The 56,520-nt window shown below is 33.9% G+C and overlaps 2 protein-coding genes, 8 long non-coding RNA genes and 2 pseudogenes across 17 annotated transcripts in view; 3 read left to right on the top strand and 9 right to left on the bottom strand.

Annotated features, from left to right (window-relative positions):
* Positions 1 to 437: 437 nt before the first annotated feature.
* LOC124444672 lies at positions 438 to 1,847 on the bottom strand. Its single transcript, XR_006947994.1, has 2 exons — positions 717 to 1,847; positions 438 to 654 (listed from the first exon to the last, which is right to left on the bottom strand). It is a non-coding gene; the product is annotated as an uncharacterized LOC124444672 (long non-coding RNA).
* Positions 1,848 to 1,872: 25 nt separating this feature from the next.
* On the bottom strand, positions 1,873 to 4,470 carry LOC124444555 (annotated as a pseudogene).
* Positions 4,471 to 10,812: 6,342 nt separating this feature from the next.
* Positions 10,813 to 11,503, top strand: LOC124444667. Its single transcript, XR_006947988.1, has 2 exons — positions 10,813 to 11,268; positions 11,329 to 11,503. It is a non-coding gene; the product is annotated as an uncharacterized LOC124444667 (long non-coding RNA).
* Positions 11,504 to 20,473: 8,970 nt separating this feature from the next.
* Positions 20,474 to 25,782, bottom strand: LOC124444663. 5 transcript variants are annotated; one of them, XM_046995296.1, is made up of 4 exons: positions 25,474 to 25,782; positions 24,371 to 24,589; positions 21,545 to 21,661; positions 20,474 to 20,805 (listed from the first exon to the last, which is right to left on the bottom strand). In XM_046995296.1, the coding sequence occupies exons 2-4, from the start codon at positions 24,530 to 24,532 to the stop codon at positions 20,770 to 20,772; spliced, it is 315 nt and encodes a 104-aa protein (XP_046851252.1). In that variant the 5' UTR covers positions 24,533 to 24,589; positions 25,474 to 25,782; the 3' UTR covers positions 20,474 to 20,769. The 5 variants fall into 5 exon arrangements, with proteins under 5 accessions (XP_046851252.1, XP_046851248.1, XP_046851249.1 ...); XM_046995292.1 differs by lacking the exon at positions 25,474 to 25,782 and adding an exon at positions 25,199 to 25,467; XM_046995293.1 differs by lacking the exon at positions 25,474 to 25,782 and adding an exon at positions 25,199 to 25,467 and having other exon boundaries at positions 21,545 to 21,634.
* A 958-nt stretch (positions 25,783 to 26,740) lies between these two features.
* LOC124444671 lies at positions 26,741 to 28,763 on the bottom strand. The gene is made up of 3 exons (XR_006947993.1): positions 28,726 to 28,763; positions 27,586 to 27,682; positions 26,741 to 26,854 (listed from the first exon to the last, which is right to left on the bottom strand). It is a non-coding gene; the product is annotated as an uncharacterized LOC124444671 (long non-coding RNA).
* Positions 28,764 to 31,604: 2,841 nt separating this feature from the next.
* On the bottom strand, positions 31,605 to 35,493 carry LOC124444668. Of its 2 annotated transcripts, none has more exons than XR_006947990.1 (3): positions 34,894 to 35,493; positions 31,693 to 31,738; positions 31,605 to 31,630 (listed from the first exon to the last, which is right to left on the bottom strand). It is a non-coding gene; the product is annotated as an uncharacterized LOC124444668 (long non-coding RNA). The 2 variants fall into 2 exon arrangements; XR_006947989.1 differs by lacking the exon at positions 34,894 to 35,493 and adding an exon at positions 34,347 to 34,551.
* An 8-nt stretch (positions 35,494 to 35,501) lies between these two features.
* On the bottom strand, positions 35,502 to 40,155 carry LOC124444554 (annotated as a pseudogene).
* A 654-nt stretch (positions 40,156 to 40,809) lies between these two features.
* LOC124444666 lies at positions 40,810 to 44,032 on the top strand. Its single transcript, XR_006947987.1, has 3 exons — positions 40,810 to 41,014; positions 43,822 to 43,867; positions 43,928 to 44,032. It is a non-coding gene; the product is annotated as an uncharacterized LOC124444666 (long non-coding RNA).
* A 978-nt stretch (positions 44,033 to 45,010) lies between these two features.
* Positions 45,011 to 48,741, bottom strand: LOC124444662. Its single transcript, XM_046995291.1, has 4 exons — positions 48,529 to 48,741; positions 48,199 to 48,280; positions 45,998 to 46,222; positions 45,011 to 45,809 (listed from the first exon to the last, which is right to left on the bottom strand). Exons 1-4 carry the CDS (start codon positions 48,654 to 48,656, stop codon positions 45,633 to 45,635), a joined length of 612 nt encoding a protein of 203 aa, XP_046851247.1. The 5' UTR covers positions 48,657 to 48,741; the 3' UTR covers positions 45,011 to 45,632.
* A 777-nt stretch (positions 48,742 to 49,518) lies between these two features.
* On the bottom strand, positions 49,519 to 49,870 carry LOC124444423. Its single transcript, XR_006947952.1, has 2 exons — positions 49,728 to 49,870; positions 49,519 to 49,648 (listed from the first exon to the last, which is right to left on the bottom strand). It is a non-coding gene; the product is annotated as an uncharacterized LOC124444423 (long non-coding RNA).
* Positions 49,871 to 53,322: 3,452 nt separating this feature from the next.
* LOC124444284 lies at positions 53,323 to 55,291 on the top strand. Of its 3 annotated transcripts, XR_006947929.1 has the most exons (5): positions 53,325 to 53,562; positions 53,954 to 54,061; positions 54,225 to 54,323; positions 55,015 to 55,135; positions 55,242 to 55,291. It is a non-coding gene; the product is annotated as an uncharacterized LOC124444284 (long non-coding RNA). The 3 variants fall into 3 exon arrangements; XR_006947928.1 differs by lacking the exons at positions 55,015 to 55,135; positions 55,242 to 55,291 and adding an exon at positions 54,500 to 54,712 and having other exon boundaries at positions 53,323 to 53,562; positions 54,182 to 54,323; XR_006947927.1 differs by lacking the exons at positions 55,015 to 55,135; positions 55,242 to 55,291 and adding an exon at positions 54,500 to 54,712 and having other exon boundaries at positions 53,328 to 53,562.
* An 841-nt stretch (positions 55,292 to 56,132) lies between these two features.
* Positions 56,133 to 56,520, bottom strand: part of LOC124444285 — a 6,573-nt gene continuing 6,185 nt past the window's right edge. The window contains exon 4 of the long non-coding RNA XR_006947931.1: positions 56,133 to 56,478. This is a non-coding gene — a long non-coding RNA (uncharacterized LOC124444285). The remainder of the gene's footprint in view (positions 56,479 to 56,520) is intronic.

The raw sequence follows: 56,520 nt of genomic DNA, 5'->3' as shown, positions 1-56,520 counted from the left end.
ATTTTGCTCTGATGAGCATTGAGGACAATATTCTAACAGAAATAAACTTGGAAGAGCTTATCAAAGACTGCCAGAATAAAATCGCAATAACTACTTTATCTCAAGTAGCAGCATTCACTCGTCGTATGCAACCGCTTTACACGCTATATTCGAAGTTTATACTTTTATCAAATGCTTTACGAAATTTGAAAGTAAATTTTACTGTTGAAAATGAGCAGCACATTGCGTTTAGAGTAAGGAAAGGGATCTTTACTACGTATTTTTGCTGCTCAGAGCCTCCACACATCTTAATCCGGCCCTGCTCGAGACATAAAATATTATATCCTTTTGTCACAAAGACAAAGGATTGAACTCTATTTCTAACAATGGCCAGTTGTTAGAAATAGGCAAATGCAAAATCATCACACTTATGTGAATGATAACGATGAATGCAAAAATGAAAATATTTTCTGGACATGTATTGAAGAGGTCCAATAATTGATGTCAAGAATAGTGGGAAACTTTTGGCAGTTTCGTTCGTGTTCTCACTTCAATATGTAACTGAAACTTGACGGCATTTTTGTGCTCCAAGATCGAAACATAGAAATACTAAGAAACCAAAGAAATCGATCATTCCTTCGAACAAATAGGACTCATAACGATGCTTTGAATATGCTGTAACGAGAATTCACATCACAATTGGGTTATACATTTTAATTCATCGATCTCAAACTTACATCTTTATGTCATCGACGATTTTTCTGTATTTAACCTGCCGCTTTCAAACATGGCTAAAATATCTCAACCGTGTCATGTCTTCAGTTGCTCGTCCTTTCCAACAAGTAGTCGCATTTCTTGAAGGCTGTCTTCGACTTTCAACAGACTTTCACCTTTCCCAGACGAACAGCTCGGTCAAATAGGGTTATCGAAGTGAAAGACCCTACTTTTTCTTCTGATAACTTTCATATATCACATGAATTAATTATTAATTCATTCGTCAATTTTGTTCAAACCATGATAAAAAGGGATTAAATTCATTGATTGCATGAAAATATATGCAGGGCAAAGACAAAAGGAATTAAGCCTGGTTATAAGTTAACTAACGACATTGGTTAGTAAAAGAAAGCAAAGCCTTTTCCCCAGAGGTTTGGAGAAAACAAAAGAATATTTCTTTTGTTTCCTCAATGAAGAGTTTGCGAAATCAATGATTGTAAGGTTATGACGGCAGACAGAGCATGTCGTGTTGTGGTAAATTTTATCTAGTATGAACAAAAAATTATCTCACCCAAAACCGCAATTCAATGCACCATAGCTAGGAGAGTTATCATTTTTCTCCCACCTGACCACCTTTATTCAACTTGTTACGTCAACAAATAAATTAGAAGGCATATCAAAAGCTTGTAATTTATTCACGTGGGAATCACCCACATGTTATAGAAAAGCTTTTGTCGTGCTCAATACTTATTATGAACATTGGAGCCCTGCTTATTGCAATAATATGACTTGCCATTGTAAAATGTAATGTAATAATTTAACGAGAGAATTTTATTGACAGAACTAAATGGTAGCAAGTGATTCATTTTAGCAATCCTAATAGGATGGGACAAAGGGAAAGAATGAGAGGTAAGTTCGTTTTCAAATAATTATCTTTAGCGATGTAACGATAGCAGGACTTTCAAATGCGGTAAATGTTTTGTGGGAAAAGCGCGATTGTTTCTTTTCCGTGGTTGTAATCCTTAAAATTACATTATTAACAGTAAAACTGAACAAATTGAAAGTTATCTTTTTCCTCTTATATTCCTTGTTCAACGAGTTCATTTCCTTGATCAAACCATGATGAAAATTTATCCAATCACATTTACATTAAAGTTTTTAAACTTCAAGATTTTCCACATTCATTTAGCTTAAATGCCGCATGATAAACGAATGATATCTCTAATCAAAGATGATCACGCAGTCTCCGATTTTTTAGGAATGAAAATAGGTTTTACGTTAATTGGTTTATGTTTGGCGTAAGGTGAAGCCGGTGATCCAACAATTAACACGTGATTACCCTTTAACCATAATCTCCACATGCTTTTATGAAATCCTCGAGCATCTAAGTCCCAGATTCGTAAACATCTCGCTATATTATTCCATGTTGTCCAGTCGTTAGCATGTTTCATTTCAATATAAAATATATATGTTTTATCAGATGTTTCTGGAACAAAGTCTTTCTCGTTCTTGCAAGGATTTTTACTGTGATCCAACGGCTCTGCCAACCTGTAAAAAACAGTAGATAGACATCTCTAACAATCAAATGACATAAATATACGCACTATGATGATAATTAGATCACTGAATCACTAAGTAGAAATCTCCTTCATTGTCCTGTGAAAAGAAAAATATTGTTGTCAATATTTTATAAAATCCTGCAAGACATACCCTACAAGCCGTTCAATCTCCTTCTCATAATTTTCTTTTTTCAACAATCCAACATTAAACTTAACGTTAGGTTCAGTATTCAACGTATGTTTTTTGAAATAGGATTCTTGAAAAAATACATTCATATTCAGGCCTTGGCGCCAAAATGGTAGGTTCTTGAGATATCCGGAATGATACATTCACGTCCCTTTTTGTTGCTGTCCATCCTCATCCACATATCCCAATCCCAAAAGAGATCAGGGGTTGGCCATTTTGGCTCAAGTTCTTCTTTATAAAGTCGTCGTTTGAGCAACCTGTTAATGTAAAGAGAAATAATAGATAGAATGAAGTTTATACTATCTATACATTTATAGTGCTGCGTGATGTCATTGTGGCGTGATGTCATTGCAGCGTGAGGTCATTGTAGCGTGATGTCATTGCAGCGTGATGTGCTTGTAGTGTGATGTCATTGTAGCATGACGTCACTGTTGCGTGATGTCATAGCGTAAACAAAATCATTTGTAGTAATAAAATTCTCACCAGCCTAAACCAGGCATTGTTTCTACACGATATAACATTGCAGGATCATTACACGTGTGATCATAACCCTAAAAATAGAAATACTTGTTTTTGCAATTAAATCATTAATCACATAAATTAGTTTTTCAATGGATGTACCATTTCTAAGGTAAATTTCCTAAATTTCACTTTGTGATGTGCAAGGAAGGAAGCTCAATAAAGACAAACATAATGTAACCAATGAAAACTACAATAAGATAACAGATTCTTGTACGGAGATTTCCATTTTCCATTATAATGTGAAAAATATTTGAGATTTATTTAATTTACATTCTGCACTCTCGTCAGAGATAAACTGGACTCGACAAAAAAGCAAAAAGAAACAGAGACGTTCAAAACCACGTTAATAAAGTTGAAAACGAATTAAAATTTTGTTGTGTAGCAAACACAAGCCAACAATAGAGTAAAAGACTAAAAAGATGAAAAGAATGTTGTTAGCTTTTGTTTATAACAAACCTGATCATTCCACGCGATATACAGTACAGACTTTCATCTGTATCCATTAAAGGCCAAAATTGATTAAAATAACTAAATATGTCCACAGATATGTCTAAATCTTCTTCCAAAATAATCATTAATCATATACCGAGCATTGGGATAAGCATTAAACGTCTCTGTCAATGTTCGCTTGTAATGCTGGGAGGAAGAGAAAATACATTTAAAAAGTAATAAAAGGAACGAAAAAATTTTGATTACATCGTGTAAACACTCTCAAAGAAAAAGCCTTACCAACCTGTGATATTCTAGCGTTCTTACTGCTAATAGGAATATGCTGTACGACTTTTACATCATATAGCCTTGCCACAGCAGCTGGTTCTTCAAAGAATCCATCAATAAATACAGTAAATAACTCCTTCTTTGCTCCATGAGCTGACAACATTGACCGTAAGCCACGATAAAGATAATGTGGCCTGTTACTAGCAATCACAGCAACAGGAATGTCTTGAACTTTTCTAACTTCAACGGTGTTGTTTTAATTTCAATTGGAGCAGGATTATTACCTACAACATTTAAGAACATATTCTGTCAGTTCTTCATATCGTTCTAACATTAGCTGCAATAACAGTGATATCCTTATTTCTACAATTTTTTCCATGGAGTATTCTCAGAATATTTTCTCGAAGTTTTAATGCACAATGTGAATGGCAAAATTACTGAACACATCGCTGTACGTTCAATTAAATAAGAAATCTAATCCTACATGGATGTAACGAAAAGATACTTACAACTGCATACACTTCCATAGCCTTCAAACTTATCACAAAACATTCTTCTTTGCTTTGATTCTTCACTGTCATCCCAAGCACATTGAGATTGTTTAGCAGGAACAAGAGGAACTGTAGCACGAGCAGTGACAGGCTCACCCCAGTTCGATATGTCTGCTGCGTGATGATGTTTCTCTGAGTATTGATGGCCACGTTTTGTGACGATAAATGACCAGCTATCCCGCCATTTTAGTTCATCGGCATAAACACTACCAAGACTTTTGAGCAAAAGCAATATCGGCGATCATGTAAAGACACAGTTCTCCACGTAAAGGATTCTTTAAACTCTTACAAGTGTCAAGGAAACATTAACTTGTAGCATTATTTTTCCATCTGTTAAAATGTGACTTCAATACGATCGGAAATATACGTACTCGACTTAATGGTCATTGTTAGCACTCCATTTCTCTTCCATTTGACTTGGTGCAAGCAAAATGGTAGTTCAGTATAATGAGCAAATTTGCGCAAATTTAAGGGAGACTGGCAACCGGCAAATACTTCATTGCTATCTTACAATTGGTTCATTTGAATTTTTGTTTTATTGTGATTGGTTTGACGGATTTCGACCATTGAGCTCTATAAAACCTGGAGGGGCAAAGGGGCCTGGACCCCATGGTCAAAAACATGGCGGTAATGGCGGATTTTGGTGGTCAAAACTTCCACTTTAAAAATTTTTTTCAATATTCACTCCCTCCTGATTTCTAATACTGTTTGTATGAACGAAAACAAGTGAGAAAAAACAATTACGATACCGACAGCATATCATGTGAAAATAATGCTTCAGCATTGCGTGAAAAACACAGTACAGACACACATCAAAATAAAGAAGATCGACGGTAGAGAAACGCATATTTGGATGTAACATTTAAGTTATTTTATGACATTTTAGCCTTTTAAAGTGAAAATCAAACGGCATTCTTTACTAGACCTGTCAATCTCGTCAAACTTATACATTATTTCATGCTTTTGTGTGTTTGACTGTTTGTAAACAGTTTGGTGCACCTATTTTCTTGCTTCAAATGGATAAATCTGTGTAAAAATGCTCCTAAGGAAGCGAGAAAATGTTTGCTTCAGTCCTACGACATAAGTCAACTAAAATTTACCATGGTAAGTATCATAAGTGTATTGTCATTACCTGATAAATCTACTGAAAACTCATAAAGAAAGTATGTTGAACTAGAAGAGCTACAAAAGAAAAATTCAAAACACCATGACACTGTTGCTTGGTAATTTGTATTTTGTAAACAGCTTGGCAGAATCTTGGATCTTTACTGAACAGAACTACATTAATTTTCCATTGAAATTACAAACTTGGAAACTAAAGTGCATTGGTTTCTCTGAAAAACACTGTCTATTGCTGCATGAAGGCAAAATAGTTATTTGACAGTGTAGGTGAAGAAATTTATCAAGTTCTATAGATATTATTGTGCATTAAAGTTTTTGGAATTGTGTAATATATGTCATGAACAAGATATAATTTTCAAAATGCTAACCCTTCGAGCACTACTACTCTTCTGTTTTGCTTAAACAACTTACAGCTACCAATACTAATTATTTATATGTACAAACTAACATTTGGGAATTAAATGATAAACAACTTGTTAAATCTTTGTATTTTACATCAAGCCTTTGAATTAGTTCCTTTTATCTCTTGGTAAAAAAATATTAATGAAAGACTTACAAATCAAGTTTCTCGAAAATAGTATTTTGTACAAAGAAACTAAATAATTGGAAAGGTCACATGTTGAAGACAGACTTTCCTTCTTTGACTAGGTTGCTTGACCATGAGCAAATTTAAATTTGTTTACAATTTGTTTGAAGAATTCTTTTTATTGATTTCTACTAATTCTTCATAAGACACAAAGAATGTCTTTGCCATCTATTTTTGCTTCTTCTACATTCAACTTCATTGTAACAAATGCATCCGATGTGAATTTGTGGATCACCTGGAATCATACCAAGTATGGATTTAATGAGATGAGACAATAATATGTTTAATTTTTCATGCATATTAATGATATAATCATAAGCTACTGTTGAACAAAAATTTCAACGTAGAAACAAATCTTAGCACATTGTTCAACACACTACTTTTATCTTGGTTTTGAAGTAGTAACCTGTTTACTATAACAATAAATACTTCATTTACAGAAACGCTAAGTAGTACTTTAAAACTGTTTGCATAAATCCAACTTTCCAATCCATTATAATTGTCTACACTATACAGTCAGTCAAATTGAGCAGGCAAACAGTTTAATAGTTATTTTTATTATACAACATATACCATAGTTCTCATTAATTTTGCATGGCACTGCATTCAATTTCAACACAACTCTGTTGTAAACTTTCCTTTCATCTTTTCAAATAAAAACATGAACAAATTATGCCCCATTTTTGGGAGGTAAACTCAATTCAAATCAGGAGAGTTTAGCTTGATGCCTTGATCATGATACAAGATGGATGCAAAACTCGATAAAAATTGACAGCTTCGACACGTCTGGCGAGCGATTAAGTGAAGAACAAACAAGACTGGACCAAAATAACTTTAAATAAAAACTTAGTAGTAGAAACACTCTTCAAGTATCGTGTTAAAAACAAAATAGTAAAACTAATACTGTGCTACTTACCGGAGTCAAGAAATGTTTCCTTTTCTGTCGCTATTTCAGCATCCGCAAACCACAGAAGTTGGCAGTTTAATAAATAAAATTTTAAAAAAGTGTTTATGTTAGGAAAATAGTTTTGATATTTTCTATACTCGCATTTGTGGTGGTCAAATCAGGGTGGGCGACAAAAATTTTATTTCATGAGCCCGCGTCTCTCCGCTGACTTTGACCACCAAAATCCGCCATGTTTTTGACCACGCAGCCGCGCGCTGATAATTTATAGTAATTTTGTTGACGTTTCCCCTCCAGGTCTTATAGAACTCAATGATTTCGACTGATAGCCAACTGAACTAACATAGTCAAGCTCACTGTCTGAATTGAATGTTTGATCGTTTCATAGCAATTTTTATAAGCATGATAGAAACTAAACTACAATCAGATGGATTTTATTGAAATCTTTTACAAATTCATATATTGACATGAATGAAGCTGTCCAAACTGTGAATTTTTTCAAGAGGGGTGAAAAATTTATGGATAAATTGTAAATGCTTGGCGAAGACGATCTCGCGAGCGACATTTCAGTCATTGATGTTCAAAAGAAAGCCAACATTGTTTTGAGTTTTATCAGCAGAAATTTACATCCAAAATCGTAAGTAAAGGACAAGTGAAGTGTATGCATGAATGTAATATATCAAAGTCAATTTATGCGAGTATGTGATGCGATTTATGTCAATATGGCATATGGTAAGCAGATTGATGCTTCTAAAATTGTTGTTGCCGAAGGACTTTTAGCTATAATTTCTTTAGTGCTTGGGGAATCGTGGCCGTTATATGGCAGCGAAATCCTACATTCCTGCAAATATATTTCAATGGACAAAAAATCTGTAGCCATAAGGCGCCATACTATTATTTACTTTATCATAAGCAAATGTTTGGGGCTTTTCAGTTTATGATCATTGATCATTCAATCATTGGACAGTTATACTACATATTGTTTAAGATTTGAGAAAACTAACATTGATTACATGAGAAGCTGTTTACTATAACCTGTGATTTTGAGTCTTCTGATCCATGAAGCTTTTATTTTGACAATTTGACTGGAATGGTATTAAACCTGAGTATTTCACATACATGAAATGTTGTCCCATGTCACATATTGTCCCTTTTCAAACTGAACACCTCATCTAGAGATGTAAAGGTGTGTTAATCTATGGCTCATACCATAAAATCCAAAGTTTGCCATAAAATCCAAAGGGCTATTGATGTATGAAAAGCATTTTTATAGAGTAAAATGTCTTCCTATGTATGCAGATAAACCTTGAAATTTGGCAAAACAGCAAAGTATTTTCATGATCACTAGGTAATTTTTCTGATGATCATTATAATTTCTAAACTAAATTATTTCAGATCAAACGAGCTTTGATCATATCAAAAGATATTTATCATAACCAGTAAGCATGACACATGAACCAAATATAACATTCATGTAATTATGTAATTAAAGACATGTTGGTTACATTCTGTTTGTATTTGCAAATACAATGCGAGATGTTTACGAATCTGGGACTTAGATGCTCGAGGATTTCATAAAAGCATGTGGAGATTATGGTTAAAGGGTAATCACGTGTTAATTGTTGGATCACCGGCTTCACCTTACGCCAAACATAAACCAATTAACGTAAAACCTATTTTCATTCCTAAAAAAATCGGAGACTGCGTGATCATCTTTGATTAGAGATATCATTCGTTTATCATGCGGCATTTAAGCTAAATGAATGTGGGGAAATCTTGAAGTTTAAAAAAACTTTAATGTAAATGTGATTGGATAAATTTTCATCATGGTTTGATCAAGGAAATGAACTCGTTGAACAAGGAATATAAGAGGAAAAAGATAACTTTCAATTTGTTCAGTTTTACTGTTAATAATGTAATTTTAAGGATTACAACCACGGAAAAGAAACAATCGCGCTTTTCCCACAAAACATTTACCGCATTTGAAAGTCCTGCTATCGTTACATCGCTAAAGATAATTATTTGAAAACGAACTTACCTCTCATTCTTTCCCTTTGTCCCATCCTATTAGGATTGCTAAAATGAATCACTTGCTACCATTTAGTTCTGTCAATAAAATTCTCTCGTTAAATTATTACATTACATTTTACAATGGCAAGTCATATTATTGCAATAAGCAGGGCTCCAATGTTCATAATAAGTATTGAGCACGACAAAAGCTTTTCTATAACATGTGGGTGATTCCCACGTGAATAAATTACAAGCTTTTGATATGCCTTCTAATTTATTTGTTGACGTAACAAGTTGAATAAAGGTGGTCAGGTGGGAGAAAAATGATAACTCTCCAAGCTATGGTGCATTGAATTGCGGTTTTGGGTGAGATAATTTTTTTGTTCATACTAGATAAAATTTACCACAACACGACATGCTCTGTCTGCCGTCATAACCTTACAATCATTGATTTCGCAAACTCTTCATTGAGGAAACAAAAGAAATATTCTTTTGTTTTCTCCAAACCTCTGGGGAAAAGGCTTTGCTTTCTTTTACTAACCAATGTCGTTAGTTAACTTATAACCAGGCTTAATTCCTTTTGTCTTTGCCCTGCATATATTTTCATGCAATCAATGAATTTAATCCCTTTTTTATCATGGTTTGAACAAAATTGACGAATGAATTAATAATTAATTCATGTGATATATGAAAGTTATCAGAAGAAAAAGTAGGGTCTTTCACTTCGATAACCCTATTTGACCGAGCTGTTCGTCTGGGAAAGGTGAAAGTCTGTTGAAAGTCGAAGACAGCCTTCAAGAAATGCGACTACTTGTTGGAAAGGACGAGCAACTGAAGACATGACACGGTTGAGATATTTTAGCCATGTTTGAAAGCGGCAGGTTAAATACAGAAAAATCGTCGATGACATAAAGATGTAAGTTTGAGATCGATGAATTAAAATGTATAACCCAATTGTGATGTGAATTCTCGTTACAGCATATTCAAAGCATCGTTATGAGTCCTATTTGTTCGAAGGAATGATCGATTTCTTTGGTTTCTTAGTATTTCTATGTTTCGATCTTGGAGCACAAAATGCCGTCAAGTTTCAGTTACATATTGAAGTGAGAACACGAACGAAACTGCCAAAAGTTTCCCACTATTCTTGACATCAATTATTGGACCTCTTCAATACATGTCCAGAAAATATTTTCATTTTTGCATTCATCGTTATCATTCACATAAGTGTGATGATTTTGCATTTTGCCTATTTCTAACAACTGGCCATTGTTAGAAATAGCAAGTTCAATCCTTTGTCTTTGTGACAAAAGGATATAATATTTTATGTCTCCCGAGCAGGGCCGGATTAAGATGTGTGGAGGCTCTGAGCAGCAAAAATACGTAGTAAAGATCCCTTTCCCTTACTCTAAACGCAATGTGCTGCTCATTTTCAACAGTAAAATTTACTTTCAAATTTCGTAAAGCATTTGATAAAAGTATAAACTTCGAATATAGCGTGTAAAGCGGTTGCATACGACGAGTGAATGCTGCTACTTGAGATAAAGTAGTTATTGCGATTTTATTCTGGCAGTCTTTGATAAGCTCTTCCAAGTTTATTTCTGTTAGAATATTGTCCTCAATGCTCATCAGAGCAAAATGGCTGAGTTTACTGTGATTCGTTGTCATACGTGGTCTGTTCTTCATCACCTGAAATTGATCCAACAAATAAACTAAATGCTTTTCCTTCGTCTTTAAAGCAACTATGTTTATTCTTCCTTTGAATAATGTGAAGGCCCTTGTTTGTGGAGGCTTCTAGACAGCTTCCTTTGGTTAATCCGTCCCTGCTCCTGAGAGGAACTACTGTAGCATCAAGTGATGTTATAGTAGGTGAGATAAAGTGGGTAATTCACTTGAGAAACGTTCAAATGAATTACCTCAAATATATATTATAGAGTATACAAGATATTGCAACATGGGGCAAAATGTTGCTCAATCTTCAAATGCGATGATGTTTTATAAACCTTCGTACCTTACCGTAATAATTAAACAACCTTTTCAATGAAATCGAGCAGAGAATATATTGCATGAGACATTCGTTAATTATCTTGTTTTTATCTAGGTATTTTTGAATTATATCGCATGTAATAAATCGTTTGACAATGTTACAGAACACTGCATGTGTTATAACATTGAGGGGTGTTATAACACAATGCACGGTTCAAACGATAAGCTTTCCGCGAGTCTTATAATCTTCAAAGAGTTGTTCACTTAACATACATGTTCAATCATGTACAGTCATGGATATAAATGTTTTAGCATGATAAAACTATTACAATGCGAAAGCACGATCTCCATAATCACTTGCCATGATATTGTTGTTGCATTTTTATAGACATGTCGAGCGTACGGACAGTGAAAGAACGCGAACTCTGGCAGTGGTGGGTGCTTACAATTGTTTGTTTCCATCAAACAAATAACTTCTTCTTCAGTCTTTTTAGGTACAAGAGATGAAGATCAAGAAGAAGATAGAGGAGTACGTTATTATTTTTCCTGTCCTAATCTTAACTTGTTTTAGATTTTTCGTTTAGATGAGGAGGAGGCTGATGAAAAGAAGAGGATGCTGACGGAGAGACGAGGAAGATGCTGACGGAGCTACGAGGAGGATGCTGATGGTGCTACGAAGAGGATGCTGATGGTCCTGCGAGGAGGATGCTGATGATCCTGCGAGGAGGATGCTGATGGTCCTGCGAGGAGGATGCTGATGGTCCTGCGAGGAGGATGCTGATGGCGCTACGAGGAGGATGCTGATGGCGCTACGAGGAAGATGCTGATGGTGCTACGAGGAGGATGCTGATGGTGCTACGAGGAGGATGCTGATGGTGCTACGAGGAGGATGCTGATGGCGTTACGAGGTGGATGCTGATGTAGCAACGAAGAGGATGCTGATGGAGCGACGAAGAGGATGCTGATGGAGCGACGAAGAGGATGCTGACGGAGAGACGGGAAGCATGCTGATGGAGAACAAGATGAAAACAAGATGAGGTATAAAAATTTTTTATTTGTTTCACTGACTTGTAGCTTAGTGACTTCAGTCTTTTTCAGGTTTATGTGTTTGTTTTATTGTATCGCTAATTTGTTCTTTGGCTATCTTTTAGATTTTTAAGAAATCTTGGATTTTGAGAGAGCATATATACTCTGTTGAATTCGGCGTATTCTTACTAAGTCAGAGAGTTCCCTCTCTGACTTAGAAAACGAATTTTGTGGTAAAGTATTTCAAAGTAGGCTCCTGCCACCTATTTTGGAATAATGTTGTACAAATTTCTATTAAGTAATGATTTTAGAATAATAAAGTTGTTTGAAAAGCATTTATGCCGTGATGAATAAATAACATCCATCGGTAGTTTTGAAACGACTGTCAGCTTAAAATATGCATATGTATTTAAATTAAACATGGTCACCATGCCAGCAAGTGTCAGCGTTTGATAAATGTTTTTCGAAATACGCTTTTCAATGCAATATGGAAATTTGTCATCATAACGTGCACAAAATCGCTGTTTCGTAATAATATATACGCAATTTTAACAAATATTTAATGATGTTTGGGGCTGTTTTCATTCAACCGTAGCTATAGTGTGTTTTCTTTTGACGTCATACAAGCCAAAATTAAGTCCACCCCGATCCTGAATATAAGTTTTATAATATTTTCATATTTTCACTATAAAACTATAATTAATGAATTTTAACAAATATTTAATGATGTTTGGGGCTGTTTTCATTCAACCGTAGCTATAGTGTGTTTTCTTTTGACGTCATATAAGCCAAAATTAAGTCCACCCCGATCCTGAATATAAGTTTTATAATATTTTCATATTTTCACTATAAAACTATAATTAATGCATTTCAACACATTTTCCACTTAAAAACAACTTTTACAAAAATAGGGATTCCACCTCATCCTTAAAATTAATTTTATCATATTTCCATTATTTCCATTATTTCCATCATCAAAATATTATAATTCAAGCATTTGAACACATTTTCCACTTTAGAACAACTTTTACATAAGTAGGGATTCCACCTCATCCTGAAAATTAATTTTATCATAAATTTACATTATTTTATCTAAAGACCATAATTCATGCATTTGAACATATTTTCCACATCCAAAAGAAGTTTTACAAAAAATCGAGTCAACTATCCCCTGAAATTTAAATTTTATCATATTTCCATATTTTCACCAAAAGACTATAATTAATGCATTTCAACACATTTTCCTCTCAAAAAGAACTTTTACAAAAAATTAAGTCCACCCCCCTTGTGATTATAAGTTTTATATATTTTCGTATTTTCACTATAAAACTATTGTTAATGCATTTCAACACATTTTCCATTTAAAAAACAACTTTTACAAAAACAGGGATTCCAACCATTCTGAAAATGAATTTTATCATATTTCCATTATTTTATCAAAATGTTATAATTCAAGCATTTAAACACATTTTCCACTTAAAAACAACTTTTACGAAAGTAGGGATTCCACCTCATCCTGAAAATTAATTTTATCATATTTCCATATTTTCATCAAAAGACCATAATTCATGCATTTGAACACATTTTCCACTTAAAAAACAACTTTTACAAAAAATTAAGTCCACCCCCCCTCCTGAATATAAGTTTTATAATATTTTCATATTTTCACTATAAAACTATAATTAATGCATTTCAACACATTTTCCACTTTAAAACAACTTTTATGAAACTAGGGAATCCACCTCATCCTAAAAATTAATTTTATCATATTTCCATTATTTTCATTATTTCCATCATCAAAATGCTATAATTCAAGCATTTGAACACATTTTCCACTTTAAAACAACTTTTACGAAAGTAAGGATTCCACCGCTTTGAAAATGAATTTAATCTTATTTCCATTATTTCATCAAAAGACCATAATTCATGCATTTGAACACATTTTCCAGTTAAAAAACAACTTTTACAGAAAGTTAAGTCCACCCCCCTCCTGAATATAAGTTTTATAATATTTTCATATTTACACTATAAAACTATAATTAATGCATTTCAACACATTTTCCACTTAAAAAACAACTTTTAGAAAAACAAGGATTCCAACCATTCTGAAAATGAATTTTATCATATTTCCATATTTTAATCAAAAGACTATAGTTCATGCATTTGAACGCATTTTCCACGACAAAAAGAACTTTTACAAATAATAGAGTCCCCCCCTAAAAATGAATTTTATCATCTTTACATATTTTCATTAAAATATTATAATTAATGCATTCCAACAATTTTCCACTTAAAAAACAACTTTTACAAAAATAGGGATTCCACTTCCTCCTGAAAATTAATTTTATCATGTTTCTATTATTTTCATTATTTCCATCATCAAATTATTATAATTCAAGCATTTAAACACATTTTCCACTTAAAAACAACTTTTATGAAAGTAGGGATTCCAATCCCCTGAAAATGAATGTTATCATATTTCCATATTTTCACCAAAAGACTTATTCATGCATTTGAACACATTTTCCACTTAAAAAACAACTTTTACAAAAAGTTAAGTCCACCCCCCTCCTGAATATAAGTTTTATAATATTTTCATATTTTCACTATAAAACTATAATTAATGCATTTCAACACATTTTCCACTTAAAAAAAAACTTTTACAAAAACAGGGATTCCAACCATTCTGAAAATGAATTTTATCTTATTTCCATATTTTAATCAAAAGACTATAGTTCATGCATTTGAACACATTTTCCACATCAAAAAGAACTTTTACAAATAATAGAGTCCCCCCCCTAAAAATGAATTTTATCATATTTACATATTTTCATTAAAAGATTATAATTAATGCATTTCAACAATTTTCCACTTAAAAAACAACTTTTACAAAAATAGGGATTCCACCTCATCCTGAAAATTAATTTTATCATGTTTCTCTTATTTCCATTATTTCCATCATCAAAATATTATAATTAAAGCATTTGAACACATTTTCCACTTTAAAAAAACTTTTACGAAAGTAGGGATTCCACCTCATCCTAAAAATTAATTTTATCATGTTTCTATTATTTCCATTATTTCCATCATCAAAATATTATAATTCAAGAATTTGAACACATTTTCCACTTTAAAACAACTTTTACGAAAGTAAGGATTCCACCGCTTTGAAAATGAATTTAATCTTATTTCCATTATTTCATCAAAAGACCAAAATTCATGCATTTGAACACATTTTCCACATCAAAAAGAACTTTTACAAATAATAGAGTCCCCCCCCTGAAAATGAATTTTATCATATTTCCATATTTTCATTAAAAGATTATAATTAATGCATTTCAACAATTTTCAGCTTAAAAAACAACTTTTACAAAATAGGATTCCATCTCATCCTGAAAATTAATTTTATCATGTTTCTATTATTTCCATTATTTCCATCATCAAAATATTATAATTGAAGCATTTAAACACATTTTCCACTTTAAAACAACTTTTACGAAAGTAGGGATTCCACCTCATCCTAAAAATTAATTTTATCATATTTCCATTATTTTCATTATTTTCATCATCAAATTATTATAATTCATGCATTTGAACACATTTTCCACTTAGAAAACAACTTTTACAAAAAGTTAAGTCCACCCGCCTCCTGAATATAAGTTTTATAATATTTTCATATTTTCACTATAAAACTATAATTAATGCATTTCAACACATTTTCCACTTAAAGAACAACTTGTACGAAAGTAGGGATTCCAACCCCATGAAAATGAATTTTATCACATTTCCATATTTTTATCAAAAGACTATAATTAATGCATTTGAACACATTTTGCACAATAGAAAAACTTTTAAATAAATGATCCCCTCTTGAAAATGTTTTATTTCCATTATTTTTCAAAATGTTATAATTCAAGCATTTAAAACATTTTTTAAAAACTTTTAGGGATTCACTGAAAATGAATGTTATCATATTTCCATATTTTCACCAAAGACTTATTCATGCATTTGAAACATATTTTAAAACAACTTTTACAAAATTAAGTCCACCCTCCTGAATAGTTTTATAATGTTTTCATATTTGCACTATAAAATATAAATAATTCAACAAATTTTCCTCAAAAACAACAAACAAAGGGAGGAATCCCTATTTTTAAAAGTTCTTTTATTGTGGAAAATGTGTTCAAATGCATGAATTATGGTCTTTGATAAAATATGGAAATTGATAAAATTCATTTTTAGGGGGAACCCTATTTTTGTAAAAGTTGTTTTTAAATGGAAAATGTGTTCAAATGCATTAATTATAATATTTTGATGAAAATAATGGAAATAATGGTAAAATTGATTTTCAGGATGGGTGGAATCCCTATTGTAAAATTGTTTTTAATGGAAAATTGTTCAAATGCATTAATTATAATATTTTATGATAAATAATGGAAATAATAAATATGATAAAATTCATTTTCAGGAGAGGGGAACTATTTTGTAAAAGTTCTTTTATGTGGAAAATGTGTTCAAATGCATGAATTATAGTCTTTTGATTAAAATATGGAAATATGATAAAATTCATTTTCAGGGGACTCTATTTTTGTAAAAGTTGTTTTGATGTGGAAAATGTGTTCAAATGCATGAATTATGTCTTTGATGAAATAATGGAAATATGATTAAATTCATTTTCAATGGGTGGAACTTACTTTTGTAAAAGTTGTTTTAAAGTGGAAAATGTGTTCAAATGCTTGAATTATAATATTTTGATTATGGAAATAATGAAAATAATGAAAATAAGATAAAATTAATTTTCAGGATGAGGTGGAATCCCTACTTTTGTAAAAGTTGTTTTAAAGTGGAAAATGTGTTCAAATGCTTGAATTATAATATTTTGATTATGAAAATAATGGAAATATGATAAAATTAATTTTAGGATGAGGTGGAATCCCTTTTGTAAAAGTTGTTTTAAAGTGGAAAATGTGTTCAAATGCATTAATTATAATATTTTGATGATGGAAATATGGAAATATGATAAAATTCATTTTAGGGGGACTCTATTATTTGTAAAAGTTGTTTTGATGTGGAAAATGTGTTCAAATGCATGAATTATAATCTTTGATGAAATAATGGAAATATGATAAAATTCATTTTCAGGGTGGAATCCTTATTTGTAAAAGTTGTTTTAAAGTGGAAAATGTGTTCAAATGCATGAATTATAATATTTTTGATGAAATAATGAAAATAATGGAAATATGATAAAATTAATTTTGGTGGAACTCTATTTTGTAAAAGTTGTTTTTAAGTGGAAAATGTGTTCAAATGCATGAATTATCTTTTGATGAAATAATGAAATATGATAAAATTCTTTTCAGAATGGGGAACTTTTTTGTAAAAGTTCTTTTGATGTGGAAAATGTGTTCAAATGCATGAATTATAGTCTTTGATTAAAATATGGAAATATGATAAAATTCATTTTCAGAATGGTTGGAATCCTTGTTTTGTAAAAGTTGTTTTTAAGTGGAAAATGTGTTCAAATGCATGAATTATGGTCTTTGATGAAATAATGGAAATATGATTAAATTAATTTTCAGAGGTGGAATCCCTACTTTTGTAAAAGTTGTTTTAAAGTGGAAAATGTGTTCAAATGCTTGAATTATAATATTTTGATTATGGAAATAATGAAAATAATGGAAATATGATAAAATTAATTTTAGGATGAGGTGGAATCCTACTTTCGTAAAAGTTGTTTTAAAGTGGAAAATGTGTTCAAATGCTTCAATTATAATATTTTGATGATGGAAATAATGGAAATAATAGAAACATGATAAAATTAATTTCAGGATGAGGTGGAACTATTTTTGTAAAAGTTGTTTTTAAGTGGAAAATGTGTTGAAATGCATTAATTATAATCTTTTAATGTAAATATGATAAAATTCATTTATAGGGGACTCTATTATTTGTAAAAGTTCTTTTTGATGTGGAAAATGTGTTCAAATGCATGAACTATAGTCTTTTGATTAAAATATGGAAATATGATAAAATTAATTTTCAGGATGAGGTGGAATCCCTATTTTTGTTAAAGTTGTTTTAAGTGGAAAATGTGTTGAAATGCATTAATTATAGCTTTATAGTGAAAATATGAAAATATTATAAAACTTATATTCTGGGGGTGGACTTAATTTGTTGTAATAGTTGTTTTTTTAAGTGGAAAATATGTTCAAATGCATGAATTAGTCTTTTGGTGAAAATATGGAAATATGATAACATTCATTTTCAGGGATTGGAATCCCTACTTTCGTAAAAGTTGGTTTTAAGTGGAAAATGGGTTTAAATGCTTGAATTATAACATTTTGATAAAATAATGGAAATAAGACTAAATTCATTTTCAAGAGGGGAGGAATCCCTATTTTTATAAAAGTTCTTTTTATTGTGCAAAATGTGTTCAAATGCATTAATTATAGTCTTTAATAAAAATATGGAAATATGATAAAATTATTTTCAGGGTTGGAATCCCTATTTTTGTAAAAGTTGTTTTTTAAGTGGAAAATGTGTTCAAATGCATGAATTAGTCTTTTGGTGAAAATGTGGAAATATAACATTCATTTTCAGGGGATTGGAATCCCTACTTTCGTAAAAGTTGTTTTAAAGTGGAAAATGTGTTTAAATGCTTGAATTATAACATTTTGATGAAATAATGGAAATAAGACTAAATTCATTTTTAAGAGGGGAGGAATCCCTATTTTTATAAAAGTTTTTTCTATGTGCAAAATGTGTTCAAATGCATTAATTATAGTCTTTTGATAAAAATATGGAAATGTGATAAAATTCATTTTCACGGGGTTGGAATCCCTACTTTCGTAAAAGTTGTGTTTGTGGTGGAAAATGTGTTCAAATGCATGAATTATAGTCTTTTGTGAAAAATATGGAAATTTTATAAAATTCATTTTCAGGGGTGGACGTGATTTTTTTGTAAAAAGTTCTTTTTGATGTGGAAAATGTGTTCAAATGCATGAATTATAATTTTTTGATGAAATAATGGAAATAAGATTAAATTCATTTTCAAGGGGGTGGAATCCCTTTTTAGTAAAAGTTTCTTTTTTTTAATTGGAAAATGTGTACAAATGCATGAATTATAGTCTTTTGACGAAAATATGAAAATATTACAAAATGAATATTTAGGGGCGTGGACTCGATTTTTTGTCAAGTTCTTTTGATGTGAAAATGTGTTCAAATGCATAAATTATAGCCTTTGATGAAAATATGTAAATATGATAAAATTAATTTTCAGGGGGGTGGAATACCTACTTTTGTAAAAGTTGTTTTAAAGTTGAAAATGTGTTCAAAAGCAAGAATTATAGTCTTGGTGAAATAATGGAATATGATGAATTGATTTTCAGGGGTGGAGTGAAATTTTGTAAGAAGTTCTTTTGATGTGGAAAATGTGTTCTAATGCTTTCGTTCAAGACGAAACGTCAATTTCATTTTGGCTTGGTCAAAGTCAGTTTTTTTATTGTCACATTAATATACATAATTTTCGTCGATAATATGAAAAACATTTTAACTAAGCGCTTCCGACATCACTACGCACGGTCTCATTATAATATTGAAATCCTCATTACCCAAAGCTGACCACGACACACTTTACGAGAACGGAATCGTAACCTTCAATGCAACAAGCCCCTAGCCAGCATATACTTACTAGAGAAAGCATGGTTTTACGTATGTAAAATTGACGCTCAATATTGCAAAACATATTGAAAGGAAAGCCGAATAATAAATTATTATGGGAAAACTGAAAATGTTACCGATACATAGGTATTTTGAAAATCATTGTCCGTTGCCTGACCGTTATTTTGAGCCCTGTTCTTCTTGTTTAATTAACTCAATTATTAACAAGGTATCGTTATCTTAATGCAGTTAAGAGTTAAGGTATGGTTTTCACACATTTCGTATTAGTTTGCACTCAGGCGAATGAGATGTTACTCGTTGGAAAAAAACTGACTGCGGTCGAAGCGTGTAACTACGGTTTGATAACAGAAGTTATTCCTCGCCGAGTTTGAAAAGAAATTAACAACAGAATGAAATACATGGCTGCGTTGCCGCCGAAGGTAGCACAAATCTGGACTTTAAAGTTATTGTTTCGTTTCATTTAACCATACAATGCTTCTCTCCATTGCAGTCGCTCTCAATGTCGAAGAAATTATGTCGCTCAGCTGAGCTGGAGAAACTTCACGATGAGAGTAATATAGAATGCGAACTGATTGCTCAAAGATGGGTCTGAAGGAATGCGCGCAAGTATGTTATTCAGTTTGATAAAACCATTTTCACCAAAGTGTTAAGCGTACAAAAGCATCTGCGCAAACATCTACTTGATGTCACGTGACAACATGTTAATTAATGGCAATTATTTTTTAACAACTGCATCATTTTTCAACAAATGCGCACGAAAGAAGGTTGTTGCGACTAAGAAGTCCGTTACGCCAGCAGTAAACACTGAAGTCTCAATGACTTGAACGATACAGAACGAGTGTTCGAAATTTTCCAGCAAAAAATTTTTTACTATGTTTTGGAACTTGATTCAAAACGCAATTTTTTTCCTCAAAAGTAAAGATTTTAAAATCGTGGTTAAATGAACGAATATGTTTTGTTATTCAACTCAAGTTACGAATGATTTACACCAACAACGCTACAAATTCCGCTGCGTAAAGGTTACAAACGGATCATTGGGGACACAATATCCTATTTGTACAATAAATATTTGCACGCGCCATAAGTCTGATCGTAAATATACCTTGATGGTAAATCATTCCTGTAAGCTCGTCCACCATCTTCTTACGATGCCATCCAAAATATCATCGTTGCTGATGTACTTTTGAAACAAATCGCATTCCTCGTGATTTTTATCCTCAAGTTCTTGTATATTACTGTTGACCATCAACGTCTGTTTCTCGAAGGCACTACAATATTAAATATGCTGCTTTACTATTTGCTGACATGGATTTTTTAAAAGTTCAAAACTGTAAATGTTTTCATCATCTACGACGTGAACGTCCATGAATAACAATAGAAATTTATTGCATTTTCAAAGGTCCCGTGTCCCCTCTCCCTCTAGTTGCTAAGCTTCGCCCACCCTCCCTCTCCTTCTGCTTTCTAATAGTGCTCAATCCATCTCGCTCGTAAAAATAGACACACAAACCTGTCTAGAAACTAGTGAAAATCTCGCCAAAAGTGAATTGAGTTCCTTCTCGAAATGTTTGAAAGATAAAAGTTCTGCAATAATTCCGCGTTTCCTTTGCCATGTCGCAGTCGAGTTTCGTGTTGCATAGAATAACAGACATTACCCGATTTAAAGGAAATTCACCGTAAGACAAAATGAATTTTTTTTAAAGCATCTCAGTTCTTTTATAAAAACAACAATTATGTTTCACGATACACTTTTTTGGGGGTAGGGGTAGGGATAGGAGTAAAGCATTTTGGGAACTTAGATAAAGCTATTCGTAGTTTTAATTACTTTTCAATCTCACAGTTAATTTTCAACACCTCAGAACATAACACATCCTCTCAGGTTCAAGAAAAGAAAACATTTAAATGTTTATATAAAGTGATCAATAGGCGTGGATACAACTCAAATACCTAACGATTCAAAATATGACCTTGTGCCCAGGCCTCCGTTTAATATAAACAAGTCACGTGTACCTGTGAATGACCAAATAAATTAGGTACAGTTAGAGAGCAACATCCAACTGGAGGATGACCCAACTCCACAAACTTCGTTTGAAAAGTTGCCTTTAAAAAACACGACGAATATGTCAACTGAAATAAAAATTACGTAATGTTGTACTGAGGAGTCACTAGGAGTCACTAACGAGTCACTAAGATCAGTTCTTACCAAACTGGAAACATTGGTCTATAAACAAGAAGAAGCGTTATGAATACGTTCCGCTTTCGCGCATGTATATTTACTTTTCATAATTGGAAAGGTCGTCGTTTAATTAGATTCGTGCTCAGTTACAATTGGTTTTTCTATGAAATTAGATTGTCCCCGCTATCTAATTTGAATTAGAATTTTAGCAAATTGTGAAGTTGTTTCAAAGTAGTTTGCCACCTACTTCGAACTGCTGAGCACAAAGTAATTTTGCTAACTCGCAATGACTGTTCATGCGTCTATTTCTATAATACTATAGTTCATGCGACTTAAACGATCTCATGACACCGTTGAAATAAATGAAATGGTAATCGAGTTCCATCGGTTCTAATCGCTAATAAAGCGCTCGCAAGAAAAATGTTTCGTTTGATCATAGTGTGTGTGTCATCGTGGGGTAACTTCATATGCTGAAAAGACAGTTAAATTTTCCATGCACCTAACTCCCAAAGACTATAGCTAAATGTGTCTATTTCACAAAGACTTTAGTTCATGCACCTAAAGGCTATAAAATCTATATATATGTATATTGTTCGTGCATCTTAACAATATAGTTCATGTACCTAACTCCCAAAGACTATAGTTCACAAACTTAACTTTCAAAGAATATCTTTCACACACCCAACTTCAAAGACTAAACTCCCAAAAATTCTTCTTCATGCACCTAAACTCGGAACGACTATAGTTCATACACCTAACTCCCAAAGACTATATTTCACGCACGTAACTCGCAAAGACTATAAGATCATGCGTCTATTTCCCAAAGAGTTTAGTTCATGCAACTAACACCAAAGAAAATAGTTAATGTATCTAATTACCAAAGACTATAGTTCATGCACCTTACTCCGAAGGACTATAGTTCATGAAAGAGCTCCCAAAGACTATAGTTCATGCACCTAACATCCAAAGACTATAGTTAAAGCACTTAAATTCCAAAACTTATATTTCACGCACCTAAATCTCAAAGATTGTTCATGCGTTTATTTCCCACTTATTGAACTCACTTGATTGGTGAATTGTATTTTCCCATGTTTTCAAAAACTTTCTTAAAGGTCGTACATTCCAATTCTTGTTCTTAATTCCAGGATCACATACATATGAACTATTGACCAGACAAAATCATGATATCTAATTACAATGTGACATCACTCTTCACATCCATACCATTAGACATAGCCAAACAACACAACTAGACAAATAAAATCCTAGACTTACTCAACCTTTGCCTCTCCACTGAATTCTTCTTCTAAAACTCATACTATAGACAACTTTCAGCGAATCAATGGGGTCACCACTATACACCTTCCTCGCAAAAGCTGTCGTGCAAAACCTCGAAACACAATCAGTCACCAACAGCACAGATGAAACAGACAGACTATGGAATAGATATAAAGACGATATCTTTGCCATAGTCAAGAAAGCCAAAACTGGACAAATGCTACACACCATAAAAATACTACAAAGAAGATAACCTTCACTAAAGACAAAAACACAACAAGACTAAACAAACAAGTATACGGCATAAATACCCTTACAGACCAAATACTTGATTTCAACCGTAATCATTCCACACAACACAAAATAAGCAACATTCGAACACTTTTCAACAGAATTAACACTCACTGCAGCACAGAAGAAGCCAAAAAACAGAACGCAACTACTTGTTCTCATTTATAAAAACTAGTTACCCTATAGAAACTTTATAGACGAAACTATAAGCAAAATCAGTCAGAACTTTACTACTAACGGACACCTCCCGAAAGCAGACACTGCTATTAGGTCCCTGCCAATACTCTTACTATTAACTTATTTACAACCTCTCATAAGCAGACACCAAAACAATCTTCAAACAATTCTGTAGTGTTTATGGTGTTTCGAAAGTTCACTTTTAGAGGTGGTCATGGGAGAAAAATTTACATGAGTTTAATATTTACTGAGGAAATTACCATACACCAGCTATGGTCAAATGGCAATTTTGCACAAATTAACAAATATTCGTGGCAGAGATTGAATTTTTATATTTTCGTTGTTTCAAGAAATTTACATTGTTTTTGCTGGCATACGATAGAACATATTTCGCATACCTTCCTCCTAAACCCACTTTCCGTCATATTTTGCCGTTTAGTGTGCATTTCATAGCCGAATCTTATAACTTAGATATTTCATACAGGGACAATCCTTCACCATTGATAAGTGTCGTCGCTTTTGTGCTCGATAAATCCCGCTTCAAAAAAAATATAGATATGACGATATATTTTCGGATATTTTGGGTTTTTTGTAGTGTTGTTCGCAATGATTCATAAATAGATCAAATTGAACCTTAGCCGACAATTACCCCGCACGTGTGATTGGGTCAAGATTGTCTGTCTAATACATTGTATACAGAACCATTTAAAAACCGCTATAAAGCTATTAAAACCAACAAAACACAATTAAAAACTATGTATAATAACTATATATATATCGTAACAACGAATATTTTCATATTTTTTCGATATTTTCGGTACATCGATATATCGATATACCGAAAACCAATATCGATAAACCGATATTTAAAACCCCGATATTTATCGATAATTCGATATGTCGCAACAGCCTACCTCGCAAGAGCCTTTATCGTCGTAAACATGCTTGGACTCATTCATGTTTTCAGTGGTTGACGAGTCCTCATCCAAAACTCTCGAGCGTATGCTAGGTGCTTCAACTACGTTCAATTTCATCAAGCTATCTTCAACCTGGCGTCGTTGTTTCTCTTCTGCCATGCTTGATTTTGTTTCAATGTTGGAAGTTTCATTTTCAAGCAGTTCTTCTACCTCGATCTACGAATTATAATATCTGTCATAAATATTAAAGCAGTTTGTTTATGTAGAAAATATGCAGACACAAAGTTATGAAGAGAAATAAAACATCTTTAACATTGTCACGGATATTACGAGGGGCATAACAAAGTGTTGATGAGTTTGACTAATTCTACGTTTATAAGAAACTTTTAAACAATTCTAACCCTAACCTTAACACTTACACTAACCATAATCTAACCCTGACCTAATCCATACCCTAACCATTGAACCAATGTATGAACTGTAGTCAATTGTAGTCACATTATAAAGCCTACTTCCTATTGTTTTTGGAGTTCAATGTGCATTCTAATCTTTCGTTTCAAATCCGCATTCTATTCTTGTAATCTTGTAGCCCATATTCTTGCAAGCATTTCTCAAATGGATATTCACAAATGGAGACTCGACAAGATATGTTAATTTTTTTCACCAAACAAAAAATTTGTCACAGTCTGTTACGGGTCTTGCAGCTGACATATGAAATGTTTGTAAGTGTGGCAGGAAAATTACATTTATATAGCTACTCTTTGTTTTGCTATGTTAAGCATCACACAATAACAAGAAAACGAATGAGGAATTGGTCACATTTACCACTAAAAACAGTAAAATTCTAGAGCTCCAGTACGAATAGCAAATGACTGTCAAAACGAGGGACGATCTTGGCCCACTGCGATAATATTTTACCAAATGAAGGGGAATTCCACAAAACATGTCCATTTGGACATATTATACAAGTGCACATGTGTCAACTAACCCTGGTTTAACCAAGGTTTGCGTTAAATACGACGCTTTATATTTTTCATCGCTGTAGTATGAACTACTTTGTTGATAAATATATAGTAATTCTGCGAGTAAAATATCTTTACCTTCCTCTGCACAACAAAGTTTTTCTTGTATCAACGCACACAGCCTCCTACTAGCTCAAGAAACAAGCCAAAATATGAAAGAGAAGCGATCTCGTTTGAGTGAAAACTTGATGGTAAAAAGTTGAAAAGTTGCTGATGGTTATCGCCATAAATTACCAATGGAAGAATTTACCACCACGATAAAATCAATATTACCACCACTGATAAAGTATTAGTGACCAATGCCGCCAGTTTGCCAGTGACCAGTGGCATGTACGCGTACCTATTTTTCTATAATTGCGACGCATCATGGGATTTACATTCAAATTTATTTTTGTGAGTAAATTCATTTTATCTTTACCATAAAATGTTGTTTTACTTCAAAATCTTCGCTTGTCAGACTTCGTGAGATGACTAAATCTCGCAAGCGTTCGATCACGGCCATGACCGATTTTTCACCGAGTACTTTGTTGTCACGTGTTCTGACGTTGACCGTGTCTGAGACCGTCTCTTTTCACCAACAACTGTTTAAAAACAACATAAAACCATTTAACCAATCGCATTTAGTAATAAAATGAACATCTATTTTGCTTTTAAAATAGACAACACTTAAAAAGACAATGAACACAAAACAAACAAACAAAAACACAAACAACAAACAATCCAACAACAGCAAACGATAATACCTTACATTTTACAACTCGCACATCAACTGACTACCAAGAACAACGAGTACTGACAAGTGAGCATCACAATGCACAACATTACAAACAGCACTGACTATAGACAACGACTTACGTTAGAAAGTAGGTTAACAAACTCAAAACAAAAATCATTGAACAGAATACAAATATCAGCACCTTATAAACGGCTTACAAGCGAACAATTAATAAGTATACCACACAAACTAAAACATCCACATATTTTCCTCTCTGTCATGACGTCTAGAGAACAAATACGGCGAACCTGACTAATGTTGTGGAAACGTCAGTAAACTCTGAACACCAACAGTGGTTCCAAACCATTTTAATTTCTATTTATTTGTACAGTAAATAAAAAATAATTTAAAAAGACTTATTCATACCAAGAATGAAGTTGTACTGTGAAAGTTGTGCATTGCGAACTTTCTTATTTAGTGTTGATCCGTGATCCAAGTCTGTATCAACACGATAACCAGCTGCATGGAACTTCTTTGAATCTAAACATGACCAAAATGTCAAAAAAAAAGGACAAAAAAATTCCAATTCATAAAATAGCAACAATTTGTCCATAGCTGAGTTTGCATTAGCCTGTGCAAGTTCGATCTAAGGCTTACCAAATTAAATTTACCGGTTCGGCATAATCATCATATTTACTACTGACAGGAATTACTACAACTTGATGGGGAGAAAGCCATAAAATCCTAGAAAATAACAGAAAATGCAGTGCGTCAAAATTTTGAAATAAAGTAGTAGAGTAAAAATGATAAAAAATTTCCAAACAATTAAGAAACTTTGTATCATTTTAATTTAACATTTAAGGACATTTCATTTGCTTTAAGCTCTGGCATGAGCCAAGAAAACACTCACCATTTTCCACCAAAGCTTTCAGCAAGAATAGCAATCATTTTTCAACTGAACCTACAATAGCTCGATGAATAATAACAGGATGTAATTTTATATCTCCTTCACCACTGTCAATAGAGTAATAGAATATTGATAAATTACTAAATTGTTACAATTTGTAAAGATCTACAATTTCATGGAAACTTAAACTGTGCCGTAATCCTCTGACTATAATACACAGGCTTACATATGTTTGTGAGCCATTATCAATGATATTTACATGGGGATGGATGCACAGGGATACATGCATGGACTATTAACTATTATATTGCAATTATCTGTTAACATTGCAATATTAAATGTAACTATATACTTATATGGGTGGGTTTGTTTAAGTTTGAATGCAGGTGGGACTTTCAGTGTTCAGCAATGTAGCAGGCTGCATATAAGTATATAGTATATATAAGCATATAAATATATAACAATAGGTTTCTATAGAAACAAATAATCATGTCACTGTTGGTTAAATAAATTAAGTATCAAGACCGTAGTGAGGTTATTCAACTAAAAGCTTACTGGCAAAACTTACCTAGCGTGAGGTTGAATCTCTCAGGAAGTTGGAAATCCAGTTCAATTGTTGCACATTGATGAGACCATCTCATAGCATCAAAAATTTTTATATTAATCTATAAATTGTGATAGCAATGAAATTATAAATTCACAATGGTATACATCTGTAAACATAGAAAGCTTCATCCCCCATCCCCAGGATTTATCTGCCGCTTTTGACCAAAATTATTCAAAGCTTCCATCAGTTTCTAATGAAGCATAAAACAAACTCATTTAGTTAAACAATTAAAAATATTATCAATCATTAAACATTTTCGATATTTATGACAAGACAGCTAAAAAACATTGTAAAGACTGCATTTATGTTCGCTGTGAACAAATTTCTCCCTTTTTGGGAGGTAAACAAACCAATCTGTATGTCAAATCAACAAATGAAAACATTCTATATTTTATTTCATTCTTGAATAACTGTCTATATCTTTGATATCCATAAAGAGGAATTGCACACGATGAAACAAATGTAACTTGATTAAATAGTTCATTGGTTTCAACCATTGAGTTGTAATGTTTGAAATGTTCAAGGTTAGAAGCCATCTTGATTTCAGCAAGCGGAGACTGAAACGAGTTAATATTTTAGTTGCAATATTAACAAATACTAAATAAAATCAATTACAAGAAAACAAAAACAATGATGAACCAAAATTGTTAAAGAACATATTTTAAGTAAAACGACTCATGCAAGGTAACTCAAATGTTCAACTTATGATGGTGAAAATATAAAAAACATGGAGATAAAATAAAGCATGACAATCAATAGATCTTCACTTAGGTAATAATAGCTGCAGATCCAAATTTATAAACAGTGTGTGAAGCACTGACTAAAACATTTTGGCAATCAAATGCACTTGAAAGCCCTGGCAGGTTAGCTAAAGTCCCTCGGTGCTACAAGTCTTGTGACTTTTACTACAAAATCTCCCTCGGCTTTCAAGTACATTTAATCACTAAGTTACCTCACTACCGTGCATCGTTTTACTTATAAAAATATTGCACACGCTAGCTAAAATGTAGATCCCATTAACTACATACATGTATGGTCTTATATGAGCCAGTTTTAAATACTCAAAGAATATTTAGGCAATCAGAGAGTAAAATATTTTACCTTACTCTGAACAAAACAGTTTTTCTTGTGAGTCTTTTATCGCAGGGATACGTCGGTATAAAATTCTTATCACCAAAATGTTTCAAATTCCAAATTGGTGAAGTGTTGACTGTGTAGTAAGCTGGTCGATACAACTCATACGCAACGCATCGATTTGCTGTTTAAAATCATGATAGAACTCATGCAGATAGATTGGTTTCACATAGCCAGAATAACAACCAATAACTGTTAGCTTCCAGAGCAATTCAGTGAATTCACCACAAATGTCAGTCTGCTACGTGAAGATAGTTCTCTTGCATATGCCTCAAGTCTTTTTTTACGCTTCCGAATTGCATCCTTGAACGCCTTATTTTATACAGTTCAGCCAACATTTACCTATTCTTGCCATAAAATGATTAAGTGTGCTCCAAGTTGACTGAAAATAAAATTGTTCAGCATACGCCATTTTGAAAGCATGTCTATAATTATCCACTATCATCCATTGTAACCACTATCAACATCCTAATGTCATTGGTCAAAAATAGTCACATTTTTATTTACTTTTGCCTTTCATTCATGTCATTTCTAGATATGAATTTTCTTATTCGTCCATAGTTCAATCAATAATAAAAAAATATTTATTGTAAATTTTATTATAGCAAATGAACGTGACGCCAAGAGTTTGTAAATTACATGCAATTTTTCGTCGTGGTATAGTGAACTATCTATCTCGACCTTATTTAAACCTGAACATTTTACGAAGATGGTTCGAAAGTTCCCTGCAATCTCCCACCAGTTTAAAGAAGCAAAGACAAAGTAGGATCTTTAATTCAAGATCCAGGGAATGAATTGAAGTTAAAGATGTACGCCCTTTTAAGCAGGTATTTTACGAATCATAAAGATATTGTATCCGGTTTTACATAAAGCTTGACCATTAGTTGTTGTATCTCCTACCTACAAGCTCTTCAATTAAATGGTGACTTTACATTTTGGTGCACGATGTGCATCATTGCAGTTGAATCACATATTTGCAAAGGCACAGTCAATTTTTTTCAATTCTAACTATAGAGCTCAATGATCTCGACCTTATTTAAACCCATTGAACTCTACAACAACTGGAAGGCTAACTTGACGCCATCTTTGAAGCCTGCACGAGCGCCGCCATTGAAGGTACGGAGGCGAAATACATCACTTCGAAATTGCCGAATTTTTGCAAAAACAGTGGTCTTCAAGCCAGCTTAATGTCTAAAAATCTTAAACAATGTTTGAGATTGTTTTTATAATTTATTGTACGAACATTTTACTTGCTAAAACTTACATATTACTTGAAGTCGTTTGAGAAGTTCCTTTCTCTTAAATTTATTCTTAAGTTTATCATACATTACATTACAGATGTAAATTTTTTTTTGGGTCTAAGGACATGAGAGTAGAAAACATTGAGGTGTAAAATAATCTCTAAACATGAAAGAAGATGCCGCTACTATACTGGGGAAATGCCAGTAAATTTGATGATCAATTTTCACATGTTTTATACTTGTTGCGAGGTATGTCATTTTGTACGTTTTATGTAAATTTTCGTGAATTAAAAATACTGTGAAAAGTCCCAAATGGATTGCCAGCTGATGAAAAAATCATTTTACACCTTAATGATTTCTTCCTCTAAATTGTTTTCATCAGTTACCATGTTGGGGCAAAATTCCATACAGTGAAAAGAATTTCTGCTAATTTTATGCTTTGCTGAGCTTCGACACTCTCATGTACTCTCCCAACATGGCTTATATGACGTCAAAAGAAAACACACTATAGCTACGGTTGAATGAAAACAGCCCCAAACATCATTAAATATTTGTTAAAATTGCGTATATATTATTACGAAACAGCGATTTTGTGCACGTTATGATGACAAATTTCCATATTGCATTGAAAAGCGTATTTCGAAAACATTTATCAAACGCTGACACTTGCTGGCATGGTGACCATGTTTAATTTAAATACATATGCATATTTTAAGCTGACAGTCGTTTCAAAACTACCGATGGATGTTATTTATTCATCACGGCATAAATGCTTTTCAAACAACTTTATTATTCTAAAATCATTACTTAATAGAAATTTGTACAACATTATTCCAAAATAGGTGGCAGGAGCCTACTTTGAAATACTTTACCACAAAATTGTTTTCTAAGTCAGAGAGCGAGGGAACTCTCTGACTTAGTAAGAATACGCCGAATTCAACAGAGTATATATGCTCTCAAAATCCAAGATTTCTTAAAATCTAAAAGATAGCCAAAGAACAAATTAGCGATACAATAAAACAAACACATAAACCTGAAAAGACTGAAGTCACTAAGCTACAAGTCAGTGAAACAAATAAAAAAATTTTTATACCTCATCTTGTTCTCCATCAGCATGCTTCCCGTCTCTCCGTCAGCATCCTCTTCGTCGCTCCATCAGCATCCTCTTCGTCGCTCCATCAGCATCCTCTTCGTTGCTACATCAGCATCCACCTCGTAACGCCATCAGCATCCTCCTCGTAGCACCATCAGCATCCTCCTCGTAGCACCATCAGCATCCTCCTCGTAGCACCATCAGCATCCTCCTCGTAGCGCCATCAGCATCCTCCTCGTAGCGCCATCAGCATCCTCCTCGTAGGACCATCAGGACCATCAGCATCCTCGCAGGACCATCAGCATCCTCCTCGCAGGACCATCAGCATCCTCCTCGCAGGACCATCAGCATCCTCTTCGTAGCACCATCAGCATCCTCCTCGTAGCTCCGTCAGCATCTTCCTCGTCTCTCCGTCAGCATCCTCTTCTTTTCATCAGCCTCCTCCTCATCTAAACGAAAATCTAAAACAAGTTAAGATTAGGACAGGAAAAATAATAACGTACTCCTCTATCTTCTTCTTGATCTTCATCTCTTGTACCTAAAAAAAGACTGAAGAAGAAGTTATTTGTTTGATGGAAACAAACAATTGTAAGCACCCACCACTGCCAGAGTTCGCGTTCTTTCACTGTCCGTACGCTCGACATGTCTATAAAATGCAACAACAATATCATGGCAAGTGATTATGGAGATCGTGCTTTGCATTGTAATAGTTTTATCATGCTAAAACATTTATATCCATGACTGTACATGATTGAACATGTATGTTAAGTGAACAACTCTTTGAAGATTATAAGACTCGCGGAAAGCTTATCGTTTGAACCGTGCATTGTGTTATAACACCCTCAATGTTATAACACATGCAGTGTTCTGTAACATTGTCAAACGATTTATTACATGCGATATAATTCAAAAATACCTAGATAAAAACAAGATAATTAACGAATGTCTCATGCAATATATTCTCTGCTCAACTCTTTTCGATTTCATCCAAAAGGTTGTTTAATTATTTCGGTAAGGCACTAAGGTTTATAAAGATTTTGCAACACTCTGCCCGCATGTTGCAATATCAAATGAATTATCTTATTATTCAATTATATATTACAGAATATACAATTCTGTAATATATAATTGAGGTAATTGATTTAAATTCCTCGTCTCTTCATGTGCATCCTCGTTTCTTTATGTGCATCCTTCTCTCTTCATGTGCATCCTTCGTCTTTCCATCTGCATCTTCCTTGTCTTTTTATCTGCATCCTCCTCGTCTTTCCATCTGCATCCTCCTCGTCTTTCCATCTGCATCCTCCTTCTTTCCATCTGCATCCTCCTTCTTTCCATCTGACATCCTGATCCGACGATCCGATGATCGATTCGCGACGCCGACGACGCCGCCGATCGACGCGACGCCGACGACGCGACGCCGACGATCTGACGCCGATGACGCCGACGATCTTGATCGATCGCGATGCCGACGATCTCGCCGACGACGCGATCGCCGACGATCTGACGTCGATGACGCCGACGATTCTCGATCGATCCTGACGATCTCGATTTGATCGATTTATCGACGACGATCGACGCGATGACGATCTTTTCGAGATCTCGCGACGACGACCTCGACGATCTTTTCGCGAGATCTTCGCGACGATCTTTACGACGATCCTTTATGATCTTTCCATCGATCCTTGTCCATCCTCGTCCCTTCATCTGCATCCTCCTTTTCTTTATCTGCATCCTCGTCTCTTCATCTGCATCCTCCTTTCTCTTCATCTGCATCCTCGTCTCTTCATCTGCATCCTTCTTGTCTCTCCGTCAGCATCCTCCTCTACTTTTCATCAGCCTCCTCCTCATCTAAACGAAAATCTAAAACAAGTTAAGATAAGGACAGGAAAATAATAACGTACTCCTCTATCTTCTTCCTGATCTTCATCTCTTGTACCTAAAAAGACTGAAGAAGGAGTTATTTGTTTAATGGAAACAAACAATTGTTTAGCACATACCACTGCCAGAGTTCGCGTTCTTTCACTGTCCGTACGCTCGACACTGTACATGACTGAACATGTATGTTAAGTGAACAACTCTTTGAAGATTATAAGACTCGCGGAAAGCTTATCGTTTGAACCGTGCATTGTGCTGTAACACCCTCAATGTTATAACACATGCAGTGTTCTGTAACATTGTCAAACGATTTATTACATGCGATATAATTCAAAAATACCTAGATAAAAACAAGATAATTAACGAATGTCTCATGCAATATATTCTCTGCTCGATTTCATTGAAAAGGTTGTTTAATTATTACGGTAAGGTACGAAGGTTTATAAAACATCATCGCATTTGAAGATTCAGCAACATTTTGCCCCATGTTGCAATATCTTGTATACTCTATAATATATATTTGAGGTAATTCATTTGAACGTTTCTCAAGTGAATTACCCACTTTTATCTCACCTACTATAACATCACTTGATGCTACAGTAGTTCCTCTCAGGAGCAGGGACGGATTAACCAAAGGAAGCTGTCTAGAAGCCTCCACAAACAAGGGCCTTCACATTATTCAAAGGAAGAATAAACATAGTTGCTTTAAAGACGAAGGAAAAGCATTTAGTTTATTTGTTGGATCAATTTCAGCTGATGAAGAACAGACCACGTATGACAACGAATCACAGTAAACTCAGCCATTTTGCTCTGATGAGCATTGAGGACAATATTCTAACAGAAATGAACTTGGAAGAGCTTATCAAAGACTGCCAGAATTAGATCGCAATAACTACTTTATCTCAAGTAGCAGCATTCACTCGTCGTATGCAACCGCTTTACACGCTATATTCGAAGTTTATACTTTTATCAAATGCTTTACGAAATTTGAAAGTAGACAAAAGGATTGAACTTGCTATTTCTAACAATGGCCAGTTGTTAGAAATAGGCAAAATGCAAAATCATAACACTTATGTGAATGAAAAAGATGAATGCAAAAATGAAAATATTTTCTGGACATGTATTGAAGAGGTCCAATAATTGATGTCAAGAATAGTGGGAAACTTTTGGCAGTTTCGTTCGTGTTCTCACTTCAATATGTAACTGAAACTTGACGGCATTTTTGTGCTCCAAGATCGAAACATAGAAATACTAAGAAACCAAAGAAATCGATCATTCCTTCGAACAAATAGGACTCATAACGATGCTTTGAATATGCTGTAACGAGAATTCACATCACAATTGGGTTATACATTTTAATTCATCGATCTCAAACTTACATCTTTATGTCATCGACGATTTTTCTGTATTTAACCTGCCGCTTTCAAACATGGCTAAAATATCTCAACCGTGTCATGTCTTCAGTTGCTCGTCCTTTCCAACAAGTAGTCGCATTTCTTGAAGGCTGTCTTCGACTTTCAACAGACTTTCACCTTTCCCAGACGAACAGCTCGGTCAAATAGGGTTATCGAAGTGAAAGACCCTACTTTTCTTCTGATAACTTTCATATATCACATGAATTAATTATTAATTCATTCGTCAATTTTGTTCAAACCATGATAAAAAGGGATTAAATTCATTGATTGCATGAAAATATATGCAGGGCAAAGACAAAAGGAATTAAGCCTGGTTATAAGTTAACTAACGACATTGGTTAGTAAAAGAAAGCAAAGCCTTTTCCCCAGAGGTTTGGAGAAAACAAAAGAATATTTCTTTTGTTTCCTCAATGAAGAGTTTGCGAAATCAATGATTGTAAGGTTATGACGGCAGACAGAGCATGTCGTGTTGTGGTAAATTTTATCTAGTATGAACAAAAAATTATCTCACCCAAAACCGCAATTCAATGCACCATAGCTTGGAGAGTTATCATTTTTCTCCCACCTGACCACCTTTATTCAACTTGTTACGTCAACAAATAAATTAGAAGGCATATCAAAAGCTTGTAATTTATTCACGTGGGAATCACCCACATGTTATAGAAAAGCTTTTGTCGTGCTCAATACTTATTATGAACATTGGAGCCCTGCTTATTGCAATAATATGACTTGCCATTGTAAAATGTAATGTAATAATTTAACGAGAGAATTTTATTGACAGAACTAAATGGTAGCAAGTGATTCATTTTAGCAATCCTAATAGGATGGGACAAAGGGAAAGAATGAGAGGTAAGTTCGTTTTCAAATAATTATCTTTAGCGATGTAACGATAGCAGGACTTTCAAATGCGGTAAATGTTTTGTGGGAAAAGCGCGATTGTTTCTTTTCCGTGGTTGTAATCCTTAAAATTACATTATTAACAGTAAAACTGAACAAATTGAAAGTTATCTTTTTCCTCTTATATTCCTTGTTCAACGAGTTCATTTCCTTGATCAAACCATGATGAAAATTTATCCAATCACATTTACATTAAAGTTTTTAAACTTCAAGATTTCCCACATTCATTTAGCTTAAATGCCGCATGATAAACGAATGATATCTCTAATCAAAGATGATCACGCAGTCTCCGATTTTTTAGGAATGAAAATAGGTTTTACGTTAATTGGTTTATGTTTGGCGTAAGGTGAAGCCGGTGATCAAACAATTAACACGTGATTACCCTTTAACCATAATCTCCACATGCTTTTATGAAATCCTCGAGCATCTAAGTCCCAGATTCGTAAACATCTCGCTATATTATTCCATGTTGTCCAGTCGTTAGCATGTTTCATTTCAATATAAAATATATATGTTTTATCAGATGTTTCTGGAACAAAGTCTTTCTCGTTCTTGCAAGGATTTTACTGTGATCCAACGGCTCTGCCAACCTGTAAAAAACAGTAGATAGACATCTCTAACAATCAAATGACATAAATATACGCACTATGATGATAATTAGATCACTGAATCACTAAGTAGAAATCTCCTTCATTGTCCTGTGAAAAGAAAAATATTGTTGTCAATATTTTATAAAATCCTGCAAGACATACCCTACAAGCCGTTCAATCTCCTTCTCATAATTTTCTTTTTTCAACAATCCAACATTAAACTTAACGTTAGGTTCAGTATTCAACGTATGTTTTTTGAAATAGGATTCTTGAAAAAATACATTCATATTCAGGCCTTTGGCGCCAAAATGGTAGGTTCTTGAGATATCCGGAATGATACATTCACGTCCCTTTTTGTTGCTGTCCATCCTCATCCACATATCCCAATCCCAAAAGAGATCAGGGGTTGGCCATTTTGGCTCAAGTTCTTCTTTATAAAGTCGTCGTTTGAGCAACCTGTTAATGTAAAGAGAAATAATAGATAGAATGAAGTTTATACTATCTATACATTTATAGTGCTGCGTGATGTCATTGTGGCGTGATGTCATTGCAGCGTGAGGTCATTGTAGCGTGATGTCATTGCAGCGTGATGTGCTTGTAGTGTGATGTCATTGTAGCATGACGTCACTGTTGCGTGATGTCATAGCGTAAACAAAATCATTTGTAGTAATAAAAATTCTCACCAGCCTAAACCAGGCATTGTTTCTACACGATATAACATTGCAGGATCATTACATGTGTGATCATAACCCTAAAAATAGAAATACTTGTTTTTGCAATTAAATCATTAATCACATAAATTAGTTTTTCAATGGATGTACCATTTCTAAGGTAAATTTCCTAAATTTCACTTCGTGATGTGCAAGGAAGGAAGCTCGATAAAGACAAACATAATGTAACCAAAGAAAACTACAATAAGATAACAGATTCTTGTACGGAGATTTCCATTTTCCATTATAATGTGAAAAATATTTGAGATTTATTTAATTTACATTCTGCACTCTCGTCAGAGATAAACTGGACTCGACAAAAAAAGCAAAAAGAATCAGAGACGTTCAAAACCACGTTAATAAAGTTGAAAACGAATTAAAATTTTGTTGTGTAGCAAACACAAGCCAACAATAGAGTAAAAGACTAAAAAGATGAAAAGAATGTTGTTAGCTTTTGTTTATAACAAACCTGATCATTCCACGCGATATACAGTACAGACTTTCATCTGTATCCATTAAAGGCCAAAATTGATTAAAATAACTAAATATGTCCACAGATACGTCTAAATCTTCTTCCAAAATAATCATATACCGAGCATTGGGATAAGCATTAAACGTCTCTGTCAATGTTCGCTTGTAATGCTGGGGGGAAGAGAAAATACATTTAAAAAGTAATAAAAGGAACGAAAAAATTTTGATTACATCGTGTAAACACTCTCAAAGAAAAAGCCTTACCAACCTGTGATATTCTAGCGTTCTTACTGCTAATAGGAATATGCTGTACGACTTTTACATCATATAGCCTTGCCACAGCAGCTGGTTCTTCAAAGAATCCATCAATAAATACAGTAAATAACTCCTTCTTTGCTCCATGAGCTGACAACATTGACCGTAAGCCACGATAAAGATAATGTGGCCTGTTACTAGCAATCACAGCAACAGGAATGTCTTGAACTTTTCTAACTTCAACGGTGTTGTTTTAATTTCAATTGGAGCAGGATTATTACCTACAACATTTAAGAACATATTCTGTCAGTTCTTCATATCGTTCTAACATTAGCTGCAATAACAGTGATATCCTTATTTCTACAATTTTTCCATGGAGTATTCTCAGAATATTTTCTCGAAGTTTTAATGCACAATGTGAATGGCAAAATTACTGAACACATCGCTGTACGTTCAATTAAATAAGAAATCTAATCCTACATGGATGTAACGAAAAGATACTTACAACTGCATACACTTCCATAGCCTTCAAACTTATCACAAAACATTCTTCGCTTTGATTCTTCACTGTCATCCCAAGCACATTGAGATTGTTTAGCAGGAACAAGAGGAACTGTAGCACGAGCAGTGACAGGCTCACCCCAGTTCGATATGTCTGCTGCGTGATGATGTTTCTCTGAGTATTGATGGCCACGTTTTGTGACGATAAATGACCAGCTATCCCGCCATTTTAGTTCATCGGCATAAACACTACCAAGACTTTTGAGCAAAAGCAATATCGGCGATCATGTAAAGACACAGTTCTCCACGTAAAAGGATTCTTTAAGAAACTCTTACAAGTGTCAAGGAAACATTAACTTGTAGCATTATTTTTCCATCTGTTAAAATGTGACTTCAATACGATCGGAAATATACGTACTCGACTTAATGGTCATTGTTTGCACTCCATTTCTCTTCCATTTGACTTGGTGCAAGCAAAATGGTAGTTCAGTATAATGAGCAAATTTGCGCAAATTTAAGGGAGACTGGCAACCGGCAAATACTTCATTGCTATCTTACAATTGGTTCATTTGAATTTTTGTTTTATTGTGATTGGTTTGACGGATTTCGACTGATAGCCAACTGAACTAACATAGTCAAGCTCACTGTCTGAATTGAATGTTTGATCGTTTCATAGCAATTTTTATAAGCATGATAGAAACTAAACTACAATCAGATGGATTTTATTGAAATCTTTACAAATTCATATATTGACATGAATGAAGCTGTCCAAACTGTGAATTTTTCAAGAGGGTGAAAAATTTATGGATAAATTGTAAATGCTTGGCGAAGACGATCTCGCGAGCGACATTTCAGTCATTGATGTTCAAAAGAAAGCCAACATTGTTTTGAGTTTTATCAGCAGAAATTTACATCCAAAATCGTAAGTAAAGGACAAGTGAAGTGTATGCATGAATGTAATATATCAAAGTCAATTTATGCGAGTATGTGATGCGATTTATGTCAATATGGCATATGGTAAGCAGATTGATGCTTCTAAAATTGTTGTTGCCGAAGGAGTTTTAGCTATAATTTCTTTAGTGCTTGGGGAATCGTGGCCGTTATATGGCAGCAAAATCCTACATTCCTGCAAATATATTTCAATGGACAAAAAATCTGTAGCCATAAGGCGCCATACTATTATTTACTTTATCATAAGCAAATGTTTGGGGCTTTTCAGTTTATGATCATTGATCATTCAATCATTGGACAGTTATACTACATATTGTTTAAGATTTGAGAAAACTAACATTGATTACATGAGAAGCTGTTTACTATAACCTGTGATTTTGAGTCTTCTGATCCATGAAGCTTTTATTTTGACAATTTGACTGGAATGGTATTAAACCTGAGTATTTCACATACATGAAATGTTGTCCCATGTCACATATTGTCCCCTTTTCAAACTGAACACCTCATCTAGAGATGTAAAGGTGTGTTAATCTATGGCTCATACCATAAAATCCAAAGTTTGCCATAAAATCCAAAGGGCTATTGATGTATGAAAAGCATTTTTATAGAGTAAAATGTCTTCCTATGTATGCAGATAAACCTTGAAATTTGGCAAAACAGCAAAGTATTTTCATGATCACTAGGTAATTTTTCTGATGATCATTATAATTTCTAAACTAAATTATTTCAGATCAAACGAGCTTTGATCATATCAAAAGATATTTATCATAACCAGTAAGCATGACACATGAACCAAATATAACATTCATGTAATTATGTAATTAAAGACATGTTGGTTACATTCTGTTTGTATTTGCAAATACAATGCGAGATGTTTACGAATCTGGGACTTAGATGCTCGAGGATTTCATAAAAGCATGTGGAGATTATGGTTAAAGGGTAATCACGTGTTAATTGTTGGATCACCGGCTTCACCTTACGCCAAACATAAACCAATTAACGTAAAACCTATTTTCATTCCTAAAAAAATCGGAGACTGCGTGATCATCTTTGATTAGAGATATCATTCGTTTATCATGCGGCATTTAAGCTAAATGAATGTGGGGAAATCTTGAAGTTTAAAAAAACTTTAATGTAAATGTGATTGGATAAATTTTCATCATGGTTTGATCAAGGAAATGAACTCGTTGAACAAGGAATATAAGAGGAAAAAGATAACTTTCAATTTGTTCAGTTTTACTGTTAATAATGTAATTTTAAGGATTACAACCACGGAAAAGAAACAATCGCGCTTTTCCCACAAAACATTTACCGCATTTGAAAGTCCTGCTATCGTTACATCGCTAAAGATAATTATTTGAAAACGAACTTACCTCTCATTCTTTCCCTTTGTCCCATCCTATTAGGATTGCTAAAATGAATCACTTGCTACCATTTAGTTCTGTCAATAAAATTCTCTCGTTAAATTATTACATTACATTTTACAATGGCAAGTCATATTATTGCAATAAGCAGGGCTCCAATGTTCATAATAAGTATTGAGCACGACAAAAGCTTTTCTATAACATGTGGGTGATTCCCACGTGAATAAATTACAAGCTTTTGATATGCCTTCTAATTTATTTGTTGACGTAACAAGTTGAATAAAGGTGGTCAGGTGGGAGAAAATGATAACTCTCCAAGCTATGGTGCATTGAATTGCGGTTTTGGGTGAGATAATTTTTTGTTCATACTAGATAAAATTTACCACAACACGACATGCTCTGTCTGCCGTCATAACCTTACAATCATTGATTTCGCAAACTCTTCATTGAGGAAACAAAAGAAATATTCTTTTGTTTTCTCCAAACCTCTGGGGAAAAGGCTTTGCTTTCTTTTACTAACCAATGTCGTTAGTTAACTTATAACCAGGCTTAATTCCTTTTGTCTTTGCCCTGCATATATTTTCATGCAATCAATGAATTTAATCCCTTTTTATCATGGTTTGAACAAAATTGACGAATGAATTAATAATTAATTCATGTGATATATGAAAGTTATCAGAAGAAAAGTAGGGTCTTTCACTTCGATAACCCTATTTGACCGAGCTGTTCGTCTGGGAAAGGTGAAAGTCTGTTGAAAGTCGAAGACAGCCTTCAAGAAATGCGACTACTTGTTGGAAAGGACGAGCAACTGAAGACATGACACGGTTGAGATATTTTAGCCATGTTTGAAAGCGGCAGGTTAAATACAGAAAAATCGTCGATGACATAAAGATGTAAGTTTGAGATCGATGAATTAAAATGTATAACCCAATTGTGATGTGAATTCTCGTTACAGCATATTCAAAGCATCGTTATGAGTCCTATTTGTTCGAAGGAATGATTTCGATTTCTTAGTATTTCTATGTTTCGATCTTGGAGCACAAAATGCCGTCAAGTTTCAGTTACATATTGAAGTGAGAACACGAACGAAACTGCCAAAAGTTTCCCACTATTCTTGACATCAATTATTGGACCTCTTCAATACATGTCCAGAAAATATTTTCATTTTTGCATTCATCGTTATCATTCACATAAGTGTGATGATTTTGCATTTTGCCTATTTCTAACAACTGGCCATTGTTAGAAATAGTAGTTCAATCCTTTTGTCTTTGTGACAAAAGGATATAATATTTTATGTCTCCCGAGCAGGGCCGGATTAAGATGTGTGGAGGCTCTGAGCAGCAAAATACGTAGTAAAGATCCCTTTCCTTACTCTAAACGCAATGTGCTGCTCATTTTCAACAGTAAAATTTACTTTCAAATTTCGTAAAGCATTTGATAAAAGTATAAACTTCGAATATAGCGTGTAAAGCGGTTGCATACGACGAGTGAATGCTGCTACTTGAGATAAAGTAGTTATTGCGATTTTATTCTGGCAGTCTTTGATAAGCTCTTCCAAGTTTATTTCTGTTAGAATATTGTCCTCAATGCTCATCAGAGCAAAATGGCTGAGTTTACTGTGATTCGTTGTCATACGTGGTCTGTTCTTCATCACCTGAAATTGATCCAACAAATAAACTAAATGCTTTTCCTTCGTCTTTAAAGCAACTATGTTTATTCTTCCTTTGAATAATGTGAAGGCCCTTGTTTGTGGAGGCTTCTAGACAGCTTCCTTTGGTTAATCCGTCCCTGCTCCTGAGAGGAACTACTGTAGCATCAAGTGATGTTATAGTAGGTGAGATAAAGTGGGTAATTCACTTGAGAAACGTTCAAATGAATTACCTCAAATATATATTATAGAGTATACAAGATATTGCAACATGGGGCAAAATGTTGCTCAATCTTCAAATGCGATGATGTTTTATAAACCTTCGTACCTTACCGTAATAATTAAACAACCTTTTCAATGAAATCGAGCAGAGAATATATTGCATGAGACATTCGTTAATTATCTTGTTTTTATCTAGGTATTTTGAATTATATCGCATGTAATAAATCGTTTGACAATGTTACAGAACACTGCATGTGTTATAACATTGAGGGTGTTACAGCACAATGCACGGTTGAAACGATAAGCTTTCCGCGAGTCTTATAATCTTCAAAGAGTTGTTCACTTAACATACATGTTCAGTCATGTACAGTGTCGAGCGTACGGACAGTGAAAGAACGCGAACTCCGGCAGTGGTATGTGCTAAACAATTGTTTGTTTCCATTAAACAAATAACTCCTTCTTCAGTCTTTTTTTAGGTACAAGAGATGAAGATCAGGAAGAAGATAGAGGAGTACGTTATTATTTTTCCTGTCCTTATCTTAACTTGTTTTTAGATTTTTCGTTTAGATGAGGAGGAGGCTGATGAAAAGTAGAGGAGGATGCTGACGGAGAGACAAGAAGGATGCAGATGAAGAGACGAGGATGCAGATGAAGAGAAAAGGAGGATGCAGATGAAGAGACGAGGATGCAGATAAAGAGAAAAGGAGGATGCAGATGAAGGGACGAGGAGGATGCAGATGGAGAGACAAGGAGGATGCAGATGGAAAGACGAGGAGGATGCAGATGAAGAGACGAGAAGGATGCAGATGAAGAGACGAGAAGGATGCAGATGGAAAGACGAGAAGGATGCAGATGAAGAGACGAGGAGGATGCAGATGAAGAGACAAGGAGGATGGATGGAAAAGATGAGGAGGATGGAAGAGGAGGATGAGGATGAAGAGAAATGGAGATGGAAGATGGAGATGGAAAGATGAAGATGGATGGATGGAAAGAGAAGGATGGATGGAAAGACGAGAAGGATGCAGATGGAAAGACGAGAAGGATGCAGATGGAAAGACAAGGAAGATGCAGATGGAGAGACGAGAAGGATGCAGATGAAGAGACGAGAAGGATCAGATGGAAAGCGAGAAAGGATGCAGATGGAAAGAAGAGGAGGATGCAGATGGAAAGAAGAGGAGGATGCAGATGGAAAGACGAGGAGGATGCAGATGGAAAGAGGAGGATGCAGATAAAAGACAAGGAAGATGCAGATGGAAAGACGAGAAGGATGCACATGAAGAGACGAGAAGGATGCACATAAAGAAACGAGAAGGATGCACATGAAGAGACGAGGAATTTAAATTAAATTATATATTACAGAATTGTATATTCTGTAATATATAATTGAGGTAATTAAGTTAATTCATTTGATATTGCAACATGCGGGCAGAGTGTTGCAAAATCTTTATAAACCTTAGTGCCTTACCGAAATAATTAAACAACCTTTGGATGAAATCGAAAAGAGTTGAGCAGAGAATATATTGCATGAGACATTCGTTAATTATCTTGTTTTTATCTAGGTATTTTGAATTATATCGCATGTAATAAATCGTTTGACAATGTTACAGAACACTGCATGTGTTATAACATTGAGGGGTGTTATAACACAATGCACGGTTCAAACGATAAGCTTTCCGCGAGTCTTATAATCTTCAAAGAGTTGTTCACTTAACATACATGTTCAATCATGTACAGTCATGGATATAAATGTTTTAGCATGATAAAACTATTACAATGCGAAAGCACGATCTCCATAATCACTTGCCATGATATTGTTGTTGCATTTTATAGACATGTCGAGCGTACGGACAGTGAAAGAACGCGAACTCTGGCAGTGGTGGGTGCTTACAATTGTTTGTTTCCATCAAACAAATAACTTCTTCTTCAGTCTTTTTAGGTACAAGAGATGAAGATCAAGAAGAAGATAGAGGAGTACGTTATTATTTTTCCTGTCCTAATCTTAACTTGTTTTAGATTTTCGTTTAGATGAGGAGGAGGCTGATGAAAAGAAGAGGATGCTGACGGAGAGACGAGGAAGATGCTGACGGAGCTACGAGGAGGATGCTGATGGTGCTACGAAGAGGATGCTGATGGTCCTGCGAGGAGGATGCTGATGGTCCTGCGAGGAGGATGCTGATGGTCCTGCGAGGAGGATGCTGATGGTCCGAGGAGGATGCTGATGGTCCTACGAGGAGGATGCTGATGGCGCTACGAGGAGGATGCTGATGGCGCTACGAGGAGGATGCTGATGGTGCTACGAGGAGGATGCTGATGGTGCTACGAGGAGGATGCTGATGGTGCTACGAGGAGGATGCTGATGGCGTTACGAGGTGGATGCTGATGTAGCAACGAAGAGGATGCTGATGGAGCGACGAAGAGGATGCTGATGGAGCGACGAAGAGGATGCTGACGGAGAGACGGGAAGCATGCTGATGGAGAACAAGATGAGGTATAAAAATTTTTTTATTTGTTTCACTGACTTGTAGCTTAGTGACTTCAGTCTTTTTTCAGGTTTATGTGTTTGTTTTATTGTATCGCTAATTTGTTCTTTGGCTATCTTTTAGATTTTAAGAAATCTTGGATTTTGAGAGAGCATATATACTCTGTTGAATTCGGCGTATTCTTACTAAGTCAGAGAGTTCCCTCGCTCTCTGACTTAGAAAACGAATTTTGTGGTAAAGTATTTCAAAGTAGGCTCCTGCCACCTATTTTGGAATAATGTTGTACAAATTTCTATTAAGTAATGATTTTAGAATAATAAAGTTGTTTGAAAAGCATTTATGCCGTGATGAATAAATAACATCCATCGGTAGTTTTGAAACGACTGTCAGCTTAAAATATGCATATGTATTTAAATTAAACATGGTCACCATGCCAGCAAGTGTCAGCGTTTGATAAATGTTTTCGAAATACGCTTTTCAATGCAATATGGAAATTTGTCATCATAACGTGCACAAAATCGCTGTTTCGTAATAATATATACGCAATTTTAACAAATATTTAATGATGTTTGGGGCTGTTTTCATTCAACCGTAGCTATAGTGTGTTTTCTTTTGACGTCATATAAGCCATGTTGGGAGAGTACATGAGAGTGTCGAAGCTCAGCAAAGCATAAAATTAGCAGAAATTCTTTTCACTGTATGGAATTTTGCCCCAACATGGTAACTGATGAAAACAATTTAGAGGAAGAAATCATTAAGGTGTAAAATGATTTTTTCATCAGCTGGCAATCCATTTGGGACTTTTCACAGTATTTTTAATTCACGAAAATTTACATAAAACGTACAAAATGACATACCTCGCAACAAGTATAAAACATGTGAAAATTGATCATCAAATTTACTGGCATTTCCCCAGTATAGTAGCGGCATCTTCTTTCGTGTTTAGAGATTATTTTACACCTCAATGTTTTCTACTCTCATGTCCTTAGACCCAAAAAAAAATTTACATCTGTAATGTAATGTATGATAAACTTAAGAATAAATTTAAGAGAAAGGAACTTCTCAAACGACTTCAAGTAATATGTAAGTTTTAGCAAGTAAAAATGTTCGTACAATAAATTATAAAAAACAATCTCCAAACATTGTTTAAGATTTTAGACATTAAGCTGGCTTGAAGACCACTGTTTTTTGCAAAAAATTCGGCAATTTCGAAGTGATGTATTTCGCCTCCGTACCTTCAATGGCGGCGCTCGTGCAGGCTTCAAAGATGGCGTCCAAGTTAGCCTTCCAGTTGTTGTAGAGTTCAATGGGTTTAAATAAGGTCGAGATCATTGAGCTCTATAGTTAGAATTGAAAAAAATTGACTGTGCCTTTGCAAATATGTGATTCAACTGCAATGATGCACATCGTGCACCAAAATGTAAAGTCACCATTTAATTGAAGAGCTTGTAGGTAGGAGATACAACAACTAATGGTCAAGCTTTATGTAAAAACCGGATACAATATCTTTATGATTCGTAAAATACCTGCTTAAAAAGGGCGTACATCTTTAACTTCAATTCATTCCCTGGATCTTGAATTAAAGATCCTACTTTGTCTTTTGCTTCTTTAAACTGGTGGGAGATTGCAGGGAACTTTCGAACCATCTTCGTAAAAATGTTCAGGTTTAAATAAGGTCGAGATAGATAGTTCACTATACCACGACGAAAAATTGCATGTAATTTACAAACTCTTGGCGTCACGTTCATTTGCTATAATAAAATTTACAATAAATATTTTTATTATTGATTGAACTATGGACGAATAAGAAAATTCATATCTAGAAATGACATGAATGAAAGGCAAAAGTAAATAAAAATGTGACTATTTTTGACCAATGACATTAGGATGTTGATAGTGGTTACAATGGATGATAGTGGATAATTATAGACATGCTTTCAAAATGGCGTATGCTGAACAATTTTATTTTCAGTCAACTTGGAGCACACTTAATCATTTTATGGCAAGAATAGGTAAATGTTGGCTGAACTGTATAAAATAAGGCGTTCAAGGATGCAATTCGGAAGCGTAAAAAAAGACTTGAGGCATATGCAAGAGAACTATCTTCACGTAGCAGACTGACATTTGTGGTGAATTCACTGAATTGCTCTGGAAGCTAACAGTTATTGGTTGTTATTCTGGCTATGTGAAACCAATCTATCTGCATGAGTTCTATCATGATTTTAAACAGCAAATCGATGCGTTGCGTATGAGTTGTATCGACCAGCTTACTACACAGTCAACACTTCACCAATTTGGAATTTGAAACATTTTGGTGATAAGAATTTTATACCGACGTATCCCTGCGATAAAAAGACTCACAAGAAAACTGTTTTGTTCAGAGTAAGGTAAAATATTTTACTCTCTGATTGCCTAAATATTCTTTGAGTATTTAAAACTGGCTCATATAAGACCATACATGTATGTAGTTAATGGGATCTACATTTTAGCTAGCGTGCATAAGTAAAACGATGCACGGTAGTGAGGTAACAATGTTTGAAAGAGGGAGATTTTGTAGTAAAAGTCACCGTAGCACCTAACCTGCCAGGGCTTTCAAGTGCATTTGATTGCCAAAATGTTTTAGTCAGTGCTTCACACACTGTTTATAAATTTGGATCTGCAGCTATTATTACCTAAGTGAAGATTTATTGATTGTCATGCTTTATTTTATCTCCATGTTTTTTTTATATTTTCACCATCATAAGTTGAACATTTGAGTTACCTTGCATGAGTCGTTTTTACTTAAAATATGTTCTTTAACAATTTTGGTTCATCATTGTTTTGTTTTCTTGTAATTGATTTTATTTAGTATTTGTTAATATTGCAACTAAAATATTAACTCGTTTCAGTCTCCGCTTGCTGAAATCAAGATGGCTTCTAACCTTGAACATTTCAAACATTACAACTCAATGGTTGAAACCAATGAACTATTTAATCAAGTTACATTTGTTTCATCGTGTGCAATTCCTCTTTATGGATATCAAAGATATAGACAGTTATTCAAGAATGAAATAAAATATAGAATGTTTTCATTTGTTGATTTGACATACAGATTGGTTTGTTTACCTCCCAAAAGGGAGGAAATTTGTTCACAGCGAACATAAATGCAGTCTTTACAATGTTTTTTAGCTGTCTTGTCATAAATATCGAAAATGTTTAATGATTGATAATATTTTTAATTGTTTAACTAAATGAGTTTGTTTTATGCTTCATTAGAAACTGATGGAAGCTTTGAATAATTTTGGTCAAAACGGCAGATAAATCCTGGGGATGGGGGATGAAGCTTTCTATGTTTACAGATGTATACCATTGTGAATTTATAATTTCATTGCTATCACAATTTATAGATTAATATAAAAATTTTTGATGCTATGAGATGGTCTCATCAATGTGCAACAATTGAACTGGATTTCCAACTTCCTGAGAGATTCAACCTCACGCTAGGTAAGTTTTGCCAGTAAGCGTTGAATAACCTCACTACGGTCTTGATACTTAATTTATTCAACCAACAGTGACATGATTATTTGTTTCTATAGAAACCTATTGTTTAATGGTGAAGGATAAAATCATGCAATGTATTTGAGTTCAATGATGCAAATGATGCAGTCAAAAAGGTGTTTAAGATAGCATTGCTAATGTTCTTTTTACTAAATTGTCATTGTTAAACGAGTAATACGAATATACTCACTTTGGGACAAGCAGGACAGATATTTCCTTCATCAAGCTCAGGAATAACACAGCTCAACATGTTTAGTTTATGTCTGTAAATTCTGAAAAAAACAATGACACAAAGAAAGCAATTATGCACTCTTAAACAAATGACATAAACAAAATACAGTGCAATACAGTAATACTTGAGGAAAAATCCTTTCTCATCATAAACTTTAGCATTTTGATTTCCTCCAATTAAATACATCTGTTAAGATGAGATTCTTAGGCTATAAAATTGACTGCAACTTTCCCAGCAATTCATACGTAGTACAGCAGTGCAATAAATCAGTGACCTACATGCAATTACCTGTATTCTTCAAAAGCATCTATAATGACAGGATACATTTTTGGAGTTGCATAAGAAGAAAATATGTGGTTGTGATTAAACTCTTCAAATGACTGACAAATGCTTTTTATTGATGCCTGGCATTCCATCTGCACAGAATGAACCAATTCAAAAAACTCAATTGCAATTGCAATTCTTGGTTTTGTAGGTGTTCCACCCCAAAGGCCAAATTGCAGAAGTTGAACAAACTCGGAAGAGCATGAGCAAAACTGTACCTCAACAGTACAAAAGGTGCCTAAAAATTGAAAAAGATCCAAAATTATAATTGTGTTGAACCATCCCAGCTAAAATGAAGAAACTTTTACAGCACATTTTACATATAACATACCTTTAACATCAACAACAGAAACACTTCTTTTGTGACGAGCTGTTTGGCATGAACAATCATACACCAGCATGTTCATGAGTTTATATGGCCAAAACATGCCATCCTACAAAGCAATGAATAACCTCGTAGAAATTCATTGTAATCAATCCCCTTTCTTGCATTCATAAAAAATATTAGATTAGTGCTTCGTAGCATGTTTCACAATGTAAACTCTCATTTTATTTTTTCATTTTTTATTGCAAGTGTTGAGAGAGTTAACTGTAAAGACTTTTATAATATCTACCTCATAAAGGTTACCTTAAATATTTCAACATGATGACAAATATTTACGGTTGTGTGCATCTTTAACATACAGTTCTCACAATACTTTGCCATTGGACCACAATCGCTGCACCTAAACTTTGCTTCATTATCACAATGAATACACATCCGATTGCTCCAATTTTTGCCAGCAAACTGAAATGTATTCTTTATAACTGAATGTCAAATTTTCCCATGCTTTTGTCTTTCAACTTTCTGTAAGAAGTTGAGTCTTCACAATCATGGCGAACATCACTTTCAAGATCACTGTTATCTTGTTCCATTCCCAGTTCATGGCCTTCCAATACACCACAATTATCAGGACTGTTAATAGAACAGCTTCCTCTATGATCCTCAGTAACCAATTCTGACAAATCCACCTCCTCTCTCTCAACATGGCCATCCTCATCATGATATGTGACAGCTACAGTTGCTTTAAACCTTTTATTTGTCCTACAAAATTATCATAAAATTTATAAAATGATAATAAATGTTGAAAAGTCTACAGCTATAAGGCCGTTATTTGGTGTACCTTGGCATCTTTTAACATTACCAGTAAGAAAATCACAAATCAGAAAATATTATCGATATTACCAATGACACAATAACATAAGTTAATCGACCAAAGTACAACGTACGTATCTTCCACGACTACCAGCCGACGTTTTGTACCCGTACTTTACCGGCTATAGCCACGTCTCACAAGACGAATGGGGTGTTATTTGACATCATTTGCAACATCACAATCATGCCAGTGGTACTTCAGTAAGTATTTTTATTCATAAATTTCACGCTCCTGGAGGGAGGTGGCTGTGTCCTTTCCAAGAGCTCTATTACCATAAACTATTATTTGTCTTCCGATCAGGCCAGAATTTATAATATTAATAATTAAATAATAGACATGGATTCATATTGCCTATAAAATTTTCCATACATCGTCCGATTCTATGAAGAATTGAAGATCAATTACTGTATAGAAATTTTACCATCTAAACTATTTTCCTTCTCCTCCTATGAGCCCCATACCCAGTGCAAACGCCCTCCCCCGTCAGTGAAAAATCCATCACAATCATGACCATCAAATCATTCCATAGAAAAATCCACCCGTGTTATAGTTCATACGCGCATTTAAGTCCATATGATTAATAGTGAGTTGTTCACAGATCACTTCAGTAGTTCACAGATTCCATCCAAATTCCGGAAAATAACATACTATTGAAAATTTTGTTTTACGTTCAGAATAATTACAGCCAAATTTGTATATCTTGGAAAAGTTTGGTGTTCGTTGATATTTAATGATAAATTTTTTATTGATATTTTTGCATTGATCTGAAAGATCTTGTTAGAAGATTGTTTTACTCTTGAACACAATACATAGAAACAATATATATAAGGATTTCCGGTTGTATTTCATAGTTGATACATCTTGACTTACAATTCACTGACTGACAACGTCAATCAAAACATGAACGACTTATTATATAGAATGTAAACGGTCCATATAAAACATCCGTTTCCCAAAAATTAATGCCATTTCCAACCCCCAATCTTCCTCCAAGAATGAACAAACAGTTAAGTTCTTATTAATTGTATTCATACAAATTCTATTAGTTTACATCAAGTTTCGAATACTTGGCTATCATTTGAAAAATTGTTTTGATTTAGTCAAATTTTATATTACATACGTATGATCTTATTTTAATTACAAAAAATTTCTATGAGAATATCAAGTGTACGCTGCTTGAAATTTTGTGCAAGTTATTTCAAAATAGGTGGCAGAAGTCTCTTTTGGAATACTTGAATTTCTTTTTGAAATTCTTCACTAAATTAGAGAGCGAGGGAACTCTCTAGTTTAGTTAGAATATTGTAAAAAATCTTTTATGTGCATGTTTTTGTGTTTTTGTGCATGTTTATGATCATCTGCAAACACCGAAGAATGGAAGTCGAAAATTTTGTCTTCTCGAAACATGCCTTCTTTAAATTTTAATATCTTCTCCAAAAATAAGTAATAAATATTGGTTTAACTTACTGCAAGAAGCGTTGCTTGACAATGACAGGTTACGGCAATGTGGTTCTGAAAGAAATTGCAAAGAAGATTTGATGAACGATACAAACAAATACATGCTTACATCTCTGTTCTGCTATTCTTGATCTTATCGACCTCTGCATCTGAAAAACTGAGGAAAAAGTTGCAGTATGATGAAGCAAACAAGCAAACAACTGACAAACAAACACATACCGCAGTCTCAATCTTCATCGTTCAGTGCCATGAATAACTGTAAGAATAATGTTAAAATACAATCATGACGAACTGTAGGAGCATATAAATTTTCAAAAACCAGTGTTTGCAGACGATCTGTCGAAATTTCTATCAAAACTGGTACTTTGATGATTTCAGAAAACAGCTGTAAACTGCCAACATTTACAGGAAAGGTTTACTTTATGGCACAAAAGTTACTGTCAGATTTTTCAAACGAAGTCAATCATCTCCATTGAACATAATGGACAGACGAGCATTCATGACGAGCCCTCAAGTTGGATTCAAAATTTGAAACAGTTTCCTCTCCCGAGGAATTATCTTTATGATTGCAATAGTTCTATACAATCATACAAAATAGCTATTTTGGCTAAATCATTTACCAAACATTAGAACATCACCGGAAGTTAAATTTTTATTGCTTTGTAGACACTGTTATAACATCCCTCAATATTATAACAGTGCAATCATAGGCACAAATAAACCATTAAATATTCAAAGTAGACGGCTAGTCTGACTGGCTCGTGATAATCATTTGCATAGATGTTGAGTTTAAGATTTTTGCAATACTCTGCCAGCGTATTGCAATTTCTCTTTCAACCATGATGATTGATTTAATGTAAATTAGATTTTGTTTTAATTTTACACAAGATATGAGCAAGAAGCACTCTTATATTAACATGCTCTAAAGCATGTTAACTGATTTGTGCTAACATCTACAAAATTACTCCATGGTATATAGAAGCGCCAGTCAGTTGTTGCACAAGTACAACACATCTCTTTACTACCAAATCCCCCAGTTATTACCAAATCAAGCACGTGTCAGAACTAGGCAATAAGCAAACATAAGCTAGCTCTCTGTTGGTCGGTCGAATTATTGATATGGACAATGAAGAAGGATGTTTTGGGTCGAAGGATGATCTGTTTCTTCCGTTAGCAACATCTTGAAGTCAACTTTGTTGTCTAGAAATATAGAATACGAGAGAAATGAATTGATTTTTCAGTATCGGAAATCATCGCACCATGAACTTATTATGTTCGTTAATAAATCACTAATCACTTTGGTTACTTCTTAGTACTTTAACATGGCTCTCTGATCAAATAATTTAGTATGTTCAGCATCATAAATTATTGTGACACCTAGCTCTTGCGTTCACTTCATTGCCATCTTTTCTTATTATCGTCAGTGATTCTTAACCGTGTACACTTTTAAATTATTTGTTTTAAAATTGAGTTTCTTAGCCTGTGGCTGTCATAGAAAAATGATTTTCTTCTTTTCAACTTCCAATGGCAAAGTTACACAACGAGAAGGTGCTTTTGGTGCTGTCTTTGGTCATACTAGTCTTACAGCACAAGCAAAAGTGATTATTAATTGTCAAACAAGACAGAATAAATGAAGGATTAGAATCAACATGAGCATAAACAAAACAATATTCAAAAAATTTCCGTTTTCCTGGTCTTTTAGGTCTCATGAGAAAACAAAATTGAATGCATGGTACACACGATAGAATAAGCATAAACGATAAAACTTTATTTCTTTTTCTCTTCAGAGTTTACACAGAAAGACATGGAAATCTTCTTTCGTTTTTCTCTTGTTCTTTTTGTGTTCTTCTTTCAGCTAATGCCTAACACATTTCCTTAAGCCTGTGTAATGGTGTAACTTCGCTCTTTTGAGTGGGTGGGAGGAGCTTTAGGAATAAATTTGCCCATAAAAGCGTGGTGTTATTTTTTATGTTGTTTCCTAAGCTGAAAGAAGTATAAAATATTGAAAAGAAGAATATGATTTTTGATGTTTTTTCTGTAAACCCTCGAGAGTCATAAGCACGCTCGTTGCTTATGCTTGTGATTACGTAGACGTTAATGTTCCAACTTTTGCTTATTGTTTTTCTTTAACACTTTATTGACACTTGACACAACATTCAAAATAGATATATTCTATTCAAACAGTTCATGAAAAAAATTATTGCTTTGTTCCGACAGTTGGATTGGCTGGATTTGAACAGGACGTTCTATACGAGAAGGGATTACGTTGGTTTTATTCAGTTATTTTGGGGATGATTGACGTATTATCAGTGTACCGTATGTCAAGAAGCATCCTATGGTGATACAGGTGAGCCATCACCCCTCAGATTAAGCTCTAGGATATGTTTGCTACAATGACGGAATCGTTGTAACAAAGTCTTCTGTTCTTACTTCATATGCTTCATCTTGTTTTATACAGTTTTCCAAAATGACTCAACTGTAAATATTGTAAAACAAGCACGATTAAAAGCGTGTATATAAATTTGTAAAATTTAAGAATTGCCAAAGAATTTGTCCAAACAATTAATTTTTGAGAAATTTCAGAAATTTCCTTCAAATAGGCCATTCTTTTCTGAGAAATTTCCTTAGAAATAAGACCACATTTGACCATCGTTATCATGTTCACTACTTCATGTAAAAGTTATATATCGTCTTCCAAGAAAACAACATAACAATTTTTAATTTTTAAACCTCACAAGCATTCGTTCTCCGCAAGAATATTTCTCTCCACATATCTGTTGTAAAAGAGTGAAAGACAAATAATATTTTAAAGAACATATAAAGTTTTTTTTGAAAGCTGAAACAAGGTAATAGATATATATGTTATTGTTATGCCTGAGTCTGACTTTGACTTTCATAGCGGAAATTGAAACGATATTTATTTTTATTTCTACATAGCAAAGATATTTAAGTTTTTTCCTACACAGCCAATATTGTGAATAATCTTTTGTATAACATCTCTAACTAAAGCAATATCGTTAAAATGGATAAAGTTCAAGAACTTTCTGAAGCACTGCCTTTACCAAGTCAGCCATTCTTAAACGTCGAAGTAAATGAATGCAAAGAAAGGTTAGTTCATAAAATGAACAAAGGACTGTATGCAGAAGGATATTGAATTGCATTTCATGTAATAATCTAGTTGAGTGAGTCTGTGTTAGTGAAACCATGCTACAGGTGAAACTAGGTAATGAACAAATCATGTTTTGTTTTGTAAAGAAACTTGAATAATTTTAATATGTTACTAGATTGACGTCACTGGTCATATGTTGTGCTTCAACAGACTCACTTCTTCAAATACCACTGTGCTGTCAAAACGTGAACAAAACCATTTATTCAATTTGATAATAAGCATTAACATCTTAATAGTATTTACCACTTTATTTTAGCACTATCCCAGAGTATAGAATTATAAAGCTTGTCAAAGACTTTCTTATCAACATGAAAACAATTCATGGCGACTCATGTTTCGTAGAATTTGTTGATCCTTTTTTAATGGAACATGTCAAGAGCATAACTATTGTGTATGACACAGATAATTTTTCAACATATGGCAAGGTTATTGACCCTATGATCAGACAATATTTACTTTCGCATGTGTGAGAGTAGGTTGTTCACACCCCCCTGGTATGTCACACATCCCTTTTTGTTGAACCCCCACGGAAAAGAAAATGCAAGAACTCTTAGAGGATTGACTTAGTTTGATAATGAAGATTTACATGAAGTACATATTTCTGTCAAACCTTCATAATTCTTTTAACAGATAATTGATTTGAAAAAAGTTATGCTAAAGTATCATGTCTATCAACTTCATGATGGGGGGCATGGATATGAAGAACTTGAGGATGATATATCTGCTCCAGACAACTGGCTTTTGCCTACAGGTGGGTAAATTTTGCCTGCAGGTGGTCAACTCACTTCAGTCCCAGGTCTTTTCGCTTTCACGAGTTATAAGTATTAGCAACAAATACAATTAATTCATCATTTTAGAGGATTTTCAGGGCTTGTGGGAAAGCTTGCTCTTTGACTCGGATGTGAAAATCAGGTTGTTCTTCATAATGAACATTTAATGATTTCTCTCGTGAGCGAAGTTTAAATTGTAGCTTGTTAAGGACGTCTTTAGCGCCGAAATAAGTTAACGTTTAAACAGTTAGCTGTCAAAACGTCAAATAGATTTTTTAAGGATTTTCCTAATTTCTCCTATTTTCCAATGTACATTATGTACTCGGAGTTACTGATCAACGGAGTTACTGATCAACGGATCTGATCTAACTTATTAATCTCTAATATTTTCAAAAGGTTTACGCAAGCGATGACATTGTGCACCGTAGTGGTGACAAAGCTTACTTAGTAAACATTAAAAATACACATCTCAGCAATTCTAGCGAGTTATATCGATTAAAAAATGTTAAAAATTTTGTTGTTCTAATTTATTTACGAAAGTATATGTGCCATGACTATGATATTTCATGTATCTCATTTTTATCTTATTTTTTAGTTGCTAAAATATGCGGCAACGACACTTTCTCCGACAGGTTTGTCGTGTGAAATGAAACTATTGAACTGAAGACTTTTAGAGAAGCCAAATTGCAAAATCGTTCGTTTTTCCATCTTTTTAAAATCACTCCCAAACAATGACATTTCAAAGTATATATTAGTCACGTGTTTGAATCATATTTTAGAGGCGTGGATTTCAACATCATCTCGTGAAATAAAGTTATCTTATTGCATGGTAAGTTAGTTTCCTTGGTAACCAGACGTGAGTCCTTGCGTCATCGTCCGTCACGTGTATCTTTTACGAATCAAATTAGATTCTATTTTTGCGTGTGTTGACTTTGTAACAACTCTCATCTTAACGGAGAAATCTCATCACTCATAACATTCAAGATTGAAAAATCACATATCAAAGTATTGATAAGAATAAGTTAGCTACAATCAGATAGAATGAAACGCGAGAGACGTGATGGTGTTTTAACGAGCCAACTATTAAATGACGTCAAGGCTACCATGTTTGTGTACCGCTGTGACGTCACTCGAAAACAAACAACGAAGCCAATCAAACACCAGCATTTACCACTCATAGTACATCATGTTTGTCTTCACGTGATCTACTGCAAATATCCAGAAGAATAAGTTGAACTTTTCTTTAAAACTTTCACAGAGCCAACCGGTACTGGTGAAACATCCTTATGTAAGGCGCTTGCTCAAAAATTATCCATACCACTTTCTAAAAGGTAAAAACACTACATTTTATTTTGATGTTACGTAA

The sequence above is a fragment of the Xenia sp. Carnegie-2017 genome, unplaced genomic scaffold (assembly GCF_021976095.1).
Source record: "Xenia sp. Carnegie-2017 unplaced genomic scaffold, XeniaSp_v1 HiC_scaffold_21, whole genome shotgun sequence".
In the NCBI taxonomy this organism is placed as follows: domain Eukaryota; kingdom Metazoa; phylum Cnidaria; class Anthozoa; order Malacalcyonacea; family Xeniidae; genus Xenia; species Xenia sp. Carnegie-2017.
Note: the sequence above shows the minus strand (reverse complement) of the source record. Positions and strands in the feature narration are given on the sequence as shown.

Excerpts from the sequence above, each read along its gene's own strand:
- LOC124444662 (XM_046995291.1), bottom strand. The coding sequence starts at position 48,656 with ATGGAATGCCAGGCATCAATAAAAAGCATTTGTCAGTCATTTGAAGAG. Across the intron at positions 48,281-48,528 it reads GATGCTTTTGAAGAATACAG|AATTTACAGACATAAACTAA; the intron begins GTAATTGCATGT and ends TGTTTTTTTCAG. Across the intron at positions 45,810-45,997 it reads TGTACGCCCTTTTTAAGCAG|AGCTCAATGATCTCGACCTT; the intron begins GTATTTTACGAA and ends TTCTAACTATAG.
- LOC124444663 (XM_046995292.1), bottom strand. The coding sequence starts at position 25,324 with ATGGACATGTTTTGTGGAATTCCCCTTCATTTGGTAAAATATTATCGC. Across the intron at positions 24,590-25,198 it reads GAATTTTACTGTTTTTAGTG|ATCGAGGTAGAAGAACTGCT; the intron begins GTAAATGTGACC and ends TATAATTCGTAG. Across the intron at positions 21,662-24,370 it reads ACGATAAAGGCTCTTGCGAG|TTGACATATTCGTCGTGTTT; the intron begins GTAGGCTGTTGC and ends TTTTTATTTCAG.